Source organism: Nothobranchius furzeri, chromosome 13, assembly GCF_043380555.1.
Source record: "Nothobranchius furzeri strain GRZ-AD chromosome 13, NfurGRZ-RIMD1, whole genome shotgun sequence".
Taxonomy (NCBI): domain Eukaryota; kingdom Metazoa; phylum Chordata; class Actinopteri; order Cyprinodontiformes; family Nothobranchiidae; genus Nothobranchius; species Nothobranchius furzeri.
This window is the reverse complement of record NC_091753.1, coordinates 25598951-25671039: the sequence shown is the minus strand read 5'-3', so window position 1 is coordinate 25671039 and position 72089 is coordinate 25598951. Positions and strand designations below refer to the sequence as shown.

The window sequence follows — 72089 nt, the reverse complement described above, 5'->3', positions numbered from 1 at the left end:
AAAAGGGTCTATATGGCGGAGCTCTTCGTCTCTTAAAGGCTGAACCCTGATGCCCTTTGAAGGAAGGTCCATCTAAACATTATTTTCTAAAAATGTACATTGCAGTTGTAGGAGTCAATTTGTTCTTTAATTATATTTTGTTGGTTGGGATTTCATCTGTGGTGGTGGTGTCGGGTGCGTCACATGTTATTTAAGTGGGTCCTCAGGTGTTTCGGATGATCCGATTACGCATGGGTGGCGGCATGAGCATACGGTTTTTACCGCTTGCCACACCATGGCACGATATATTTCTTTTCTGTGACAATCAACTTTGAGCACTACTAACCTTAGAACAGCATTATGTAAAGCGCCAGCTAGTGCTTGTAAAGAAAATAAACAAGACAATTGCACCGCCAAAAGATGTTTTGATTGATGAATAGAAGCCCGTCAGAAGCCCTCTCCGCCCTCACCCAGCTGGCTGACAGCAAGAAGTGTCAGCACAGCAGTTCATTTTAAATAATGGAATTACATACAATGCTTTAGTAGCACAAATATCTCAAAGAAGCAGCAAAGTGAAGCATCTTTGATGAGTGTAGAGGTCAGGCACAGTCTTGTCTTGGTATACTATATTGTCAATATGTTCCAGTTTGACTCACCTCCATATCATTTTTCTGCAATTCCAAAACAATTCCATTTTCCTAAACTTCACTGTAGCTCATCCAAATGTGATTCCATAAAACATCTGGGTGAATGTCTGGGGCAGCTGTGAAGAACAGTTGTTTGTCAGTCAAATCAAGACAAAGGTTGGTAGCTTGTTCCCAGCTTCCCCACCAAATGTCAAAGTGTCCTAAGGCAAAACACTAAACCAACACATTCTTACCTCCTGAATGTGTCTGAGAGTTTGTGTGTAAATGTGACTTTGAAGTTTCGCATAGCTCTGACTTTTTTTCAGAAGAACTACACTGCCACTAATACAGCCACCACCTGGATTTAACTAAGCAAATAGGTGCAAGCCTCTTATTGGATAATTACTACATGGGCTGGCAACAAGTGTTTTAAGCCTAACTGGTGCAATGAGTTGCTTCTCATTTCTTTAACAACCATGTGAAAGACACATCTGATGGTCATGGAAAAGATGCTAGTCTGTTTGAGAAGGGTCCGATCATTGCCATCAAGCAGAGAAAACATCTGAGATGCAGAAATGACTAAAACTGGGTTAAGCACTGTTCAAAAACTGTCCAACGCTTTATTAAAAACTGGTCTAATGAGTCCAGATGGACTCTGTTCCAGAGTGATGGTGCATCAGGGCAGGGGCGCAGATAGGATTTTCAAACTAGGGGGGGGGGGGGGGGGGGGGCAAAGTTCCAATGTACCCTTCCCCAAACACATGCATGCACGCACACGCACACACACACACGCATGTACACATACACATACACAAACTATTGCAAAGCGCCTTAACTAGAGCTCAGTCAGTTTGTGTAATTTCATCCAATGGTTCACGTAAAAACTAACACTTTTATATACGTGTTTGAAGCCATTATGCAGTGGAACGCTGGCAACAAAGCTCTGCCTGATCAACACTATAAATGATAAATGATCCGCACTTGTATAGCGCCTCTCAGAGTAAGGACTCCAAAGTGCTTTACACTACAGTGTATCATTCATCCATTCACACACTGATGGTGATAAGCTACAATGTAGCCACTGCTGCCCTGGGGCGCACTGACAGAGGCACCCCACTATTTCATTCAGTCATTTGTTATTCTCCCAATCAAGTACTAACCAAAACCTCATGCTTTATGCAAAACATTAAATGATTTTCAGCATACCATTCTTTACAGAAAACATAAAAGCCCTAAAAAACTGCACATAAAATATAACAAGAAACAATATTGTGATGGACAGAAGACGGAAGCTGCCGGGCTCTGAGGGTGTGGTGATTGGACACAGGCTGGTCCTCGTTACGGATAACGAGGCCTGGGAGGATAAAAGAGTGACAGGTCTACCGAGATGTGTGCGTGGTCGACCTGTCATTGTGGCACCGGAATTTGGGGGGTGGGGTCGTTCGCAGTCGGTTAGGGCTGTCGGCGACAAAGACAGTTAAGCAGGCGTACAGTGTTCTCATGTTAGGAGGGAAGGCTGGTTGCCTTCTTTAGGTAGCGAGGGCTGGGCATAGTGGATGCCAAGACCACGCCGATATCTGCCGCTACGGACTCAGGCAGTTGGACTCATGTTGTGGACTTACCGCCGTCCTCACAAGCTGCACCCCGGGGCGTTGGACGGCGTTGGAAGCTCAGACCCCGGGGAGGGGGTCACAGCATCTGAGACAGCTAAGTACCGCTGCTTATGTTATTCAGGCTGGACAGTTGTGTTTTGTGATTGCTTGTGCAATAAAGTGTATCTCTTTATAAGTCGTTGCCTACTGGTGGTGTTTTCGGGTTCTGTCTGGAGGGCAAGATATTCTGCCCATGCACCCACGGAAGCTCACATTACAATATTCAGTTATCACTTAGAGCAGTAGTTCCCAAACTTTTCAGCCTGACCAACAGATGTTCCCTCGTATTTTGACGTTATTTATAAATTTTCATTATATTTGGAAAGTTTTTATTTATATATAAATATATAAATCTATTTTTAAAGTTTATATTTTACCTTTTTATGATTATGTGGCACACTTGACTTCCATATTGAACGCATCGGTATCTGCCTCTTTTTTACGGCTTTTTTTTTTTTACATTGTCGCTACGTCTGTCATGACTCACGTTTGCGGTGTTTTACCATAGTTTCTACAACCATCATGTCCCAGAGAAGGTTAAACCAACATCAAACCCAACGTTTGGAGCTTGTAAACTCCACACACTCTCGTGCAGCAGCAGCGTCAATCTTCCGGGCTGGATGAGTGAATTTCTTCATCAGAGTCAATATTCTGCTTCATAATCAGAGTCAGCCATGACCAGAGAAAGTGATCAATCAAAAAAGACCAGACCTGCCGGCAATTATACATTTTATCTAATATTTGCGCTCTTCATGCTGCGCGCATCTCCTCCTCTCCCCGACTGGGAACCTCACGGCGGGAGGCGTTTTTCAAACTCTAAAAACTCCCAAACTTTGCTCAGCGTGAAGGTTACACATCTCCACTATCTTCTGGTGTAAAGTAGTAGCTTCATGAGGGATCATATTTGTAGATGAGACTTGTTAAAGTCAGCAATGAGGCTTTGGCGCTTTAAACGAGTCCCAACACTGACAACAACGTACTGAAACTAGAACCAACATGCATAAACAGACAGATCGGTCCCGCCTACTTACATTGTTGGTCTTTTTTAAATACGCAGTAATCGTTGCTTACCTTTTTCGCTTCATCCTGCGTCCTAGCAGCAACCACTTTGGCGCCTCCGGAGTCGGTGTTTGTTTACGTCATGCTGCATTCAATGTAATTGGAAGGAGGAGTTTCAAGCGCTAAACCTCCAATTTTGTTTTCTTTCTGGCCTTAGTTGGGGGGAACGGATCGGGGTCGATCTGAATCTGGGGGGCGGGGGTGGGGTGGGGGGGGTTAGATCCCCCCCACCCTATCTGCGCACCTGCATCAGGGTAAGACAAGAGGCAGATGAAGTGGTGCACCCATCATGCCTAGTGCCTACTGTACAAGCCTGTGGGGGCAGTGCTATGATCTGGGGTTGCTGCAGTTGGTCAGGTCTAGTTTCAGCAGCAGGATGTTCTCCAAGAATGAGGTCAGCTAACTACCTGAATATACTGAATGACCAAATTATTCCATCTTCCCTGATGGCATGGGCATATTCCAAGATGACAATGCCAAGATTCATTGGGCTTCAGATAGAGAAAGAGCCGTTCAGGGAGCATGAGACATCATTTTCACACATGGATTGACCACCACAGAGTCCAGACCTTAATTCCATTGAGGATCTGTGAGATGTGCTGGAGAAGGCTTTGTGCAGAGGTCAGACTCTACCATCATCAATGCAAGTTTTGGTGAAAAATGAATGCAACACTTCATGGAAATACATGTGGTGACATTAGAATCAGACGCTGATCGAAAAAAAAAATCCTTAGGAAATATGGGTCTTAATCAAAGCGAAGTGGGGTCAAACCAATTATTAGTTTGTGTGACTTTTTTGGTGGCAATTTTTATTTTGCTAGACAGCAGATCCTGGATTGCTGAGTGGCTGCACCTGGCGGTAAGGCGTTTCCTGTTTCCTGTTTTCAGTGTTGCACTCCGTGTAGCTGTTTGGTGTTTGGGGCTCGCTAAAGCTGATTTAATTTCTCTGTACTTGGATATCTCTGAGTTATTGTAGCACAAAAGCACGCTAAAATGCACATTTTCTGTTGTTCCACCTAGCTTTTAGGGAACCATTTGAGTCCGCACGCAGTTTATTTGGTACTGAACAGTTTGCTGCTCGTCCAGTTAGCTTAGCCTCAGCACGGCTATGGCTACTTCTGTCTCTGCTTCTGCTTCTCCGTCTCCTATCTCTTGCTCTCTGTGTCAGATGTTTAGTTACTCCTCTGCCTCCTTTAGCGATAATGGTACGTGTAATAAATGTAGCATTTTTGTAGCTTTGGAGGCGAGGGTGTCGGAATTGGAGTCCCGGCTCCGCGCTGTTGAAAAACCTGTAAACAGCCGTAGTTACTTAGCTAGCGCGGGGCTAACTAGCTCAGAACAACCCCGTAGCGACCCTCCAGTGGAACCCGAGCAGCCGGGACCTCAGGCCGGCTGGGTGACGGTACGCAGGAAGCATAGAACCCAGCCCGTGGGCCACCACCAACCCGTCCACGTTTCTAATAGATTTTCCCCGCTCAGTGACGCACCCACTGACAAGCCGACTCTGATCATTGGCAGCTCCATAGTCAGAAACGTGGCATTAGAGACTCCAGCAACCATAGTTAAATGTTTACCTGGGGCCAGAGCGGGCGACATTAAATCTTATCTGAAACTGCTGGCTAAGGATAAGCGTAAATACAGTAAGATTGTTATTCACGCTGGCAGGAACGACACCCGGTTACGCCAATCGGAGGTCACTAAAATTAATGTTGCTTCGGTGTGTAAGTTTGCCAAAACAATGTCGGACTCCGTAATTTTCTCTGGCCCCCTGCCTGATCGGACCAGTGACTACATGTTTAGCCGCATGCTGTCCTTCAACCGCTGGTTGTCTAGGTGGTGTCCTGAAAACAACGTGGGCTACATTGATAATTGGAAAACTTTTTGGGGAAAACCTGGTCTGATGCGGAGAGACGGCATCCATCCCTCTTTGGATGGTGCAGCTCTTCTTTCTAGGAATATGGCCAGTTTTATTAGTCCTCCATGACAACCCAGGGTCCAAACCAGGAAGCAGAGTCGTAGTTCAACCCACCCCTCTGCAGCTTCTGTACTGTTACCCACCCACTACCCCATAGAGACAGTGTCCTGCCCACGGCCAAAATCACACAAATTAAATATCAGGCTTAATAAAGCAAATCATGGAAATCTCATAAACATTAGAACAAATTCAACTGAGCAGAAAACTAGAAAAATTAAATGTGGGTTGTTGAACATTAGATCCATTTTTTCTAAGACTTTGTTAGTTAATGACTTGATTTGTGATAATCAGATCTCTTTGCTCTCTCTCACAGAATCCTGGCTGCAGCAAGAGGACTATGTTAGCTTAAACGAGTCGACTCCTTCAAATTATTTAAATCATCACATTGCTCGAAGTACAGGGCGAGGAGGAGGAGTGGCAACCATTTTTCATTCGGACTTATTAATCAGTCCCTTACAGATTAATAGCTACAGTTCGTTTGAACATCTTATTCTTAGTTTTCCTAATCCAGATTGCAAAACTGTAAAACCACTCATGTTTGTAGTTTTATATCGTCCACCAGGCCCTTACTCTGAGTTTTTGGATCAGATATCTGATTTTTTTATCTGATTTGGTGCTAAATACTGATAAGGTCATTGTAGTGGGGGATTTCAACATTCATGTGGACATCGAAAATGATTGCCTCAATGTAGCCTTTAGCAATATCTTAGACTCAATTGGTTTTACTCAAAGAATACATAGCTCCACCCACTCCTGCCATCATACATTGGATCTTGTTCTGACTTATGGCATTGAGTGTGAGGAAATAACAATCTTTCCACATAATCCAGTCCTCTCGGACCACTTTCTGATAACCTTTGAGTTTTTTATAACTGAGTTCTCGAGACATGAAAGTAAATTTCATTATAGTCGGTCTCTATCTGACAATGCTGTTGCGTCTTTTAAATCAACTGTTCCATCTTTACTGTCCTCAGCATCTCAGAGGCATGTAGCAGAGGGCAATATTTTCAGTTCTAGCCCCTCACAAATTGATGCCTTAGTTCATCATGTGAATTCCTCTTTACGTGTGGCATTAGATGATGTTGCCCCTTTAAAAAAGAAGGTAATTAGGGACAGGAATTTGGCTCCCTGGTTTAACTCTCATCTACGAGCCTTAAAACAAAACTCTAGGAAATTGGAGAGAACATGGCGCTCTACACACCATGAGGAGGCCTACCTATCCTGGAAAAATAGTCTTGTGCTTTATAAAAATAAGCTTCAACAAACTAGAACTGCTTATTTTTCAGCATTAATTGAGGAGAATAAGCATAATCCTAAATTTCTTTTCAGTACAGTTGCTAAACTTACACAGAATCGTAGCTCTGAGCCATCTATTCCCTTAGCCCTCAGCAGCAATGACTTCATGGGATTTTTTACAAGTAAAATTAATTCTATTAGAAACAAAATCTTTAGCATCCTCCCTAATGCGATTTCTTCTTCCTCAGTAAGTGAGGCAGCTTCAGAGGTGACTCTAGAACCTCATCTGTGCTTGAACCGTTTTGATCCAGTTCAGCTTTCAGAGTTATCAAAAATATTAGCTTCATCTAAACCTTCAACTTGCATTTTGGATCCAATCCCAACCAAATTATTTAAAGATGCATTTCCTTTGGTTACTGCCCCCATTCTAGATATAATCAATCTATCCTTAGTAAATGGGTATGTACCACAAGATTTTAAGGTTGCTGTAATCAAACCTTCACTTAAGAAGCCTTCTCTGGATCCAGATGACCCAATGAATTACAGACCAATATCTAACCTTCCATTTTTATCCAAAGTCCTGGAGAAAATAGTGGCCATCCAAGTATGTCAGCATTTAAACACTAATGCTCTGTTTGAGGAATTTCAGTCTGGTTTTAGAGAGTATCACAGCACTGAAACTGCATTAGTGAGAGTTACAAATGATATTCTTATAGCCTCAGATAAGAATCTTGTGTCTGTTCTAGTCTTGTTAGATCTCAGTGCTGCCTTTGACACAGTTGATCACAATGTTCTTTTAGAAAGACTTGAACATGTTGTAGGGATCAAAGGAACAGCGTTAGGCTGGTTTAAATCCTACCTGTCTGACAGATTTCATTTTGTAAATGTACATGACAAATCTTCTTCATACTCCAGGGTTACTTGCGGAGTACCACAGGGTTCAGTGCTTGGGCCAATTCTTTTTACTATATATATGTCTACTTTTATATGTCTATTGTCTACTTTTAAGAATAGGCTTAAAACATTTTTATTTGATAGGGCTTATAGTTAAAATCTGATGTTAGCCTAAATCTGGACAAGTTGGGGATTACAGGGAGGTGGAGTGTACAGTCGGTAAAGACGGCTCTCCCTTGCCCTGCCTCCAACATGCCTACATCTAAATAGGATAGGTTATCCAGAGTTAACTCTGTAGTTATGCTGCTATAGGCTTAGACTGCTGGAGGACACACTGACCACTTTTCACACTCTACTGCTTTCTTCTACAGTCTGCTCTTTAACTGTACTATTTTGTGCAATTTCAGCTGTTAACTTTATTTTCTCTGTAAGTGTTTTTCTCCCCAGAAGAAGCTACAATGACATTCTGCTCAGCTGTGGTGGCCTCATGGAGGGGGCCATCGACTAGCACACTGCTGCAAACCACTAATACATTCTTTCTCTCCTGATAATAACTTTTTGTTTTCATTGACTTTTGATGTGCTAATACTAGTTTATCCATTTAATTATCCACTAGGATAAATACAATAAAGTTTATCTTTCACCAAATACAATATTTACTAAGACATCACAATATAACTATAGACACATTACTTGTCTTTGTGTGTGTGTGTGTGTGTGTGTGTGTGTGTATGTTTGTGTGTGTGTGTGTGTGTGTGTGTGTGTGTGTGTGTGTGTGTGTGTGTGTGTGTGTGTGTGTGTGTGTGTGTGTGTGTGTGTGTGTGTGTGTGTGTGTGTGTGTGTCTCTGCCTGCTCTGTCTTCTCGATCCCCAGTGAGCCGTGGAGGATGGCTGCTTATACTGAGCCAGGATTCTCTGGAGGTTTCTTCCTGTTAAAAGGGAGTTTTCCTCTCCACTGTCGCTGCATGCTTGCTTAGTATGAGGATTGCTGTATAGTCACTGACACTAGTCAGTGACTTGATGCAATTTGCTGGGTTCCTTATATAGGAAACATTATTTCTGATTGGCTTAATTAACTGTGAATTGGAATGTTTATTATGTGAAGTGCCTTGAGATGACTCTTGTCGTGATTTGGCGCTATATAAATAAACTTGAATTGAATTGAATTGAATAGATTAACCCTAATACTTATAAAACACACATTTAGTTATTTTGTGTACCTACATGTTGGCCAATGGCAACATTTTATTTGTCATTATTAAGATGCAATTATAAGCCAATATAAAGGCAAAAACACTTTTGCCATGAGAAGCTCCACTATCAGAGGGTAGAAGACCTGTCTTATATTTTGTTACAGCAGACTGTCAGGCCATAGCCATTCTCTATACCTGAGCCAAGACTAGGAGTGGTTTGAGGATAATTTTCAACAATGTTCTCCTAAAGGTTACTAAATTCCTGCAGGACTTGACCCTTGTAATCACTATAAGTGCTACATTTTGCTCCCGTTGAAATATACACTCATAAATAACACCTGATACTGGATGGGTGACTATGGCATTTTGGAGATTAGAGGGGTTTTAGAACAATATAACTGCACTTTGGTTTTGGGTGGATCATATCAGATGTTGGTTCAACAGTTTTCTCCAAACATTTATGGATGAAATGTCCTTTCACTCTAAGAAATGAGATGTTGAATTTACTTAACCAAGTTTTGTCAGCTGGTTCCACTATACTCAGTTGCTTAAACATAAATCAAAATACCCATGTAATTAAAACATAATAACCCAAATAAATCTAATCAAATTGTTAAATAAATTTAACATCATATAATTAAGTTGGACCAGCATAATGCTTTCAGCCTAAATCTACCTAAGCCAGTTAAGTTCATTTACACAACATAATTTAATAAAATAAACTTAACTGGCTTGGGTAGATTTAAGCTAAACGAATTAAGTTGTACCAACTTAATGTTTTTAGCTTGAATCTGGCCAAGCCAGTTAAGTTCATTTTATTAAATACTATTGTGTTGTATATAGGTTCACAGATTTAATTGAGTGACTTTAATTTTCTTATGTCCAAGGAACACAACCTAGTTTAGTGGAACCAGTTGACATAACTGGATTAAGTAAATACAACATTTTCAGTTTTTATTTTCTTTTAAACTAATAAAGCAAATCAAACAAATGTAACTCACCAAATTTTATTTATGTTAAACGAAAATTATGTTCATTTACCAAACTTTTTTTTTTCAAAAATAAAACAAAATGAAAGACAAGATGTATCTTTAAAGTCAGCAAAAATTTCCACTTGGGCAAAAAGATTCTCCTAAATTGTTTAATATTTTAAGAACAAAATGAATGCAATAAACTGCGTTGACTCTAACATCTTAAAACCAAAAACGCGCAAGCTGGATGGCTTCAAATCTGGGTGCTACAAGTCGAGTCTTTGATTTGCTGCCCCTTTTGGATGCATCTTCTTTGAACATTAAAAAGGCTGAATTTTTTTCATCAAGATGCCATTTGGCTAAGCCTGATAACTAGCCATTCGCTGGAGAAAGGATGTATCTGAATTACCAACATAAAAGAAGTGTGTAGTTTTCAAAAGCTGTTTTTAAAGGACCATAGGGTTTGCAAAACGGGATTTCCTGCGGCTCCCTGGGGAGGATAAAGGTCATTTATAAGATCAGACAGTGGTGGTAATGTGGCACAATCATGGCAATTTTATAAAAGATTAGGTGATGGCGGCATAAAGGGGGTATGGGGGCAGTCTCTGCGCTGCCGCAGACTTCCGTTTATCTTGGACATAACTCGCTTTTTATTGCGATTGAAGCTGTGATTGTTAAGTTTTTCTTAACAAGCAGCTCCTAAAGGTGTCTGTCCCCATCAGTCCCTGTGGTGATCTGAGCTTCAGCTCTATCAGAGAGGCTCATGGTGTCACACCCTGTCCAGTCTTCTCCTAGGTTGTAGTCTGTGTCTCCGTTAATTGCTCCCACCTGCCTCTTGTTTCCCAATCACCATAGCTCCCGCTCCTCGTGTATTTAAACCCCTTCTGTTCCGTGTTCCATGCCGTGTCATTGTTTCAGTGTCCCGCGTGTCTCGGAATAAATCATTGTCAGAAGTCCTACCTGTCTGCCTGTTTCCTCCCCGGTCTGGATCCTCGCCTTTCCTCGGCTTGCTTCACCGGCATGCGTGACACATGGAGCACAGCGGCACTCCAGTTTGCCATCTCAGCTGATTTTGTTCAAAAAGCAAACCTTATTTCCTGTGTTTATTTTCATTTTCAATAAATTTGCCAGCCGGAGCTCAGCAATAACTCCCCACGTCATCATGACATCTGCCTCTGTTGTGCCAGGGCACACAGGACATACCATTACCAAAATATTACTACTAAGCGAGGCGGAATGAATGCTGCAAAATTCGTACAACGCCATGCCGGCATGGCGAGTTTATAGACATACAATTGCAGTAATATAGCGCCGATATGCCGGCATGGTGTGTCTTGTAAAAAGGGCTAAAGACTGAACTTGGGCCATCCAGATATAAAATCTTCATTACAATGAACGGAGAGAACATTAAATGATGGAATCTCTGCATTTAACAACAGTGACAGCCACTTAGAATTACCTTTAGCTAAAATGAACTGTTGAACATGTGTCACTCACTGCACATTTGAGCATTAAGCCCTTCATTGGCTCTCTTTAGAGATGACTTTTAAGCTCCCTGAAAATATATTTTTTAGCAACTGTACCCTTGCTGATGACTTCCTCCCATCTGACCCAATCGATTAAAAGAATGATGCATTAAAAAGTTTATCTTTTAAAGCTTACACCCTCTAAAGTTTTCATTTGTGCTGAACTGACAGAACAAGATTCAAAAATGGAGTGTTTTTATTTAACATCACTATATGCGTGCACTCATTTCTGATATTCTCCAAACTTGAAACCCAAGCTGACAAGACAAGGGGGACAAATGACCGTTCGGACACACATGAGCTTAAGTCTTTAACTTGGAAAGGCATTTCTGGAGGTAATGGGAACTGAGTTAGTCATATTGACTACAATCAGTTTGCCTCAGGAGGGCCTTTTTAACGTGAGATTTGTGATATTTAATGAAGAGATTTCATGCTCATCTTCTGAACTGACCAAAGTGTGTTGTCTAACTATGCCTCATTAGACCAAATGCAGGATTTTCTCCCCACGGATGTGTCCTGCCTGTTTGCCTTCTTTTTGAATTCATATATATGTCACATTTATCGTCAACAGTTGCAATTTTCTTTGGGGAATAAAATGCTTCCCCAGGGGATTTTTTTTTTTAAGTTTGTGTGTTAACAAGAAATAACACAGTTTGACAGCCCCATAAGTGCATGAAATCATTCGTATTGCAGAAAAACAAAAGCAAGGTCTGAGAAACTTATTTTTATCAAGGACAGATAGATGATGTCAATTTTCTTCAAGAAAAGTAAGTATAACAACATGCTGAGATTAAATAAAATAAAGCTACCATTTTCTATCAGTTTCTATTTACCTGCCTAAATTGATGTACAGAAAACTCAGGAAATGGTAATTCAACTAAAGCGCTCCAAAATGGGTTTCTGGGTAAAATGGTAAAATATTCACTTCCATTTGCAAGAAAAAACATCTCAAATGCACAGGGGGCTACAGAGTTTATGATCCATCGCTGAGTCTCATCTTTGGTTAATAGAAGGTTGTGCTGTGCTTGCCAACACATGCTACAAACAAGCAGAGACAGAAAGAGAGCAGAAAACAGGATGTAAGTAAAAACAAGGAGTTATAGAGGTGAAAGAGAGATTGAGGAGCAAGGCGGGGAGACGCCGGAGCAGAGCAGGGCGTGAGACGACAGGTTAAATTAAGTGAGAGAAATATGGGTAGCAAGGGAATAGAAAAATAAAAAAGGTAGCAGACTGAAAAGAGGAGAGTGCAATGCACTCGAGGGGGAAACATGCACTTTGAATAAGGAGCGAAGCTTTGGAGTACATGTGCCCCAGGGAAGAGAGTGTGAAGCATCTTTTGTTTTCCCTTCTTTAGAATAAACCAACTCAAGCATTTCCTTTTTGTAAATCTTACTTTAAAGAAGGGCTAAGCTAAAGCCTCTCCCGCAGTGGCGATCAAGTGTAGTTGTACCTCAACCCACACAAATCCCTTTTCTCAATATCTGTGGGCGTGTAACAGTTTCATTTCAAATGAAGAGTGCAAACCGAATGTTCACGATCTAAAACACACAATGGCCTCGGCTGTGAGACAGCATATGTTGTCCACATTGACTGGCAAAGTGTTGTGACCAATTTGATTTTGTGCTCAATGCCTGCTTTCTTTTATCCCCGAGACCTGTCAGAGAATGACACGTGGCATCAAAAGACAGTGATGCCGTTGCTTCTGTGCCACCTCCAACTCCCAAAGGGAAATGCGCTCAGGAGCTAAATTCATTGACAGCGATTATCATCACTGATCTTTAATTGTTGCTTCTTTGCATGCAGGTGTTTGCCACCAAAGCACTGGAAAGGCAGTGCAAAGGGTTGCAGTCAGATAGAGAAGTAATAAAAGCAATATTGCACTCCAGCAGAGAGGATTGCATGTTGCTGGTGGGAGATGGTAATCAGGCCTGGGGCAAAGTGATAATGGATCAGCCTAGAACTGTCATCTGCAACTCTCTAGTGCCATGTCTCTGATGAGCGAGCAGTTTTGTGTCAGGCCCCAGAAATCAGAAAGGGGGGAAAATATACAACTCAAGCTACTAGTGCAGCACAGATGAATCAAACAGCACTGATGTATTAAAAATATACTAAGGAGACGAACTGCACACAAAAGCTGACCTCATGAAACAAAGTGCTAGCAGTTTACCAGTATTGATATCAAAATATGACTTTTTTTGTTGTTTTTTTTTTATCAGGTTTAATGAGGCCCCTCACTGAGAAACCATTTTTTATTTTGAAAATGATCAGTCACTCAGAGTTTAACATGCAGGCTGAATGTGAAAATTGTGTCCTACACCTATCTCGTGCATTAGCTTCTGAAAGAAAATAGATGGTGAAATGCTAGGATTTGAAAAGCTTAACTCCTCTACATAAAGCTGCTGCTTGGACACACCCATCTTGGCACACAACGGTGGAAGGCTGTTGCTGTTTTAGCATCCAGGAAACATAGGGGAACGTCTTGACTAGTAGAAGCCAACTATTAGCTAGTAATTTCACAACAGCAGAAATCCTTCAGGCTTGTGTTTTTAGTGAAGATACGCTGAAGAAGCCCTGCAGAGTTGTTTTGAGACCACAGACTGGATGCCTCTCTGCCAAGGATATGAAGAGGACATGAGTGCCATGACTGGATGTGTCACTGACTATATAAACTTCTGTGTGGACAATATCATACCCACCAGGACAGTGAGATGCTTCACTAATAACAAACCCTGGATCACCAGTGAACTGAAGAATCTGCTAAATGAGAAAAAAAAGAGCCTTCAAGGAGGGAGACAGGGAAATATTGAGGAGTATACAGAAGCAACTGAAGATCAAGATCAGAGACAGCAAGGAGGCTTACAGGAAGAAGCTGGAGAACAAACTACAGAGGAACAATATCAGAGATGTCTGGTCAGGGATGAAGAAGATCACAGGCTTCAAGCAGAGGAAGGATTGCACAGATGGCAGCCTGGACACAGCCAATGAACTGAACAAGTTCTTCAATAGGTTTAGTTCAGGAACCAACCCAGCATCCTCCTCGCCTGTCCCCAGCCAATCAGACATCCCATCCTCCTCTGATCCAACATTTTCCTGTCACACGCCAGCTCTTTTGTCCTCTAACGCAGTCAAGGATTCTTCTGGTTCTATAAATCTGTCTTCAACCAAGTCAGGAGATGCTGCTGCCCCATTTACCTCCCCCTCCCACCTATCTGTCTCAAGAAGTCAGGTGAAGAGGCAGCTGAAGAGACTGGACAGAAACAAGGCTAGAGGTCCAGATGGTGTCAGCCCCAGGGTACTGGGGGCCTGTGCATAGCAGCTCTGTGGGATTCTGCAGCACCTCTACAACCTCAACCTGGCCCAGGAGAAGGTTCCAGTGGAAGACATCCTGCCTTGTTCCAGTTCCAAAGAAAACTTGCCCATCAGTCAATGACGACTACAGACCAGTTGCCCTGACATCCCACATCATGAAGGTCCTGGAGAGACTCCTGTTGGTCCACCTGAATAAGCAAACTACAACCTACCGTAAATCCTCTAATATTGGCCTGTATTCAATTAACGGCCGGGTATCATATTTTGGCCGGTGTCGGAGTCGGCGGAGGGGAATAATGGCCGGTATTTTATTGTGGCTGGGTGGAATGTGGTAACAAGCAAGTACCACAGGGGGATGGTTGTGTCATCCGTCGTACTTTTGATATGCCAGTGATAGACCACAATTTGGCAGGTGCAGAGACGAGGAGGCGAAAATTTGATACCAAGTTCAAAGAGAACGTGCTGATTATGCTGCAGAACACTGGGGAGCAATAGGGGTTGTATCAAGGCCGGATTAACCATATGGGCAACTGGGCAATTGCCCAGGGCCCACAAACTCTAAAGGGCCCAGGGCAGCAAGGGCACGAGCAAAATACTGTATCTGTAATCTCCCGCTTTATATTAAACTAGTGAGACCGTACATCCTGTTTTCTCCGGACATGTCCGCTTTTCACTCTTTCCGGGATGTCCGGACTGGGGGTTCTTGTATTGATGAAAATGTCTGGGTTTTCATCCAGGAGCAGGGATGGGGGAGCTGTATATCCTAACCATCTAGGGGAGCCGGAAAAAAAGTTTTCTACCTATATTACTATATTATCATTCATGGGCTCTTTTCAGCAGAGAGCGGCAGAGCGATGATCGGTGCGCAGCACTCCAGGCTGCTGCGTCCAGCGCACGGTCCTTTCTCAAAGTGACGCAACCAAAAAACTATAATTAACACACGATCGTTCTCTGCCACTGCGGAGCTCATCACCTGTGCTGCGGTGATTTCACCTCACTGACGCATCGAAACGCGCTCTCCGCTTTGCAGTCAGGAGATTCCTTTGATCTGCTAAAAAGTAACCGATGAGGTGAAAAAGTAAGAATCCAGGCAGCAGTTTTTCTGGAGAGTTTAGAGGCGATGCAGGAAGAAGAGAGACAGACAGGACAGGAAAATATAGTTAAATAAAAACAAGAAAACAAAACAAAGTGTTGAAAAGTAAAATGTACGTAGATTTATCTCCACTACACGTTTTTACCTGCAAAACAAAAAATTATACACATATTTATACATCTGATACAATTCAGATCACCTTGAAAACTCAGTCACGCACCCAGGGCCGTTTCAGGACATTTTGGGGGCCAAGGCAAAATGACCCCCCCCCCCCCCCCACACACACACACACACACCCACACACACACACACACACACACATACACACACACACACCACCACCACCACCACCACCCCACCCCCATAGCTGGGCTCCCCAGAAGCCTCTGTGTAATCCATACCCTCTCCAGTAGTGTTAGTTATACAGTGTTTATAAAAGCCCCTCAGACATTACTGACATGTTCTAATATTATCAGATGAAAAACTAAATTATCAGACATGCTGTCTCATCTGCTTCTTTTCTAAACTTGCAAAAAGTAACAAAACCATTTGAAAGCCACTATTTGTGGATTCTCTAAAAGTTACCAGTGTGACAACTTATTTTATCATTGATCCTATCGTCTAATCTCACAGCTGAAACAAGCATCCTTGATAATCTGTGCACAGGAAGTGTACCGATGCTGTAGTAAAACAAAAGTTATAATTTATTATTAATAAAACCTTGTTGCAGCACTAAAACAGAAAAATGAGATTTTGCAGTAAATATGCTAAGTATTTATTGTTTTAGAGCCCTTTTATTGGCATAATCTGATATTAATTTAGTTCTTAGAAAAAAATGGGTCCCAGCGTTGTGTGGCGTTGCCATAGTGTGATGTCATAGGCACAGATCCCCTGTCCTCTTTTTTGGAAATGGAAATATGATCACCCTATACTAAACAAACTGTCCACCCGGGCTTTTGCGCTGCACAGAGACTGTTCGCTGCCTATGACTTTGAACGTCAGTTGAGAGTCAGTCTCTTGCAGACTGACCAATGAAGAGAGGGCCTCAAGTTAAGACTCTCTCCTCATTGGTCAGTCCAAACAACGTGGGTCAAAGTTTACCCTGAGCGGGTTACGTGATGTCAGGCATTCAAGTATTGAGTATATTTACTGCATATTACAGTAAAATATTCTGTATGTGACCATGTTATGGTGATCCTTGGGTCGTGATGATGGGGCCCTTGAATATTGTTGCCCAGGGTAAAACGAAGTCTTAATCTGTCCCTGAGTGGTATGAACTAGTCGACTTCACCGCTCTATAGTGACTTTTTATGCCTGTCATCGACTAGTCGCTGTCACGTGATAATGACCGGCAAGATGCAGTCCTCGGAAAAGACAGCAGCCTGCTGTCAGCAGGTGACAAGCTCCTGCGCGTCGGGGGGGCAACGCGCTGTGCCAGAGCGTCGGTACTGACATCCGCCGTAAAACGGACATTTAACCATATTGTGACTTTTTCCCTCTTGCAATGTAACCTTCCCCTCACCCCCATCCTAACCTTAGCCAGCTTGCGCATGCAAAGCTCTGATTGTTGATGCGCTCCAGACATCTGCGTCTTGAGTATGGCCACAGTAACATAATCAAATCAGGTGTCGCCACCTCAAAAACTAATTTAACACACGATCGTTCATGTTGGCTCATTTCCTTTAATGTTTTCTGTCTTTTATTTGCGCCTGATGCGTTTCGCTGCTGTGGAGCGGGGCGCATGACCTTGTCCTCCGGTGACACACCGATCACTGATGCGGCCGCCAAGCAGCGAGCACTCCACTGTTTTTGCGGTCGGTAGATCTTTTAGAACTGCAGTTCAAAGGTAACTCATGAGGTGAATATATATGAACCCAGGTAGCAGTTTTTCTTTAGGATTGAGAGGAGATGCAGGAAGATAATAAACAGACAGGACAGAAAAATAGTCAAATAAAAACAAGTTAGTTTTTGTACCTGGTGGTCGCAACAAACAGACACCATTGAAGTGAGGAACAGAAAATGAAATAATTATTTTAATGTTTAGAGCAGCAGGAACTCTGAGAGGCTGCAGGTGCATGAGTGAGTTTGAGGCTGCTGTGCAGGGGGAGGGGGAGAGGGCTGAAGCAGAAACTACCGTTGTTAAAAGAAATGTGTTTAACTTTGAAAATGTGGGCGCAGTTTTAATTGTCAAAAACTGCAGCGAACCATTAGTTCATTTTGCTCAAATAGAAATTGAGGCCTGCCTCTAATTCTGGTCCTCCTTCCATTAAAGGCCTGGAGCTTGATGAGCTTGAGTCAAATACAGGCCCGGGCCTGTATTAGAGGATTTACGGTATCAGAACCCGCTGCAGTTTGCTTATCGCCATGGAGGTGGAGTTGAAGATGCCATCATCCAGCTGCTTCGACCAACCCACTGTCATCTGGACAAAGCAGGCAGCACTGTGAGGGTCATGTTCTTTGATTTCTCCAGTGCATTGAACACAATCCAACCCTGACGTACTTTGCCAGAAACTCCAGAAGACGCAGGTGGGGAACTCAACTATCACCTGGATTAAAGACTACCTGACAAACAGACCACTGTTTGTGAGGCTGAAAAACTGCACATCAAACCAGGTGATCAGTAACATTGGAGCACCACAGGGGACTGTACTCTCACCATTCCTTTTCACCCTGTACACCTCAGACTTCCAGTACAAATCAGAGACCTGTCATCTACAGAAATACTCAGATGACTCTGCAGTTGTCAGGTGTTTCAGAGATGGACAGGAAGAGGAGTACAGAGAGCTGGTGGAGCGCTTTGTGGCATGGTGTGGAAACAATCATCTGACCTTGAACGTGAACAAAACAAAGGAGATGATTTTAGACTTCAGAAGAAACAGGGTGGAGTCAACCACTGTTTCCATCATGGGAGAAGAAGTGTAGTGGGTGAGGAATTCAAATACCTTGGAGTTCACCTGGACAACAGACTGGACTGGAGAAAGAAAGTGAAGCCGTTTACAAGAAGGGACACAGCAGACTGCACTTCTTGAAGAGGCTTAGGTCCTTCAATGTCTGTAGCAAGATGCTGCAGATCTTCTACAAGTCTGTTGTTAAGAGTGTAATCTCTTCAGCCATCGTCTGTTGGGGTAGCAGCATCAGAAGCAGGGAACTGAAAAGGCTCAACGGCCTAATAAAAAAGGCTGGTTCTGTTCTGGGGACGACTGTGGAACCACTGGAGGAGATAATGCAAAGAAGGATTCTCCAGAGAATCAAGAAAATGATGGACAACCCTGAGCATGCTCTTCACAAGACTGTCTGACAACGGGAGTGTCTTCAGTCAGAGGCTTTTTCAGTTTCGCTGCAACACTGACCCCTTCTTTCCACCGGAGCCGTCAGCAGCACATTACTGCAGCAGCACGTCATAGCTGCTGATAGGAACCGCTGTGGTCAACAGAACCTTTTCCACTGGAGCCGTCAGCAGCGCGAGTCGGCCGCGTCTCAGGAGCAGCATGTCGCGGCCTTTACGCGCCGGTTCTATTTTCTACGCGCGACACCTCTGAAATGGGTCAAGTTTGACATTTTTGGGGAAGGAAAGAGGAAATCGGACGCGGAACGGAGCGAAGCTCCCGAGATTTCCAGAATAAAAAAACGTACTGCATTCCGGTTGCTTTACTTTAAAAAAAGTTTCTAACTGTGCAGCCCCGTGAGAAGTTATCACTTAGCTAGCGGCCTCCTTTGTTTTTCAGGTCCGTGTTGGCGATTATAAAACGGACAGAACATAAAACACAAACCTTTTGGAGCCATGTTGTAGTTTTCTCCTGCTTGTTGTTGTGTTTACTGACGATGTCACTCGTGTGACTTCGTGCTCTGTCGGTGACAGCTGCTCCCCTGCTGCTTCGTGTCTCGTGGGAAGGGCCAAGCAGCAGTTTACGCAAGCAAGCTGTGCTGCTGCAGTAACGTGCTGCTGACGGCTCCGGTGGAAAGAAGGGGTGACCGCTACTGGAGATCCTTCCTGCCAACAGCCATTGTAATTTACAATAAATCTTTGATGACTTGATTATTATTATTATTATTCTGAGCTTCTACAGCAATCAATTTCCCTCTGGGATTAATAAAGTATTTTTGAATTGAATTGAATTGAATGAAACATCAACATTACAAAGCAATTGGAGTCAGAGTTTGAATTGTTTTGCTGTTAGCCAATGAGAGGCAAGACGTCCACATATCAGACAAGAACATTCTAAATACTGTCGTCTGAACATACTTTCTCCTCCAGCTGTATTTTAGATTAAAGTGCAAGTTGCCTGTGTCCCAGAGTCTTACCCCAAATTCACACTGGAAGCATTAGCTGCATGGAATTTTGCTGCTTCAAATATAATCCATTATAGTTTATAGGGTAGATCCAAACTGGTTGTGGTGCGGAACATTTCATACGTGTTTCAGAAGCAGCTCACCGCGCTGCACGGCTACAGATATGATTGGTTTCTATTTTCGCCATGAGCTGCTTCTGGGATATAAATTTTTCGTAGTTATCATAGGGCTAGACAGGAAATCACACTCGGTTTCAGTGTAAAACATCTGATAGTTTTCAAAATAAAAGACTATTGTAGAGATGTGATTTATCATCTATGTATATGGTGTCTTTATGTGATCTAACAGCTTATTTGACTCTTTTGACAATGGCACAGGAGTTACGTGCTCATCCCGTAATCGGAAGATTGCAGGTTCAAGCCCTGCTCACTTTGTCGCTGTCGTTGTGTCCTTGGGCAGGACACTTAACTTCCCTTGCCAGCTGCTGAAGGTCGGAGGGACCGGTGGCATCAGTGCCCGGCAGCCTCGCCTCTGTCACTACGCCCCAGGTCAGCTGTGGCTACATCGTAGCTCATCTCCACCAGCGTGTGAATGTGTGCGTGAATAGGTGAATGCAGGGGCGGATTTAGCAATTTTGGGGCCCAAGGCAAGCAAAGACATGAGGCCCTCCACAGCTGTTGTTCTGATTTTTTTTTTATTCTTACTACAAAAAGGTTGTATAACTTCTTCACCGGTCCAGTCTTGGATGGTACTGATGTCAAGAATCTCTGGAACTGCATCTGAATGGAAAAAAGAATGTGTTTAACAAATGTATTTAGCATGAAATCATTTGATTTGTACAAAAATAATGACATTCATGTTTGTATTGATTTATTGCCCACCCACTTATTCTCTACATTTTCTCTGGTGAAACACCTCTATCTTGTGCCTTAGTTGGTCTGCTTTCACTAAAGAAAGCAATAAAACATAAGACAAAATGGTTAAATATGGAAGTACAGAAAAAAAATTACATAACCATGTCAAAGTTACCATTTTCTAGCTTTGCTTTTATTTTCCTTCTCTCTCTCTCTCTCTTGAGTCTTGCCTTGAATACTTTGTTTCTTTCTCTCCTCCTCCGCTACTTTAATCATCTTGTTTCTCTCCTTTCCCTGTTTCTTGAGCTTTGTAGATTGTTTCTTCTCTTCTCCTCCTCCTCCTCTGCTCCTCTCCTCCTGCATCACCGCAACTTGAGCTTCCAGCAACAGACTCTTCCACTTCGCTAAAAGCGTTAGCATTACTAGCTCTAATGCTAGTGGTAGCTTGTTTATTTGCCGCATTAAATTTGCGACTTTCATTGGTGTTACTCTGCTGCAGCACTGTAAAAAAAATCTGTGACCTTTGGCAGGGTTGACACAAACTTTTTGCTTTCGTCCTGCTTCTTAAGTTTTTTCAGACCCACTTGGATAACTTCGCTTCATTTTCTTCCCAGACAACAAACATCCTCTTCTATTCTTCGCTTCCGCAGCTTCGCTGATACGTAACACGTTGTGGATGGAATAGTCCATGGTAGCTGGGCAACGGGGGACATAGAAACAATTTCACAGAAAGCAGTCTCATGCCAATTCATTACAATGCTTTTTACAATGACAGGGTTCACTCGTTTCAGAGCGAAAAATACCTTAAACATATTAGTTAAGTGTTCATCATGGGGCCCTTAAAGTTTTTGAGGCCCAAGGCAATCGCCTACCTTTTCCTAATGGTAACGCCGCCTCTGGGTGAATGACTCATTGTGTTGTAAAGCGCCTTGGGGGATTAAATGACCCTAGAAGTAGCTGTATCAAATACAGGCTATTTACTCCCAGTGTATTTTTATGGCTTTATTCCTGGCAGTGGAGAGGCACGACATGATATCAAATTTGATCTACTTCATCTCAGTTTTATGGCAGATGAGATGGCATAAACAAACTGTGACCTTTGAAGTCGCAAAGGATTTTGTGATCTCATGAGTCAAGCAAGGAGGAAGATGGAGAAGCTGCTTCTCAACTGAGACTCCTCCCAGTGTGGATTGACACACCATAAAGCACGCAAGGAAATCATCTTGTTGCCGTTCTGTGCCGCTGATGTCTCGTTTTTGTTTCTGCGGCCAACACGGGCGACAGGGATCTCAGCGTGACCAGCTGTATTTCAAAAAAACAGGTAAAAAACATTTTTTTTCAGTGAATGAGACTTTTAAAGTTATTTCTAGATGGAGATGTAGCATACCAAAGAACAACAATTTGGTTATTTGTCCAATGTAAGGTCAAAGGTCATCACACAGAAGTGTCCAGGGTGTTCCCCTGCACTGGTCTCCAAACCAGTAAACACACTTCTCTACGACCTCATTGCCAAGAGGGGAAGCCATAATAAACTCTTCTCCTGAATTCCCTGATCTTTGCTGGAACTCAAGGCCCATACCGAAGATGAGACTTTCTGCACTTTCACTCAGAATAAAGTTTAATTCCCTGGCTGAGGCATTTATGCCATATAATCATCTCTTGAATAATGTGGGCATTACTAAATGATGTGTTAAAATGAATAGTTTTCCTGCAATGATTCATTTCAAATCTTAAATGACTCCAGGTTAATATTTGTTTATTTACTCATTTAATCTATCAGAATATTCATATATCATAATATTGTTATTAATGTTTTAACATTCACTTCACATAAATGTGTAAGAACATTTTCACTTCACACTAAGGATTAACCCCTAAGTATTTGAGTGAAAGCATTGCTCTCATAGGTCTTTGGTAACGCCTTTAAAACATGTCAAATTCTGATTTGTCTAAAATTTATAAACAACATTTAACAAGTACAGGGATCACTTCCTGATTCCTCAGTTCTCCCACTGCCTCCTGGTTCGGCAAACTGGTGAGCAAGCATTTGGAACCATCCTCCCTTTTGACCCCAAGTTCAAAGCCTCTCTGCAACGCTTGCGAGTGATATCGGACAACGGCTCTTTTAAGGAGAGGGTACTCGCTGCAGGACTACAAAGGCAGAGCTGCACCATAAGGAGGAGCTGCACCAGTGTCAGCCCCGCCCATTTACGCAAACTCAGCCTAGCCCACTGACTTCTTCTGTTTTTGTTTTTCAGCTTTATCGCAAACTAGCCTGACCCACACGAATTTGGGCTGTTACTAGTTTACAATTGTTAATGCTGTGTTTGATGCTCCAATTAAATAAGATAAATATAACTTGCTGACTCTGGTGCAGCCCCACCTTCTGGTGCAGCTCCGCCTTTGTGGTTCTGCAGCGAGCACCACTTGCTTTTAAGAGCCGCAAAACCTCTGAAAAGGAACGTCAACCTGCAGACCCTAGTTGCATCTCATGGCCGTATTAGAAATCTGATTTCTAAGGGAGCTACGACTCGTTGGGTTCTCGTGGTCACAACGTCCGGTGAAATGACCAGTCTGGCTGCCTTTCGTCCGGACCGCGAAAAGCGACAGTCACACAAAAAAGGGTATCGTAGACTCTGCACGATTGTGTCGGATGGTTTTATGAACAATCTCTAGCTTATCAAACCATTCAGCCAAACTGATTTTACAACCCAGACATCACCAGATCTGTCAGATACTTAACAAGGTTTTGCTAAAAACATCTAGCTTACATTCCATCTTCTCATTCATACTTTGTCCTGTATAATCATTAGTTAAGAAAATAGAATCAAATTCATTTTTAGAACTATATTCTTGACTCTCTGAGCTAATGTGAAGTTTGTGTTCCCTGAATAGTCAAAAAACCTAAAATAATATTAAGTCAAATATTCAAAGATCAATCAGATTGATAATTCATATTTATATGGAATATCACATCTTATTGATCACTTATCTAAAGTGTAGCTAATCCTCACCACTTCTATTTCATAACCCATGGGCTGCACGGTGGCACAGTTGTTAGCCCTGTTGCCTCGCAGCACGAAGGTTTCAGGTTCGAAACTCGGCTGCAGCCTTTCTGCGTGGAGTTGCGTGTTCTCCCCATGCATGCGAGGGTTTCCTCCAGGTACTCCGGTTTCCCCCACAAACCACAACATGCCCTATAGGTTATAAATTGTAAGTCACTTAGGATAAAAGCGTCTGCCAAATGAATAAACATAAACATAAACACATAACCCAAGGATGTGAAATATTAATAATAAGCATTTTGCACAAAATTTGCACGACATGTTGAATGCTGTGAATTGCAACAGTTTCTTTTAAGTTACTGTGGCTCAATGGGAACAGCTACCTGCCAATCAGATCCTTGCATTTTCACCACACATAGAGTGCCTCTGTACAAGAAGACACTGAACTTTGTGTAACACCCCACATCTGCTAAGTGTAGGCTATCAATGTGTGTGTGGATAGGATGTGTGAAGTGGAACACGTTGTGGGGATAAATACTTCTGGAAAAGTGTTTCAATAATACAGTTTATTTATGTGCCATAGTCTATCTTGATCAACACCCACTGTCTGACTCTAATAGTCCAACCAGTTTTATACATTTTAGCTTTTGTTTGAGATAAATTTGCAGCTAAGCAGGTGAACAATAATACACACACGAGACACGTGTTAATCATTGCAGAAATAGAGAAAATTGTCTCTTTTATTATACCTCAAAAATCAATTATATTAATCAAAGCTCAGAAAAAGACAGAAAAACAAATAAAACAGCCTTGGGTGCTTTTGATTGTTGTTGGTGCACCAAAAAAGCAGGTGTATCTCGCAGCTCCAATTAACAAAATCTCACACAGTCTGTATGTCTCCAACACTGGTTTTATGAAAAATAAGCCTGCTGTTAAACAGACCTGAGGCTAATCATTAAGTATTTTATGATTGTCTTCTCTTTCTTTCTTTTATATTTTTAACCCAGACAATTGTGCGAGAGGTGAGCTGACTGAACAAGTATATTTAATCCTCCAAAACAAACATATTTTGTTGGTTCAACCATCACTGTTAGCTAAATATGAAGCAAATCATTTTTAAGTGATGCTGGCACCAAATGTATGATATACTTCTTTCTTTATATTTTCCAGCTTTTGATACTTTGTGGTGGTGTGCTGGACAGAGCAAGTCTGTGGAGGAGTAAGGATCAGGTGAAAAAACGAGGGTGCACTCTCACGGAGCTGAAGCGCATTCCTAATCAGCGCTCCTGTCTGCATAAAGACAGATGGCGGAAGTATAGCGAGGAACGCCGAGACCTGAGACAGGACTGGAGTTGAGTGTAAAGTTGGAAATAAAGTGATTGCAGAGCTAAGCCTACGGTGCGGTTTGAGTGCCGTGTGTGTAATCCTGTTTGTAGCTGCTTCTTGCTACAGTGGTGCCTTACGCGGGACACAAACACACACTTATCACAGGCTTCCGGATCTCTCCTCTAAGCCATCTTGTACCAGCCACTTTCCGGTGGACAGCCAACCCAACCTTGTCACGGCCCTTGGGCAGGTGATTTTGAATGCTGCTCAGCTGCTTCCATCAGATGGACCTGCTGCAGGTTCAGATGGAACAGCAAACCCAAGTCCTGCAGTTCCCATATTGTAACGCCTGTTGCTGAACACACAGCGGGGGACCCTCCTACCATCTCGCTCCCCCAGATGTCAGCAGAGGACAATCCAGAAGAGTGTGGCGTAGGCACTGTTTCAGGTCATCTCCCGGGTTGGGACATTGTTCATGTCCTGCTCACTACATGAACTGTACGGATTACGGGGGATCGTGTTGGTGCGGACTAGTGCCCACCAGCTGTAAACAGGCGGGTTGGTGGAACGATTCAACTGAACATTGAACACCATGATCTTAAGGTGTATTCACGTGGGCGAGCAACATTGAGATAAGTGCATTTACCCTCTGTTGTTTGCAATCCAGAATTTTCCCCACACCTCTACAGGGATTCCCCCTTTGAGTTGATGTTTGGCAGAACCCCTAGGGGGGCGCTGGACCTGATTAAAGAAAATTGGGAGGAAGGTGCCAGCATGAGAAAGAACAGAATTCAGTGTATGGACTTGAAGGTGGATTATGAGGTGGCGTGGTCTATTTTTAGGTGAAGGAGTAATCTAATTCCTTACCTTTCCCGTAATTGCCACGCCACTAGGATTACTGAGCCTGTAAAGTGACATGCTACTATAACATGGTTGGATGAAGCACAGCGCTGTCAGACTTTCTGTTAGCCACACCACCGATGTGTTGGCCGTACACAGAACAGCTCGTAGATCCGACTGCAGTGAGTGACACAGACTAACCCCATCCCACCTCAAGCTGGTGTTACAAAAGGCAAGAATGAACATACACACATGCAGGTGCATGCCTCCAATCTGATGGTACACAGCGCTGCACACACTTTTCTCTGATCTCTGTAACAGCAGGGAGGGAGGAGGCATGCACAATGGCTGGGAGAATTATTACATTAATGTGAAAAGACCTGAAGATATTGAAGACAAATCTGTGAGGATTAAAGAACAATAAACATACCTTCAGAAAAGCGAGGATATAAGTGAAAGCGACAGGCAGGGAGAAAGCAGGGGTATGGCAAGCCATGTTCACATTTAATCAGCAATTGGACCTTTCTATGATTGCTTTTTTATATGAGAATAATTTAAGTTATCCTAGTACTAACTGTATTCGTGTTAGTCAAGAAGAATAGGGAAGAAGAGGGTAACATAATCCTATACTGCCCACAGTGACACCACAAACATCAGTGATGCTCTGACGACGGCGACAGCAGAAGCTGAAACTGTTGGCAGAAGGTAAAATGAAGTGTTGCTACTCTGTGTATGGAAAAGAAGTGAAACAATGGAATATGCTGAAATGTAAAAAAATTAATAAAATTAAAAACCTGTTACTAGCAGCAAAACTTCCCCATGCAAAACCAATGGCTATGTGCTACTTCCAGTATCTCACCGGAGGTTGCTCGCATTGTCATTTCTACATGAGCAGGCCCATGAAGAAGGTGGATATACAATACAATATAGTTTGTAAACAACATAGATTCATATTATGTTATCTGTACATGGGCGTGTGGAGACTTCTTGTAGGCTTCCGGTGAACCACAGCAAACAACTCATCAATAACCTTCCTTTCTTGGATTTAAGAGCAAATCCCACATGCTCAGTGCTATGTGTGATGAGCTGAACAGTTCTGAAAACCAACTAAATATTGCAGAAACTGTTATTGTCTCTGAATCTAGTGTGTGGCTTTATGCAGCAGCAATCACTCCTTGTGAAAATAATACATTTCCCTCTTGTTATTTCAGATTAAAACAAATGCTTTTTCTTTATCAGCCCATTCATCTCAATCTATGCCCCAACCTGCTGTTTTTACCCAATGGACTGCTTTGAAATTAAAATGACACGCTGCAAACTATACGTGCCAGACTTGATATTGCACAGGCAGATGTTTTTGCAAATGGGAACAAAGGTTCAGTGCAAAAAACACAATCTAATGCAGTTTTCTCACTTTGTGTGTTTTGATTATGTACATCTTTGCAAGACGACACAACAGCGAATGCAATTTTCACTTTATATTCCACAACAGAAATTGTTTTTTAAATCAGATGAGGGACTAAAATAGAAATACAACTTTACCCAAGAGGTGAACATGTCTGCTGTGAACAAATGAAACAGAAACATCCTGACAAAACTAAAATGTGACAATTGTGACATTTTTTTACTCCCCACAGAATGATGATCCTATTTGGGTCACGAAAATAAAGTAAACAAATTGTTTTCTTTTAACAAGAAAGGTGACTCTTTCAGTAACAGGAACAGAGACAAGAGGGACATTCAGCAAATGCTTTCATCCACATGGATCTGGTTGTCACCACGAATGGTCAGCCCTAAACATATCCAGAACAAAGAAACGTTTTAGGAATGTCAGACGGAGTATACCTTAAACTAAAATAACTGAACCACTGGTGTTAAATGGCCTTGTGCTAAAGTCCTTTAGTTACCCCTTGTTTTTCTGTTTTCTTTTCAGTACTATCATTGTTTTTTTAACGCACTTAAACACTTGTGGCAATCTGAGAGTCACAAACACAAACTGAAGGAGATACCAGCAAAAACTGGATCTGCTGACATCCGAACAGTAAAACTAAAAAACATTAAAAAAAAAAGAGAAGACATCATAGTTTACTGCTCCATTGTGGCCTGGATGGCCACTGTTGTTTTGTGATTTTCTTAACCTTGTGTACAAAAAAAAAAAAAAAAAAAACTACAAATAGTAAGATCTATTGCTGAAAATGGTTCAAACCATGATGATTTCCAGAATGATAGAGAAAAAGAAGTCACTGTTGCAAAATAACAAAATGACATGTCATAAGAATCATGGCACAAAATTAGGATTAGAGTTGTGCATTGAAAGAAATTTTAAAAATCAATTTGATTCCGAAGCTTAAGATTTAAAATAATTTATTATGACTCTATTCAGTCTGATAGATTTGAGTCCTTTTTTCCCTTGTTACCTTGCTTACAAAACTATGTAGTGCAGTATATTAATACTATTGACATTCAACAGCAAATTAATGCAATATTAGCAGTTTAAATGAACAGTAAGGACCAATCCTTCCCTCAGAATATATTAAATAGGTTCATTTTGACTGTGAAGAAATAAGATTACTATTTTACAATGACAAACATTGTGGTTTTAAAGATGTTTTTTTCAGACCTGCTGAAAAAAACATCTTTAAAGCCACAATGTTTGTCTTACTAAAATAATACAAGTAATATTAACTTCTCTCAGAACTAATGCTTTCTGTAATACATGCAAGATGAGGTTCCATTCCACATCAATGTATTGCGCTGTCAGGCTCCTGTATGTCTCCGTAGCCACAGACGTCCAAGTATCTGTTGTAATACCCACTTTGTTTGCTGACTCAAGTTTACTTTTCACATTTTCTCTTGCCGCCTGGTATGTGTGGGAAGACTTTTTCTGAAAGACGCTTGCGAGACACCAACGTAATGCGGTTCTGCATTGGCTGCTCGAAGCCCTCATTTTCAGCAACAGCATACTGACGCATATCCTTGCAAATGAAACCTGCTATTGTCTCAGTTATTTAGTGAGAAGATGTAGAATTAGCTGGTAGATGTAGTGTTTCCTTGAGTTTAATCTGTTGCGGCCCAGTGAAAGGCTTGGTTGCAAGATCTTGGCAATGTTGCAAGATGTGGTTCTTGAGATTGGTCGTATTTCCGCAATATTTCACCTCCATTTGGCATGCCTTGTAAATCGCTTTGGTTTATAAAGCTGACCTTTTATTTTGTCCATTCTGAACTCAAAATGCTGCTTTAAGTTTCTGGGTATTGTGCTAATCTTGCCGCTAGTGTCTGACGCCATGTTGCTTTAATATCTTCACACCTAACACATGTGTGAACTCAATCACGTGATGGTGGGTGGGTTAAAGTTCACTGGGGGAAACTGACACCCAAGATTCAAAATGCCCCTCTGGACTTGCTTTCCATTTTAGCTGTACAAGAGCTAGACATGGTTAAAGGGTTAAATCAAACTTTGGACCTACAAATCAATTCTTGTGATTTTTTCTGAGAATCGATTCAGACTCGGAGAATCTATTTTTTCAACACAGCAATAATTATAATGCAATTATTGTACATTCTACACTAGCATGAATTAATTAGTGTGATGGAGTTACAGCCAAGGAATGAGGAAAAAGGTCAGAACTCAAGAACCAAGCAACATATGGTAGGTAGGTGTCACGTTTGTTCAGATCTTAACTGACATCAGTTCAAACAAAATTATATAGTACAGAGTAGAGATGTGTCCCTTGTCTCACAAGAATGGACACCCATGGTTCAGACAGTTCATGCTCTGGCACCAGAGGTGTCTTCATCTTAACCAATTAGAGATGAAGATTTTCTTCCTATTTTTTTTCTTTGCTTTGAATGGTATCATCATGTAATTTAAACCCATTAAAGAACAAACATGTACCTGGTTAGATTTCCAGATATGAAACGAGGCAAATGTGTCAGGTGAGATTGGCTGAGCTGATGTTTAGCAGAGGTTGCTTGTAGCGTGGCTGTGTGACCCAGACGCGGAGTGGCTGGCGTTGGGTTATACAGAGCATGCGGCTTTAATCTGGGAACGGCAACGCAGCGCTCGGAAAGAGCCGAGGCTGAGCGGCAGTTCCGAATAAATAAGGAAGCTGAATTACTGGTGGTAGGCAGCGAGGAAAGATCTCTTTCCTGGTTTGAGGGCTGGTGAGCCTGAGAACTCGGGTCGATGTATGGCATGGACGATGACTGAGTGATAACTCAGTGGCGGCGCTTCCATAAATAGAGTCGGTGTGATGATGTCAGCAACCCACGCCGGTGATGGGTATGCTGGGTAATGTAGTACTCCGCCAGTTAGGTCCGTAGGGGGTGGCTAGGAAGAGGAGTTTGTGACAAAATGTCCCAACAATTACTCTCCAAATGCCATTCAAGATCATTCTGAATCATTTTGATAAAAGAAAATCCTTTTTTTTACTGTAAGGCAAATTATTATTATAAAACCACTTCCTGCCAGTGCTCCAGAAGAGGTCAGTGAAATCTAACCCTTGATGCATTAAACTGTACAACCCCCAAAATAAGGTCATTGTAAAAGAAAAATAGTTTAAAGCAGTATAAAAATGAACTTTGGCGCAAGCGGAAAATTATTAAATTAAAGTAATACTTTTGAGTTTGTCTCATCTGCTTTAAAACATTTTTGACAGTAATATTCTGTTATATTTAATGAAGACTTAACCTGAGTAGTGGATGAAGTGAACTGTTATTTTTTTCTTCTGGAGTTCTGAGTTGCATTAATATTACAATCTGGGGCTGGAAATGTTGGAGGAGTAAAAGAAAGGCGACTAGAAGAACAGAGATCCATCTTAAATAGGTTAGCATACTGTGAAATGGAAGCTCTGGGTTTGCTGAATATCAACCAGCTCTGTGACGCTGAGTTCAGTAACTGAACACCCATCACCAGATCCTGTCTGTCTGCAGAAAGATGTCTCACAGAATGAATAAATATGTACGCTCAAGTGCTGCAAGTCTTCCAACTCTTCATGATTTGGTTTAAAATGGGGAACAAAAGATCTTTTTGAGGGAGATGATTACATTTTTTTTCATTTATTCATCATTATTAAATGGCTTTGATGCAAAACAATGATGAACTGTGTATTTCCTGTATGCAAGAAAAAAACAAAAAGTTCTGTAATTTGCATCCAAAATACATGGATTGATTTATAACCATAAAGAGCAGAACTCAGCCTCAGTAATCTTTCATTTTGATTACACTCATAATGGAGGTAATTTGAGGAGCAAATGAAGTAAGCAGCACAGTGGATGCTTCAGGCAATAGGAGGAAAAGCCCTAAATGGAGCATTTGTTAGCACTCTGTACTTAAAGCAGCATTATGTGAAGTAGGCAGGAGATAGCAGGACATATTTGCTTCCTTCTGATGGTTAAACACAGTCATTACAACTGGGGGAACTATAGCTTCTGGGTAAAGCAGCTGTCATACGTGCATGGCTGTCAAAGCAGGATGAAATATAAGTGTCAAAAAAGCTCTATTATCTGCTTTACTGGATGACGTGCCAAGCAGCTTTAAACCGACAATAAATTCCTACATCAGATTAAAAAAAAGGGACTTATTTGCCATTTTTGAGCTTTTGCTTCACAGACTTTTTCTGTTTTCCGATCATTGAAAAAGTTTTTACAGAAAAGTAAATATGAATTTAAAATGTATATGTGCTCAACTGATAACAATTCTGTATTATTGGATGCATTATAGTTGGAAAAACAAAATATCTGTATCCTGCATAAACATCTTAGGGCCACCCATGGTCCAGGGCCACCATCTTGTTTTTTATGCATTAGCGAAGAAATGTGTTGTTTTAAGGAAGACCGGATCTTTTTACAAGAACCTGCGCACAACGTTTGACCTTTATTCATGGTCTATTCTGGCTTTATAAGGGCGTCAAGATGAAGAAGCAGCAAAGAAAACTCCAAGAGAATCAACAGGATGCACATGAGAGGTAAAGTATCACACAATAGACTGAATAGGAGCAATTATTAAAACCAGAAGGTTTTAATGATTATTGTGGTCCCTTTGTTTGTGCTATCGTACACCAGTCCTGCAGTGGGGTGTCTGGGCGTTGCTTCTTTGGCCCTGTCTTGTTGTCATAAGTAACCCAGAAGACTGTAAAGAAGATCATGGCAGCCTCACCCGCTGCCCCTCCATCTCCCAGGAGAAACTTCTGGACCGAATCATCCATCACGCTGAGCTGATCTACCGTGTCTCAGAAGAACTCTGTTCTTTGTTTGTGAGTAGCACTGCCATCCAATAATGGTAAAATTAACAGTTCTATAAGTACACGTTTGCTCCCTAGTGTACGACTTGGGTATAATATATTTGTGCTCTGAGGGTTGACATTAAACCACGAGGGAGCGATATACTGTCTACAAATGTTTCTAAATGGTAGGAAACAAGACTACATGTGTTCATAGGAAAACAAATCATACTAAAATGTATCTTTAATCAAAAATCTTCAACTTTGAAACAAGCGTTTAAACTGGGTTGCTGTCTCAGATGTCATTAACATTTGTTTTGGCAAGAAATAAACAACTGCAACAATCGACGTATTACATAAAGAAGACTTTGTGATAGACTGTGGTTTTGAACCAAAGTAAGGGTTTATTTGAGTTCTGGTAGAGCTACCGGACTTCTTTTAGAGGTACAAGATGAATCTATAAATTAGCAACACAGCAAGGGTACTAACAAGTACCACAGCTAAGATGATCTCCTCAGCAACATACCTTTATACCTCAAAACGTACAAATGGGGTCACATTGATCCTAGTTTTTTTATTTGATTTAATTTTATTTTTTTGCAACCGATGGATTTAGAGGCAAATGTGGCTTTCCAGGTCCTCTAAAGTGTCAAGTTGGAGTTTTGACCCAAACTGATGTGTATTGTAACATTTGTTGTAACATTGAATGAGCAGTTGTACCAGTTTTCCAAATCTACATTTTCGTGATGCGTTAATGTAGTTTCTGTTGCAGGCAGAGTCAATTAGGTAAAAACGTTCTCCATTTTCACTAAAAACCATGTTTAAAATCAACTTTATTGTTGTGCTAGCATATCAGTAAAGGTGCATTGTGTATAAATGAAGTAAAAATGACATCCTGTGGTGACTGCAACCACTTTAAGCAGCTGGAGCTTTTTGTCGGCTGTTGACTAATTACAACTGTCAGTATTAGCTCGCAGGAGACACGTCAACCCCACACTTACTGATGGTAAACAGCAGTTACATCAGTCCTTGACTGAAACATTAGACTCTTTAGAGATTTTCTCACTGTAAAACTCTCTTATTCTTACATACTGCACCTTTAAGATTGCCCCCTACATTTTTTTATGCAGCATTACAGCAGACATAGCCATTTCACTTGAAATCCTCAGAGAACATACATTTTCAAATACTGCTGCCATCCTTTGTTGCAGTAGAAAATAGTTTAGTAGTTAAATTTAAAGACAATAAAATATCATGAGTGATAGAACCATTCGGCATTATCTTGTATTTTTATTTATTTATTTTTTTTTTAGGCTTAAAGACTTGTTGTTGGCGATTGTTAGTCATCTTGCAACCATTTTTACATGTTCTGTCATGTTACGTTTCATTGTTTATTCCTGACAGGGAAACTTATTTTACTCATTTTTCACAAACGGGAAGAACTGAAATGTCTGCATAGTTGTGAACCAGAAATAATAACAATATAATTTTTTTCACTACCACTTTAAAACTATAACATTGGATTGTTTAATCGTATTACTTTTATTTACTTCAAATATATATTTTTAATATCTTTAAATGCCAAGTTGATTATTTTGGCTCAATATAAATTATGTTTAGAGGGATGGTAAAATGACTTAAAGAGCAAGCTAAGTCACCCCTGAAATCAACTTTCTGTGTTGATAAACTATATAAATGAGTGTCTAATCGTGCTGTAGACACGTGTCATTCTTAATTTGCTACTTCACTATTTGAGTTTACGGAGCGTCAAATGCTCTTCTGGAAAAATCATTTTTTATAAAATCTAAAATCCACTCTTTGAAACATAGAGCTGTGCAACCATACGCGGTGTATAATTTAGAAAATCGTTGTGAGATCAAACCAAGTGTTTTCTTCTACTTTCAGTGCTGAAGAGACTTTTCTTAGGAGGTATGGCCTCAAAACTGAACCCTGACTCTTCCCCGTTTATAAAAGAATCACATTTTTAACATTACGCAGGACCAGAAGCATCGAGTCGTTCTGTTAGATCCTCTGCGTTATTTCCTAATGATTCCACCGCGATCATCATCTCACTCCCGCGCTTCAAAGTAATCTTCCATCTCTCTGAGCTAGAGATGTTTTATTGAAGAAGCGAGCCCACAGCAGGGTTGTACGAATGTGATAATGATGCACTGCAACAGGGGAAACATAGGTGTGTTCAGCCTGTTGAACACCCTCCATTATTTGAAACAAAATGATGCATGGGGCTGTTACTGGCATTCTGCTGCATGAGGTCTACAGATGAACATGTGCTGGGGAACAGAATGTGTATATCTGTTGTGTCTCTGGTGACGCTTTCATCACCGTGTTCCTGCTGCGTTTGAAAACGTCTTTTCTGATCACATTAGAGGAATCAGCTATTATTCTGTTGTGCCACACTTCAGGTGAAGGAAATAACTTTAATCCAATTTGAAGAATCTAATCTGTGTTTTTCCCTTTTCTTTCTGTTATTGGTCCACAGGAGGAGATGTTCATCCCATTTCCCCTGAGGATCCAGAGTAACCTGGCTGCGTACGCATGCATCACCAAAACTCTGCCCATCCCCAGCTCTAAGAGTGAACTCCAACAAATATCTGTAAGCATCTTGGTGGTGATTACTATGGAAACACATTACTGTCAACACAGCAAGGAGGAAAAAGGAAAGGTTTATTGTTTGAACATCGTCATGAGTAAGAATATTTAGTTGAATTAGAAAAGCATGTCCTCATAGTGGAAAAATATGATCGTAAATAAAGTTCCAACATAATAAACAAGAACGTCTTCTATGTTATAGCCACCCATCCTTGAGGATGTTGCGTTACGATTTGTTTCCTACCTGTTTAGAGTTACGGCTACCAGGATTTGTGACACCCTGAATTGTTCAAATTTAGTCAACGTAGAAAACCTATTTCAGATCTTGTACTTCATGCAGTTGTACACATTTGACTAAAGTGTAATCTCGTTTTTCCTCTTGACACAGAAAACAATTTTTAATGTTTATGTTGAACCTTCTGGATGTTTGGTTTTATTCAATAATCAAAAACAAAAAGCTTTTTATTTTTATTTTTAGATTTTATTTTGGTAAAGTAGGAACCTTTGAGGCGATAACCAGTCTTTACTCACTATCACTCTCGGACCAGGCACAATATGTCTTAGCAATATTTGATTTAAATGATCACATTCAAGCAATAAAATGTCACACTTGAAGGGTTTTTGATCAAATTATTACAATTTAAATGTGGAATAACAAAACAATATTTAAAACACGAAAATATAATTTGAAATGATGTGAAAATGGGTTTGTTTGACCAGGAAAGTGACTCAGTTTGTACAAAAAAACTGACATTACTAGATTAATTTTATTTTAATTTACAAGGGTGTAGAAAAAGCTGAAATGCCAATTCTTTGCTCTATCAGGATTGTGTGTGTGTGTGTGTGTGTGTGTGTGTGTGTGTGTGTGTGTGTGTGTGTGTGTGTGTGTGTGTGTGTGTGTGTGTGAGCCCTTTTTGTAACAGTATGTACTACATGAAAATTGCTAATTAGCTTCATGTAAACTATTGCAGTTCAGTTTGTACATTTACATGATCATGTGTACCTTCTCCTCTTTGTTCACCACTTTTCCTTCTTGCTTTAGTAATTACCTGACCTGCGGAAACACAATCTAGTACCACACCACAGTGTGTAATTAGATACGTTTGGTCTAAACAAAGTCTTCCAAACAAAAAGGTGTCTTCAGAGAAACACCTTTACCAAACATGAAATATCACTGTGGCACTACAGTTGTATTTCACAGCAAATAACTATAAAAAATGCATACTTATCTCATGAGTACCGACCTTCATTAGATTAGAAGGTTTTAAATTCAGTCCAGCACAGCATGGTCAAAAGAGTGCAAACAAAAGGGTTGTTTAGCTGTTCTACTGTGGTTCTTATTCATCTGCTATTATTTACTGGGTCATTAGCAGTGTGGTTGGTTTCCAGGAAATTCACTTTGGTCACTACATGTCTGAGCTGCTAATCAGTTTGCTCGTGTGTGTACCCTGCAGGACAAATGGTTACTCCATTCAGTTTTGATGCTAGTCCAGTCCTGGATCGAGCCTTTGGTTTACCTACAGATGACCCTGGATCATTACGATCATGCTCCAGACACGTTGCTCAACAAGACTAAGTGGGTGTCTGAGAAGCTTGTCAGTCTGGAGCAAGGAGTGGTAGCTCTGATCAAGAAGGTCAGTCAAAGATGACACTTTCAGTTCTTGTGCCTGTGCACCAACCAGAACTGCTCAACCTCAATCTAGGCCTGGATTTCAGGCCACTTATTTCTATGTTAGTCTTTGTCTTTTTTGACAACTGGTTAATATATTCATGAGTCCTTGGTACGTAAGCCTCTTTCATAAAGCAATGCCACCAGTTTGCTGCAAAACTGAGGCAGCATCAAGGAGCCGTTGATTGTTCATACTGTAAGCACTACTAAGCCTGTGGCAGTAATGTGGCACGATCCTGTTTTCGGACTAAAGATTACACAATGGTGGTATAAAGGTGGTATGGGGCAGTCTCCATGGAGTTGACCCGTCATCACAAACATCATTTTACCTTGGATGTAACCTGTTTTTTTTTTTTTGGGTCGACTTGAGCCGTGCTCCTTCAGTTTATTATTTATTTATTTATTTTTCACAAGCCTCACAAGTTTGTCTGTCCTTCACAGTCCCCATGAACGGCTTCATTATTGCTGCCGACCGGGGTTCGGCAGTAATTCAACACGTGATCATGACATCACCATATGTTACGCACAGGTGTGATATTTGTTTAGAAGACCGTCATTGTGGTAATATTGTTACCGAGCTTGATGGCACAAATATCCTCGCATCGCCATGCCTGCACGGTGCTTTCTTAAGACACACCGTGGCGGCAGTTTTACCCTGATTTGCGCCCACATTTTCTCTTACAAAAGGCAGAACAATAAGATCCAATTTTAGCAAATTTGGAAAAACACAGCAATTATGTGCATTTCTCACAACAAGGTAAGCAGACAACTGTCACTGAAATGGAAACATCAAAGAGCAGTTGGACTACAGCAATGAAAAAGCATTCAGAATCACCAGATCACTCCAATCCAGACCCTTTGGGGTGTGATGGATACGGGAGATTCAAATCATGTCTGTGTGATGATGTCCTGTCAATTTGGAGCACAACCGCTGAGGAACATATCCACACCTTGTTAAATCCATGACATGAAGAATAAAGACTATCTTCATGTAGAACCTTACATTAATCATACTGGTTGTCAATAGTCTACATGCATTACTGCACTTTTGCATTTTACTGACTTTAGTATGTAAATAGTTAACTTCAGCCTCTGATTCATGTCGTGCGGTCCTCGTTGGAACTGCACAATCTGTCTTTTACCCAAACCCAGGCCAAGTGAGGATGTTAATATTTAATGTCTTTCCTGTCGTTGCTCAGATGTTGGACGACGGGACGCTGGCCACTGCTTACAACGATCAAAGTGTGCCACAGAATGATGTTCAGCCAGAAGTGTTGGAGTCTGTGATGAAGGACTATGTCTTAATCAGCTGCTTCAAGAAAGACGCCCACAAGATGGAGACTTTCCTCAAGCTCCTCAAATGTCGTCAAACTGACAGATACAACTGTGCATGAAACATAGACTGCAGCTTTTAAATAATGCAGCGTTTAGCTTTAAATGATTTTCTGAGGTTGGTAGTGTGCACTTAAAGATAGGACCATGCCTTAGGCGCTCCAGCCTTGCTTGCAGTCCAGTGCTTTCCTTATTGATTGTTTTGGAACACCTTCACACAAATCTAAGTAGGTGTAAGGCTCTGCCCTTTTCTTAGCCACATACGGTGTTTTAAATAAATACAAAAATAAAACTGTATGTTTTTTTCTTTCCTGCCTGGTTGTTATTTTAACCTGGCAAAGGCAACAGAAGGCAAAGTCTCTAAAGATTATTTGCGTGTCGAGCTGTCAAAAAAATCTGCATATCCCACCATTGATTTCCATCTCCTTTGTTCTTAAATGAGTTGGTATTCCTTGCTGGCTCTTGCAATGTTTTGCTTATACTCGGGGCCCCTAGAGGATTCATTGAGCCTTCCTTGTTAAATGGAGTTGGTTTCACTTCTGCGTAAGAAAACCAGAGACTTTTACAGAAGAAAGTCTCAAAGAGAAGTCTTTATCAAAAACCAAAAGAAAAAGACAAATTCTAAATAAGAAGCTGAAGTGAAGTGAGTTAGCTCCTCGCTCATCCTACTCTGCCTAAATGCATCAAATGTCAAATGAAGATTGACAAGAAAGAAATTAAAAAGGAGTTATTATTAAACAATTTCAATTTTTTTAGAGGTATGTGTTTTTGCCGTGTAACAGCATACTAACAGCAGCTCATGTGGGAATGATGTATTGTCAACTGTCACAGATTTTAGATGCAAATAAAGCAAGGGATCAAACATAAACAAGACATTTTGTTGATTGAGTTGCCACAGCCATTTAGTCCTCTGTGTTCTCTGCCATCACACCATCTAACTTCATGCCGTCTTGCATCACATCCATACAGCTGCTCTCAGCGTCCTGCCTGGTGGCTCCATCCTCAGCATCCTCCCCCTCTGTAATCACTGTTACTGTCAATGGCTGCTCACACTGAACCAGGTTCTGTTGGAGGTTTCTTCCTGTTCAAGGGGAGTTTACCTTTCCACCGTCGCTGTACCTGTATGCTTGCTTAGGATGGGGAATGCTGTAAAGTCACTGACACAAGTCAGTGACTCGATACAAACAAGCTAACTGGCATCATTAACTGAACTCAATTGGAGTGTTCACTTTGTAAAGTGCCTTGAGATGACCCTTGTTGTGAGTTTGTGCTATCTTCTGCATCTATCCAGATTTGGGGCCAGCACAGGGAGTCCTTGTTTTTTTCTGGATTTTTTTTTCCTCGTATGGTTGCATTACGTAGATGTCTCTAGCAACTCATAAAAAAGCAACTTGCAACAAATCTAGAAACTTTTTTTCTGACATTGTTGAAGACTCAGACATGATGGCTCATATATCTCTTATAAAATAACAGAGTGTTGCTGATAGGCCTGCCCCAAAGCACCCACAGGCAGCCCAGTGCAGCACATCTAAAATAACAGTTCTTTTCTATTTGCAGTCTGAGTCGGAGATGTTCACCCTTTGCTTCCAGAGTGTAAATAAACTGTGCATTCATGAGGTCACAGGTGACCAGTCACACTCTGGTTGAAGAAAACCTGAAGTAACTTCACTTTGCTGCTAAACCAACAGCAACACTGGGATGCTGCTAAATATGCTTTTCAAAATATAATAATGTTTGGGCTTTGTGGGTGGTAACACGGGCTTCACAGTGGCGCAGTGGTTAGAGCTGTTTCCTTGCAGCGAAAAGGTCCTGGGTTCGCTTCCCGGCCTGGGATCTTTCTGCATGGAGTTTGCATGTTCTCCCTGTGCATGTGTGGGTTCTCTCCGGGTACTCCAGCTTCCTCCCACAGTCCAAAAACATGACTGTCAGGGGTTGATTGATCCGTCTAAATTGTCCTTAGGTGTGTGTGTGTGTGTGTGTGTGTGTGTGTGTTGCCCTGCGATGGACTGGCTCTCTGTCCAGGGTGTAACCCACTTGATTGCCAGTTGACTACTGGAGATAGGCACCAGCCCCCCTGCGACCCTACACATACAAGCGGGTTCAGACAATGGTTGGTTGGTTGGTAACACTCATGGCGAGAAGGTCGCTGGTTTGAATCCTACCTGCGATCTGACTAAACAATATTAGCATGTTCTCTCCAGGTGTTTGTTGGGAATCGCCGGTGGAGTCTTCCCACAGACCAAAAATTTGCATTTGTCAGGATATTTGGACACTAAATTGTACACAAGTAGTTTGTTACTTGTTTGTCTCTATGTGTCTCTGTGATGAACTGGCTTCCTGTCTGACATTTTAAAGTGGCCAAAATAATTCAATTCAATTTTGCAGGTATGTTTATGACCCAGATTTCTGTACCTTCAGGCTTTGATTTTAAAATACGCATGGAAAGTGATTTGGCTTTGCCCCAAATAAATAAGCAGGGATGAGGGACACCTGGATGATCACACATGTTGCTCCAAAGCCTGTGTTTACCATTTGGTATCACTAATGCCTTCAGCTGTGCAGGTGATTCATGCTATATCTCATATCTTGGATGCAGGCTGTGAGCTGTGTAGTCAGATGACCTCAGGACAGTTTCCAACAGAAAGTGCAGTGAGGCTTCTAGAATTTCTATTGTTTTCTCTTCCCCTTTATTTATTTATTGTTTAGATGGATCCCTGTGATTGGTGGTCTCTCTGGCATCACTGCATCTCATAATTTGTCAGTTGATCCATTTATAATTCAACAATTTTCATCCCTGTTTCATGTACGCAACTTTTTCAGATTCTTTCAATGAGACTGGCCATGTTCTTACTGGAAATCTTGAGCTGAGCACACATTGTTGTCACTGCATCGTCATCATCATCATCGTGTCATGTAATGTGTTAAAATTACTTGGGAGCATGTCCTCCTGCAGCCTGTAAAAAAAAAAAAAAAAAAAAAAAAAAGACAGCTTGTGCTCAGTGATGTTTGTCTGACTGGCCTGTGCGGTTACCAGGGTGATGAGTCCTGCCCCAGGCTGTGCTCAGAACATCTCTCCTTCTCTAAAAGATTTCACTTTTTCCCCTCAAATAAGGTCGATGATAACGTACGGTGTCTGTGATGAAATCCCATGATCTTAGCCATCTTTACTTCTGAAACACTCAGCCTTTCTGTGATGCTGTTTTCTGCTTTCATCAGCTCACTGACCATGTTTCTTTTATTCTTTCAAAGTGTTTATTATGTATTCATCCTTTGTTTACCTTATGTATGCATCAGGAACATTGACTTCCACATTTGTATTATTTTCTTCCATGTATGACCAATATGTTGAAGCTTTATTTGGTGGAGTTTGTTTGTGGGAGGTGTTACATCCCAGGTGTCTAGGGGGCCTGGGGTATCATGGATGACGCGTGACACAAATTATAAGTTAACAAAGGTTTTATTTCATTTTATTTTTTGTGGCTTATTCTAGTGACCAAAGCAATGATTGAACAAAAATGGGTCTTTGCCCCAGTAATAGCAGTAATTAACTCAAAAGAGCTCAGATTCTTAAAATTTTGCACACAGAAAATACTAATTACTCTAAAGAGAGCTCAAACTCTCAAAAAGTCACATATTATCTCTTATAGCTCTTATTGCTACTCAATATCAAAGTCTCAAGTCCTAAGTGGGAGACAATTAGCACCAGGGGTGTTTCTCAATGCCAAGAAACCTTGCCTTGATGTCTTGGTCCCGCCCCGGTTGCCTAGGAAATACGTCATCAGGAGCCGCCAAGACGTATTAGTTTCAATATAAATATATAACATGACTTTTACTTTTTAAATTGTGTGTATATTTGTTAAATTAAATATGTAAGCGAGTTACTACCTGCTAGCCACCTAAGTTAAAACTACTAAGCAACTAACCAACCATAGATAACTTATTTGGATCTAAAAAACATTTTAAATTAGTTGACTTACTTTTAAACTTTAAAATGTGCCCCCGAAGTAGCTGCTGGCCTCTGATCCACTGTCCTTTTGAAAATACTGCGGTGTATTCTGGGTAATTTTTGACCAAGGCTAGGCTACAAGACACCTCCCATGTCTCCTTGTTCAGCTAGCTAAACGGCTAACAAACGGAGAACACACGCCTCGGTAGAATATGAACATTGGAACACGTCTTGGCGGCCCCCAATGACATATCTCCTAGGCAACTGGGGCAGGACCAAGACATCAAGGCGAGGTTCCTTGTCATTGTGAAACACCCCTGGTGTTCTGCTGTCTTGAGCTCAAATCTGATCTAGTTCACTTCCTGCTCCTGAACCTGGAGCACCAGAGCTTACGTTCCCCAGAGTACAACTTACATGGTAATATTTTCTACTACAGGCCACTGCAAATGTATTGAATAAATTAGTAAAACTCACCTTTATCCAAACATAAATCATGATTTACTTTTTCCATACTGGACCAAAAGTCTCTCATTAGATACAATAATTTTTAAACTGCATTTTGAGTATATCAGGTTATTTTTGTCTGATGCCATTTTTTGGCAATAAAAATATTTAACTGTGACCAAAAACCCAAACCACAAAAAGTCTGGAATAGGGCCAAGTCTTTTTTACAGCACTGCATCCTTGCATGACAACCACAAGCACACACTAAAAAAATCCTCTTAGCTGTATCGTTGACACTCAATAGCCTAAAACACAAGAGGGCAGTAGCTTTCCTCATAAATACTTATTAAGTCACAAAATCAATTTCCCTCTGGGATTAATAAAGTATTTTTGAATTGAATTGAAAAGAATACTTGATCACGTTCATTGAAGAATTTCCAGATACTGAGAAACAAACATTCCTTACATCTTAGAGGAGGCTGAACCTGCACAATGTGCCTTTGATATAAAAAATGATTTAATCTTTTCTCCCATTATTTAAAAAGGAAACTGGACATTAATTAAACAATAGATTACCATCAACTTTACAAGATGTTCTGCACAGTTTGTTTTATTTCATGTGATTTCAGAAACCTAAATAAAGCATCCTGCTTGCAGGCATGAGGCATAACGTTGGCTGGCTGCATTACTTATTTCTTTCTCCAATGGAGATAAATAAGTAATAAAGGGCACTTTTGCTGCTAGCATTGTTTTATTTATTTATTTATTTCCTTAATCCCAGACATTTTTAAAGTTTGTCCACTTGCTGAGGGCCTAACAGGAGATGTAAACTAGCCAGCGGATGCTGCAGGTGTCAGCAAAGGGAGGTCATGATGTGTGTTTTTGAAGGATGTGGCTGGAGGTGTTAATGTATGTCAGATTGGTCTTCCAGTAGCCCCATCATTTAAGTATGGGATTGTTAGGCTTTAACCATTGAGAGCAGACATCATTGGTTCCTGACACCCTAACTCTGAAGCCATAAATATACACGTCTGGCCAGAATAAGTTAGAAAAAGTTTTGGGGATCAGAGAAGGAAAAGGGTGATTAGTGGGAGGCATGGGGATGAGGGGTGGAGTGTGAAGCCTGGGTGATTTCACAGTCTAACTATTATGACCAAAGGAAGGGAAATCCTGGCTGCAGGGAGGAATAATTGGAGCAGAGCAAAAGCGAGACAAGGAGAGGTAGTTGATATACAATGGATGAGAGTAGACCTGTGATAATTTATTTCTCCTCCTGGATATATGAAATGTGTTAACATTGCTGAAGTGGAGGAACATCAGAAATCGGGGGAAAAGAAACAACCAAAAAAGAACTGGGATCTAAGCACAGCTCTGAGCAGTGGAGTAGGCTGGATCTGCCATGGAAATGAACGGCTGGAAGGCAGAAACGCAGTTAGGCTGGGAAGTGCTGTTGGCTGGGTATAAAACCAGGACCCAAAGTGTGAAGTCCTAGAGCCTCCGCTGGCTCTCACATCGTTGCTCTGCTTTCATTGCTCAATATGAGGAGTTGGAGAGACCTGAAACACTCTCAAAGCTTCTGTGTGATCTGCTACACTGAAAACCATCTAGCAATGTTTTCTTTACTCTCATGTTGAGTCTTCTCTGTTCCATATAACTATCCAATCACCACATAGTAAAAATAAACTAGCCGAAAACGCTACATCTTAAGCAAACTCAGTCAGACTGGCATTTTTAGCCCTGAAAACGCATCACACACCGCTGTTTGTCAGGTTTCATTCCAGCATGTCTTATAAAGTAGTAACATTTACATTTATTAATTACAACACTTATATTCCAGCATTTTCTGCTCCATTATTGACAAAAATATTTAAACACAATTGAGCCCAAAACTGATATCCTGGTGTTTTAACATTATTAGTTATCGAGTTGGTAAACATTATATTTTTGCCTCTTCTTCAGCCAAACCTACACGTGCTTCTTGCCAAAAGAGGATGATGAGATACTCCAAGCACTAGTTTATCATGACAAGTGTTAAACTCATTAATTATCCTCCCTTTCTCACATGAACACATATGTGGAAGGATTACCTTCAGAGATATCCACTTTAATCACCATAAGGCTTCACTGTAAAAACAAAGGTTTTCTCCAGAGTTCAAATTTAAAGGACACTGTAACAGATTTACGTCTGCAGGTGGCAGAGTTGAGCTGGTTGATGGTCTTTAAAATTATTTTATCTTACTTGAATTAATTTACACCGCCATAAAAATACCTTCTGTGCTATCATTTGGCAAAAGTATTGTTGTAAAAGTCAGATATTTATTTAAAACATGTGTAGACTGTAACTAATTACATGTAATGTTCTATTGCTGACTCCATGAAATGGTGTAGAGGTGCAAAACAAGCACTGATTATACTGCTTATACATTGAAATACACGTCCAAATGTTAGCAGAACCTCAGTTCAAACTCCTGGTTATATACAGTTTTTTTTTTCAAGAAGCAAAAATCAACTTACAGTCAACAAAGTTTTCTAAACTGAAAACATAAATTGAAAGAAGCTAAGCAGCTAGAAATTTTACAGACTCATCCAGTGGGAGGATCAATTAAAAACACATGTAAAACCAAATGTTTACTTGTTTGATCATTTTCCAGCTACAGCGGCAATATGCTACAGGAACCATTGTTTTAATAGGGACACAAGGGCTCATGGGAATATTTATTATGACTTTACTGATTTTCCTGTAACAGTAGTTTTTAGGATAAATGTCAGCTGACAGAATGAGGTTAATCAAAGCCACCATGATAGAGGCTTTTTCTTGTTATGAGTGACATTTGGTGAATGTTGAATTTTGTTTTCTTTTTCTAATGTTCTAATTTGGAATTATCTTGGTTGATTATTGCTTTAAAACTATGGTGGCCTGTGCGGTTAATGAAATAAAACAAGCCACAAACCGACACAGTGAAAAAGGGGCAACATAACAAATATATGTACTGAACTTAAAATGAAACAAAATGCCAAAAATACTAAAGTTAAGGTCTTCAAATCTAGTTATCCCTGACAAGATGTGTTTCCAGGGCATCAGGAATGGTGCATTTTTGTTTTCAAACATCTAACTTTTGGTGATGTGATACAATCAGAGCTAATGGAAGAACGTCAGTACACAAACAGAGTTGTTTACTTGTTGAAAATGTTGTACTCAATGCTTTTCAGGGGTGCCCAATGCATGCTGGTCGACAACAAATCATAAACCACTTTGGTCTTTGTTGCGCCACCAGAAGATTAAAAAAAATGCTGAAGGAACAACAAAAAGCTGAGACTCATCACAAGCTGGTGCCCAACACTGAGGCAGACCAAACATCCTGTTTTGGTTATGTTGCTGATTATAAATATAAATTTATCATAATGAAGTAATTTTATGACCTTTTTCCCTAAGTTCTAATAGTTCCATAGTTGATATCAACCTACTTTTATTTCTTTGCACTAAATCCCTCCCATAAAACCATCTCAGTAGATTTGCTCTTGACATTTTAAGGACTTTCCAGAATGAGACGTCTCAGGGCCCTGTCACTTTAAGGAAACAAGTTGAAGCTGTCCACCCTCACCCATCCCCCACTCAAGCTGCTATAAGCTGAGCAGCTCCTGTACCTGGGAGGGGCTCGTAGTAGAGGTGCTGCTGGGTCCTTTTGAAACAACTAATTTTAGGCTGATGATTCCTAAAGCCAAACACTGACATAAAATGGATGAAGGGATTTTTGTTCACATTTGGAGTGTTTATAGAAGCAGTAGAGACCCACATGGCAGCACAAAATAACGCAAAAGGTGACTTTTGTATAGCATGTCCTCTTTAAAACACTTGCAACACTTTGCATCAAATTTGTTTAGATTTTGTGATCAATGATGTGTGACGAACAGCAATGAAGGTAAAACTGTGACTTCTGCTAAGAGGCAGGAGTCTACGTCCCATTACTCACTTCAAACAATGGAAGAAAAGTGGCCACTCTACCTCAGTAAATTAATGCATTTTTACTGTTTTGACACCAGCCCAATCCTAATAAAAATGTTAGCAACACAGTTTCCTTCTTCCTGTGGAACACACTTGTCTTCATGTTTCTCTCTGGTAGCCCAAGACATCATTTTGTCTAATCATCCTTTTCAGTGATTTACCATTACTTAGATTCCATGTGTTGCCGGCAGAAAGCAGAGACTCAACATGCAGCTATGACTTTAAAAGGATATGGTGTTTTGGGGTGAAACAGCACTGTTAGACGTTGCTGTTTTTGGTGACTTCAAATGGTAAAAATGATAAGATTTGCACCACAGGGAAATTAGAAAATAGCTCATAGCCAGCGAGGAAATACACTGATGTTGCATGATCTCAATAGGGACGTGGCCATCAATCGTCTCACACTGAGACTCTTCTCTATAATGGGGAATCATCATTTCAGCCGTGTAAAGAAAATGGAGACAATGCATTGTAAATAAAACCAATAAACAAGAGATAAAATGCACAATTTCAAATAGAATGTGTTTCCATTCAACAGTGTTTGATTGTTTATGAAAGCAGCACAAAGCAATGAAATACAAACAACAACTCTTCATTTCAGTCTTCTGGCTTTTAACTGCTTATCACGTTACTTTATTTGCTCGGTGTGGTTAAGAAACACATTTTATGAGACAGCATTTGGATGAGTCAAACAAACACTCCAACCATAGGAGTGAAAAATAGAAGTGGGCAGATGCCAAAAGATGCTGAGTCTAAATCACAGCAATTTCCTCTAAAGGTGGCTCTGGCCAGAGGCACCTTCATGAGTTATCTACAATTTTTGCTTTACTGTTCAGAAAAGACATTTAGCAAACTTGCCTTGAGTTGTTCTGTAGGTCACATTGCACAAGGAAGAACTGAGCTATAAAAGCAGGAGCTGTGGAAGGGTCTCCCTGCCAATGTGGGTCTGTTCATGTTTTGCTGAAATCGAGAGACGCAGGCCTAAAAAAAATAAATAAATAAAAATGAAGACTTCAGGAAATGCTTTCTTAATTTCAAATATAATAATTTGCTGTTTGGAAAGATGGAAATGATTAACCATGTATATTTGCCCTTCATTTGTCAGTTGTTCCACCCCGAGAGAAAGGATTAGAGAAAAAACGAGGAGATAGTAAACGGTTGGACCTCTGGCCTCTGATCTTAAATGGGTTTTGATAGGTGTGGTGAATTCTGTTCCTGCTCGTGGATTGTGATTTACTGCCTCTTTGGTACGGCTCAAGGAAAGGAGCACTCACATCTTCTGCTTCTTTTCCTGTTTGTTTGACCTCAACCTGATTGGAGCAATACAAGAAAAAATACCTCAGTTCCAACACGAAACGACATGTACTGAAACAAACACAAAGTCAAAGTAGTTAAAAACACGAAAGTATGTTTTTGTGACAATACCAGCTTTAATTTAATAGAATAACTTGATGAAAGTGTTGCATAAAAATTGTGTGTATAAACATTTCAAATACAAATCGATTGTAATGGTAAATCATTTTGTCTCACTTTGGCAAAATGTTGTAAACATTATTTTTATTCAAGGGTATTTGGGATTTTTCATTTCATTAATCAAACAACCAACAAGAGCAAGCTAGTGAGCCAATCAGGCAGCCAACAAACCAGCCAATCAGTTGGCCAGGAAAACAACCAGCCAATAATCCCACTAATCAGCCATCCAAGCAATGCAACAACCAACTAACCAATGGACCAAACAGCCAATCAATTGACCAAGAAAACAGCCAGTCTGTCATGAGCCGGGGTGAGTACTCTTCACACCTTTCACAATCTCTGAGTTTCTGATTGCAGGAGAGGGAGGAACAGCTGATCCTCATCAGCGGGCCGGCTTTATAAGGAGGAGGGTGATCATGCTGCAATGCCGGATGATCGCTACTAACTGGTAGTCTCTAGCCCTTCGAGTTTCACTTGCCTTTCGATTCGTTTTGTGCTTGTTTTTTTTATTTTTATTTAAAAAAAAATTTCTGATGATCCACTTAATGTGGATAATTTTGGATCCTTACCTCAGGTTGCTGCATCTTTGGACACTCTGCGATCTCTGGAAGAAGTTATCCGGTTCGTTCATGTTTCACCTCTCATTCAGCCGACCCGCTCTCCACCACACTCACGCTCCCTCTCCGAATCAGCCTCCTAAACTCAATCCGTCAAACACTCAACCTCCTGGACTGCTATCTCGCTCTGGATATCACCCCGGCTCACTCCCACTCCATTTTCCTGCTTCACTTCCGCGTAGTAAGTCCTGACTCCAAACAATTCCGTCAAGACTACATCTCCCATACTCACCTCTGTTTTCCTTGTAGACACCACTTCCTGATTCTCATCCGCTGGACCCCAGTGTGCCCTTAGTTCTCCTGTTAAAAAAATATATTTTATTTTTTCCTTTATACTCGCCTCGGTCTCTGATTCTGCATGTCTTGGGTTAAGCATCTACCTCAGAACATCACACAGTCAATCATCCCAACTAATCAGGCATTCATTCAACCCATAGTAAAGATGTGTTGTTCATTGCTTGATTTGTTTCTTGAGATCAGTTTGAGCATCTCTTATTTGTATGATTCAGTGAACATTTGTTTCTCAATTCTTTCTCCTGAGGGTCCCTTAGAAGCAAGAAGTAGGCCAAAAAAGAGAAAATACATCACTAACAAAAACTGAGTTGAGTTAACTATTTAAGCAATACCTAAGTCATGGGATAAATGGAGATCTCATAACATCCCATAAAAAATGTGTTGCACATCAGCTGTTCAGCCAGTGTGAGCATATTGAGATCTTTTCTGAGCCCAACCAACCAACCAATGAATCAGCCAACCAACTAATCAATCAACATACAAACCACTCAGCCAATCAATTGACCAAGGAAACAACCGGCCAATCATCCCACCAATCAGCTATCCAATCAATGCACCAACTCACCAACCAACAAACTAATCAATTAACATGCACACCAGCCATCTAGTCAGCCAATAAATTGGCCAAAGAAACCACTGGCCAATCATCCCATCAATCAGCCATCCAATCAATGTACCAACTTACCAACCAACTATCAATATACAAACCAACCAACCAATCAGCCAATAAACTGGCCAAGGCAATCTAAACAATGCAACAAAGCACACATACCATTGGTTTAACTTTGTTTCTCTTTTTGTTTTGACTGATTGTGGAAACTTCTGTCGGCACAGTGTTCGTTCCCCTGTACATAAACAAATCACTTTATTTTACAATAGCAAAATGACAAAGAAACATGTTCTTCTGAAGTAAAGCTTCAACTTTTTTAAATATAAAGTGCAGTAAAATCCTCTCCAAAAACAATTACTTAAGAAAAAAGCAGCATTTCCATCTGACGGTGAAGCTTTGAAAGTCCTTCATTCAGTTTTGTTTTGTTCTTTCATCCCAGCTGCTTTAGTGCTCCTATTGTTCCAGCCACTTAGCATGAACACAGATTCTTGGATTCCCACACAGAGAGAAGTGAAGGACAACATTCCATCTCCCTGCCAAGACACCTTATCTGTGCCCAGCAGCCTGCAAACAGGAAGGGGAGGTGGAGTGCTAGGTGGTGGCGGAGGAAGGGTTAGGAGTGGAAAAGGTCATAGGATGGGAAAGGGAACATGCGAAAAGTTTGGGATTGAAACAACTGAATAAATGTGATATAATTTAACAGCTAAATCAGACGTTGATTTAAATACATTTTTTTTCAAGTGGAGTTATGCTGGATTTATGGATGATTTTATAACATCTCATGTCATACCAAGTAAATTAATAATCGAAAAAATAAACAGTGAGTCTATTCTTGATAAACTGTGTGAATGTGTGTGTGAATGGGTGAATGAGACACTGTAGTGTAAAGCGCTATGGAGTCCTCAGACTCTGAAAGGCACTATACAAGTATGGTTATTTATTATTTATCATTTAAAAATATTTTGTTTTCATTTATTCCTCATATGCGTATGTAAAATGTGATTGGCTTAATATCTTTAACTTGTTTATTTCGTACTTGTTGTCATCTATATTTGAATTTGAAAAAACAAACAAACTAAGGAACAAAAGAACAAATTAAGCAACATAATCAGTAAAAGAACCAAAAACCTCATCCAGTCTCTGAGGTGGAGAAGTCCAAGAGGATCGATCTATTATAGTGTGTTTTGGTTCTGGTAGACTGAAGGCCACATGGATGCCAACAGATGACTTTTAAAGAGCAAGTCACCCCTTAAAAGAAACTTACTTCACTCCCACTTCATGTTTGAAAAATGCAACAAATGCTGTTGCTTGGCAGACCGAGAGGGCGGAGCCGCTAACAAATACACACACACACACACACAGGCTCACAATGGCATTATGACATCATAATGTACCAGATGACATCATAGCATACCTCTTAGCCAATAGCGGTGGCAGATTTAAATTCAAATACAGTGCAGAATTTTTCCCTGACGACGGCGCAACACTGAAAGTTTTAGGCAGAATATTTGAATTTTAACCAAGATGCACTGAACTGCCAAATTATTGACTACACATGTCTGCAGCATGATTAGACAATCCTTCATATAGTTTATCAGCAAAAAAAAAGTGATTTGGGGGTGACTTGCTCTTTAAATGGCAAACGTCTAATTAAAGACAGATAACAATGTTGTGTTAGTTATTAAGATGAGTCACATAGCATTTGCTTAATTTAGTCTTTAAATGCAGAATACAAAAAACTTGCACTTATAGTTTGGACCTGCATTAGAAACTAAACATTTAGCTCAGTCTTTATTGTGCATTCAGAGAAACATCCTTTTGAATGGACCGAAAAGTTTTCATTTGTTTACAATTGTTGTTCTGACCGTGGATTTTACAGCGTATCAAATCAAATCACTTTTATTGTCACGTCACATGTGCAGGTACACTGGTACAGTACATGTGAGTGAAATTCTTGTGTGCGAGCTTCACAGCAACAGAGTTGCAACTTATAAAGCAGGCAGTAAACACACATGTTGAAATTTTTGGATTACATTTCAAAGGTTTTGTCAGGGTTTTTACTGTTTGGACTGTAACTAAATTTGAAATGTGAGGTTTTGTTTTTTTTAAAGTGCAGAATGATTCATGAAAGGCTGTCCTCTAATATCAGAGGGGTACTGCTTGGTTTATCATTCTAAATGAAAAAGAGAGTCTTAAAAGAAAGGAAAGCCCACTACTGTCACTGAGAGCTGCTCTGCTCAAAGTTAAACTCTTAATCTCTGCTCAAGACCCATTTCTTCTCACTTGCTGTCCTCTCTGGTTCAACAGGACCATGTTCAGTTATTGGCAGACGTTTTTTATGCTATTTTGTGGCATTTGAGTGCATTTTAAACACTGAGTAATGTTAAACTTTGTGCAGTTCTTTAAACATGCTAAAACAATCTGATAATAAAGAACAAAGACACGATAACATCTATTTTTATAGTCTGTGATACTTGATGCTGCTGGACTCATCCATCCACCCATCTATTCACTATCTAAACCAATTCATCCTCACAAGGGTAGCCGATCTTTATCTCCAGCAGTCAAGAGGCAAGTGGAGGAGGACACCTTGGACAGGTCACCAGTCCATCACAGGGTCACACAGAGACAATCATTCACACACTCACTCATGCCAATGAAATATTTAGAGTTTCTCATTAATCTGGCAGGCATGTTTTTGGTTTGAGGGAGGAAACCAAAGAACCCAAAGAAAACACATGCATGCATGCATGATGTTTTGGGTTTCAGGGCAACTTATTTAAAATATGAGACGGTAAAACAATTTCATAACTTTTATCAAGAAAGAAAGAAAGAAAGAAAGAAATAAGGAAAGAAAGAAAGAAAGAAAGAAAGAAAGAAAGAAAAGAAAGAAAGAAAGAAAGAAAGAAAGAAAGAAAGAAAGAAAGAAAGAAAGAAAGAAAGAAAATCATGCAAATCTCACTTTTTACATCCTTTAGAGCTGCCAAGATGGGGGCTTTGATAATTTACAATCAACCCAAGTAAGCCTGGTGCATTAGCAACTCACTATGCATTCTCTGTGAATAATAACAATGCCACACCTGCTGCATTATCCATTTATACAGTCTGGTAGTTGCAAATAGGGAAATATTTAGTACCTGCATGAAGAATGAGTCAAGTTAAAGAAAAAACAAAAATCAAGGCAGCAATCAAACAAAAAGTTGATCCAGTGATGTAGAAACAGCTAATGGTTTGTGTGCATCCTGAAATGTTTTCCAGTTTGGCACAAAGCCTGGCTCAGCTATTTCCTAATGTTTCATTTCCATGATGAATATGGCCTTCCAAAGCTCCTTGCTTTAACACAAAGATGGCATGCAGCAGTGTGAAAGCCTGCCTTGCTTTACCTGCGCAGCCTAGCCAGCCTTGCATTCAAATGCATATCAGCACATTGTTCCCTGCGCCGAGCTTCTTAATACATTTTCTAGTGGAACAAGTTTCATTTGACATGTGCGGGATTCAGGGAACATGCACACTTCACATTAATTCAGACAGAGTCAAGAATATATTTTATAAAAATGATTCTGTTTTGTAACTAAATGATTGTACATGACAAAGTATAAATGAAATGATGGTTGGAGGCCAGACAGATGGGGTGTTTGTGTCTGCAAATTAAAAAGTAAATTGCTGATCATTTTAATGATAACTTGACCTTTGGGTACGCTACAAATTAATCCCATGTCTGAAACAAAGTGTTTCCAAAAGTACCCACTTGTAATGTCATAAAATGGGAAATTTAAATAGAACCACCTCACGAGCAAGAGAGAGCAGCTGCTGGAGGAGCTACAGCTCTACACAAAGTCCCTCCCAGACATAGGAGCTTCGCAGCTATTAGCAGCCTGAGTGGGGGGTGGGTGGGCGGGGCCATTTCCAGCTTGTTTTCTTAAAGTGACAAAGCCCTGACATGACTCCTTCTGGGAGGTACTAAAACTGAAAGGGACATTGTGCAAAGAACTTCATGAACATGTTTGGAACTGACCACAGAAGTAACATAACTTATAATATGTCAGACTAGATTTGTTTTTAATTTAATAGGAGATAATGACTTTTCATTATTTATTACATTTTAATACATGTTTGAAAGTTGTTTAGAAATAAATCACATTGTGTTTAGTGGACTGAGCTGGATTTTCCTGCATGCATGTCACATCCGACTCTATCCTTCTGGAATACAGAGAACCTGTCGCATCCTACTGTCTGATAACAGTCTGTGCTTGGTGCTTAATGACAGCTACTTTATCAATTCTCTTGATATTGATCTCATAGATTTCTCAGTGAGAAATACAAACACACTGGATTTAAAGATCTGCACCATATTCCTCTAACAGGCACAAGTAATACATGCCTTGGCAAGTTTAACCACGCTGCGACCTACACTAAAGGTAACGAACCCTAACCTATGCAGTGTTTCATAATGTATGGCTTCTTGGAGAAAAATGCACATGTAACAACTAGATGTGTCCACTAGATGGCAGTCGAGTTTCTTAAATAAACATGTTCCTGTCATTGAAATGTAATAAATGTGGTTTATTTGGGTGTTTAGGATCAAAGATTAACATACTTATGTTTATGTTTATGTTTATGTGCTTAGCAGACGCTTTTACCCAAAGCGACTTACAACAATTATTTTTTAACCTATAGGGCATGTTGTGATCTTGATAAAAAATTAAAACATTTGCCATAAAAAACATTAACTTACATCAAAATTTGAATAGAAGTGGATGGTAAAGCAGACATTATGTTGTTTTAAAGGGAAGTTTGCTGTGTCTACCTTCTGCTCTGTATTTTTATATGTATATCTGGAAATTATTCTTATTCATCTGATCATATTGCTCTATTTAAATCTGGCATGAGGCCTGGAATTCACTGATTCCACAACTGAAATATTTTTACATTATTTGTTTTTTTGCAAACATATGAAATAAATAATGTGCTGATTAATTTGATGCAATCGCACTAAAACACTTCAAATGTGAAATGCTGAATCCTCATTATTTTACTCTTTTATATAGAATCGGGGGAGAAACGTTGACTTATTTAGACCAGAAATGGGGTAAATAAAAATGTCTACCACCAGAAATAACGTCTTAGTTAATATTCATACCCAGTGACTTTTTTTACTGCAGCCTGTTTGTCTTTCTTCCTTCTTTCTATCCTTCCTTCCTTCCATATGCACTTCCCTCTCGTCAGTCTCTCTCCTAATCCCCCCATTCTCAGAGGGACTTCGTGCAGACTCGACCTAAACACTGCTCTCCTGTTTGAAACTGGACAGGCTCCCCGTCGGACCACTCCCTCGGCCTAATCACCACAGAGTTCTTTCCAAATTGCAATTACCGATAAACAGAGTTGGCTGATGGGAACAAGTGATTGCTCAGGCTTTAGCAGACAGTATCTGGCATCGGCCTAATTGTCACAAACAATCTGCCTCATTTCACCACCCCTTGCTACTAGAAGGTGATTGCACTGAGCACACTTAAGGGGCAAAGCATTTATGGGTCTGCTCATTTGGGACTACTTTGAAGTGTTCTCTGGTGTTTCACGAGAATTTTTTTTTCCATTTTCTTTTACTCAGCAGTCTTTTGGGATTGTCTCTAAACAGTTGCTTTAGTCTGTGGTGATAAAACTGCCTCAATTTAGATCTGTTTTGATTTGTCATCATAGATGGAGAGGAAACTCTCAGTGAGTAAGACACACTTTTATCTTTGATGTTGTTTTCCGAGCACATGTCAGCAAATTAGATTTCTCCTCCTACAAATATTACGTATTCAGGATTATCCAAAATCCAAAAGAGACTTTGTGAACCTTATTCCAGTCACACATACGGGTGCTTCGCAGTGAAACTGCACTTCTCACACTTCTTAATAGGGTAAGTCTCCTACTAAGGAGAACATTGCCAATATTCCAAATATTTTCCCCACACACAGCTTGAACCAAAACCTTCCAGTCTACAAGCCTGTTTTTCAGCTCTTTATACCTCCACGATCCCCCATTTAGAGTTATATGAGTCCCACGGTTTCACAAGACCTCATTCAGCCCAGATGTGAACACAAGCGAGTGTACTGCGAGGGACTGTGTGGACTTTTACAGTAACGGCTGATTTTTAAGCCTGTGTGTGAGTGAGGGGCAGGTTGAACGCGATTAAAAAGCTCTGACCTTTTGTGCCCCCTGGTTCCTCCTCTTGCCTCATCAGAAACAAAAGAGGAAATGACCCAACTGAAAAGTTTTGCAAGGTGACCAGTAGCAGCCGGCAGGCAGATTTGTTTTACAATCTCTGTGAGGTTCAGGGTTTAGTATGGTAATACTAAACATGCAAGCCTTATGCCATTTGAAAAAGAAAGATGGCTGTTGGAAGTTAAACGGATCATATGATTCTGAAAAATGTTCGGGGTGAGGGTTAAGCGTTTAACTTGGGATGTTTGAACGAGAGAGCATGTCAAGGGCAAGTGAATGCTTTATATCAGCAGAAAGTCACGACTAAGCATGTGTGTTTATGTGCGGCAGACAGCCTTTGGTTTGTGTTGGCCCACCGTTGATGCCGCTGCACCACTGTTTCAGCAGTTTGGAGCAGGAAACAGCTGTGGAGAGCGAGGTTAGAGGTAGTGTGCACACAGCCGTTTGAGGGCTGCATCGTTTTGTGAGCCAATATCAATCAAAATGCATGAAGTTACGTTTTTACTAAGCTGGAAAACCACACTGTGTTAGCACATTCTCACAAGCTCACACTCCAGCACACTGTACTTAACGCTGGACTGCTCTTAACCTCCATGTCTAAGGTGGATCCGGGCGTGTTTTTATCCAACTGAGTAGACATTTGGCAACTAAAGCTTTTTAAGTAATAAATGTGTGAATAACCGTTTAATCAGGAATGAATGCCTTGCAGGCAGAACGCAGGGCACAGAAAATCCCACGGCCAGCAGGACCAGTCTGCAGCATCAGAGCTGTGCCTCAGATGGGAGGGTATGGAGTCTTATTTCTTATATGGTGTATGATATTTAAACATCTTGCCTCAAATTGGATAAAAGTAATGTGACTCTATCTGTAACTGTTTGCTTGGGAGCATGGATGTTTTATCTCCACAATTATCCACACCTCTTTGTTGTTGGCTCTGCTATTCACTCTGCTGTGGTCTGTTCAGGTGCTGGCAGCTCTGACAGAAGGGCTAGTTCAGTTCTGGGCTGCGAACTAGATTCAGTTGAGGAGACATGTGAAAGGAGGATGTTGGGGAAGATGAGCTCCATTTTGCACCACCCACGGCATTCCACTATGGAGACCATGGACAGCTCCTTCAGAGGCAGACTGATGGGCCATTCACATCTGTACCGGGTCGGCCCGGGCCGGGTAGCCCCAGTCGGCCCCAGCCTGGCCCGGTTGATTCCACACATCCTTGTCTTAAGCCCATGTGGGCTGATTCTACCCACCAATCAGAGGCTTGCTCTAATGGAAGGTGTGAATTTGCTGTCAGCAGTGGGTGTGTTGGCCCTGGTCGGCCTGAAGCAGACCCCCTCGAGAAGAGGGCTGAGAATGAGCCTTGGTTGGCCCGGAAAAATACCAGGCCACCCAGATATGTAAACAACCTACACTACCCGGCCCGGGCCGACCCGGTACAGATGGGAATGGCCCATGAGACATCCCAGATGTAAAACAGAACGCTACCGTGGGCCATTCATCCCCTCTGCAGTTTAACTGGTGCTGGCGTTATCCTGGTTCACAATAACATCAATGCAATACTCAGTATGTGTTCAATACTTGTGCAATACTGGATGTACATTAATATGTTTGTGTCCCTTACTGTTCTCAAAACCTAAGTTTCCTTTTTTTGTTTTTTATTGTGGTTGAAGGCTACAATACTATGGCTTATTGTCTGTATGTGTCAACCTCTAATCTTATTATTTTTCTTCTTCCTTTTCTTCAAGTGAATATGCTGCTGTGATGAGTGAATTTCCCCACTGTGGGATCAATAAAGTCTATTTTAGCTATTCTATTCTAAATAACAAGCCTAGAAGAGCTCCAGCCATGTGTTTGACTTTCTGCTAGCAGTTAGCTTCTGTTGAAAGAGAAGCTCTCTGCTGTTTCCTGCACACTAAAACCACAGCCTTCCTCATCAGGAGTCAAGATGAGTGAGTCCATGAATGTTATGTGACAGTGTGACATAGATCTGTCAGGATTTTCTAATTCTAGAGTTTCACCGTCCATTTTCTAGCAGAAGCTAATGCAGAGGATTGATGTGGGAAACTATTTTCACGTTCAGCCTGAAAACTCAGAGTGACAAATTATAAACAGGAATACTATTTTAAAAACGTTTATTTTGTCAATCACACCTTCAATCATGTAAGACGTCTTGTGCTTTTAAGTTTTTGTCACAGCGGCTCATGTCAACAAATACATTTTAATATCTGACTAAAATAACACAAGTAACCCAAATAACGTTTATGATTGAGTTAATAAATGGTCAAAAGCTATCCAAGCCACCCTGGTCCTGTGAGGGAAGAATAATGGTTCCTTATAATAAATCATGAAATTGGAGCCTTACACCAGCCCCGGTGGCTAAATTAAACAATTCTAAATAACTTTTCAACATTAATGTGTGAAAGACTAATTACCAGAAGTTACATTTTTTTTGCCAGTTCATGGTGGTTTTTATCATAGATGTCAGGTTACATGTTGTTTATAAATGTTGTTTGCTAATCTGAAACATTTACAAATGTTAAAAAAGTGAGCAAAGAACTGATTTACAGCATTGCACGTTCTCAAAAGAGCAAGTGAAGAAGAAACCTTTTATTTCCTAAGTAGAAGAGTTAAAGAATGAAGAATGAACCGAAGCTTTGCTGCTCGAAACAAAAACATGCCACACCCCCTGGCCAGCATAACCACAGTCAACTGGCAGCAGGGTTTTGGTCGTGGCAGTCGATGCATCTTCCTCAGATATAAACCATAATATCATAAGCAGTGTGTGTGTAAGTGTGCAGACTATCAGCAAAACTGGGATTTATTTTTATTTTTTTAAATGAACGTAAAAAACTGACACAGACACTCACCATTCCCTCCTGGGGGATGCTTGAGGCAGATTTTATTTATATTCTCATGTTTTCCCAGCATCTCCACCTGTTGTTAGTCGCTGCCAAAACAGTGGCATTTTGGGTGTGCAAGTCCCTGGAGCCTGTCAGCTCTGCCAGGTAAAGGTGAAACGTGACACTTGTATTAAGCCTGAAGGCAACTACAGCATTCAGATGATTTACTAACAAACTGCTAAAAACACGGCTCAGCTGGTGCAGCTTAATGTGAGTTTGACTTTGAATGACATGACCTGAGAGAGATATTAGACCCCGAGGGATTAGCTATGCATGAGTGTGCTGTATGTATTCAATGTACTTTGAAACACTGCAGATACTGAATATGTTTCATAGATTATTTATAGAGATTTTGTTTGTTCCGTTACAATCTGGTGACGTTACTGTGGGCAGCTTCATGGTGAACATGGCTCGCATGCAGCTGCAACTTTTTAAAATAGAATATTTAGACTGGAAGGCATTAGCAGACAATCTGGCATGTGTCAGTCCATCACCCCCTCTCTCCACCTCAACCTAAAAACCACAGTTTAATGTTTAGGTGGTGTGTGTGTGTGTGTGTGTGTGTGGGGGGGGGGGGGGGCATTGATAGAAGCTGTCAATATTCAGCTCAGATCTATTTGTGATTCTCTCTTCTATGTCGTATGTATGTATGTGTATGCACATTATCCCTTACATGTTAGCAAATGTAACATACAACATGTATGTAGTTTAAATTAAAGTGATAAATGATGAACTGATTAAAATTAAAAACTGGTTTGATGCAAATAGATTGACACTGAATCTTAATAAAACAAATGTCATACTGTTTAATGATAAAAAGAACAGTGATGTGTCAGTGGAAATAGATGGGATTGAAATCCAAAGAGTAAAAGAAACAAAATGTCTTGGAGTTCTTATTGATGACGACTTGACATGGAAATCCCACATTAGTTACATAAAAGGTAAAATTGCAAAATCCGTAGGAGTATTACATAGAGTCAAGTTTTTACTGACTAATTCTGGTTTGTTGGCATTGTACAATTCACTGATTGTTCCATACTTGACTTATTGTGTAGAAATCTGGGGAGCAACATACAAAAACTATACACAACACTTATTTATTTTATAGAAAAGAGCTTTGAGAATCATCAGTTACAGTGGCTGTAGAGATCCATCAAACCTGTTGTTTGTTAAATATAAATTACTGAAATTTCATTATTTAAAATCTTACAAACTATGTATAAAGCCAATTGAAGTACTCTGCCAACAAACATTCAGGGGATATTTGGAAAGAGAAGTAGTAATTACATGCTGAAAGAAACTGATGTGTTTACAAAACCTAGATTTAGAACTAAACTTAAGGAGTGGAATTCAATTCAATTCAATTCAATTCAAAAATACTTTATTAATCCCAGAGGGAAATTGATTGCTGTAGTAGCTCAGAATAATAATAATAATCAAGTCATCAAAGAGTTGTTGTATCTAGTTGGAATATGTCTGTAACTGGTGTTAAATTATGGAATAACCTTAAAAGGGAAATTAAAAAAATCTCTTGTCATTTAATATGTTCAAAAAATTTACCAAATTGAGTGTACAACATAATTATGGAAATGTAAATTCCATCAATGATCATGGTTGCACTGGAATTAAGAACAGGAAAAAGTTTTAAATGAATCTGTATGTCTGTATGACGAATGGAAATTGTATATAAATTGAAAATTTCTTCTAGAAAAGGGGGCTGAAATTATAAGATGTTTTTCTTCATTCTGCTCCTTTTCGTTCAAATTAGATTTTTTGTTGTTATATATTTCTTATTGTTCATATGTTTTATTTGTTTTTATTTTGAATGAAATAAAAAAGAGAAAAACAAATTCCCCTCATAGGGGTGTGATGACGTGATGATTTAGAATCTCATGTTTTTGTGTTTTTTCAGGTTCGTGAGCTCATCTCCTCGCACATTCTCAAAGATCACATAAGCATGGTTTTCACAATTTATCTGATGGTTTAAAAAAGGTAGTTTAATTATTTTAATATAACTCCAGTTTAACTTGGGCTCTTAATAGAAAAAAAGCTGGTGTGTAGTTTACAATCTGCAGTTTAAACATAAATTGAATCCGAAGCCTAGAGAGGCGGAGTCTTGCTGCCGCGCAGCATCCCAAAGATGTGTTTTCATTGGTCGGTTGCAGACATCACAGCTTGTAGTTTGCCGAGGCTGATTTGGGTCATAGGATGGCTCAAAAAGCTGTCGCAGAGCCAGTCAGACTGGACGACCAAAAATTTGCAAATCACCTGACCGTCTTTTTTACACCGTTTCTTTATTTGCTCCCGACGAGGGATCCGGCTAAGATGGCCGAAAATCGCACAGTGTGATCCGGGCTTAAGAAGCCGTGACCTCTTTTTATTTTACTTTAATATTCAGTGAAGCAGGCTAGGGACTAATGTTGAGCTAACAATGCTAACTGTGAGTTAGAAGTGAAGTCGGTTCTAAAAAATTTCAATCTACTTTTTAATTACCAATAACTCAATATTACAGTGAAATGTCTGTATGAAGTGAATAATGAGTAAACTGTGGAGTTTTACTTCCTTTAAAGAGTCATTCAGATTTATTACAGCAAGCTAACAACCAAATTCCTCCAAAGCCAGAGACATGTTACCATAATAAGTACAGTAACTGCTCACTGTCATAAAAGACCTAAGAGTGCTAACACCTGATATCACAATTTACGTATCTACCTATCAACTTGTTGTGTTTGACTCGTCTTCACTTCTAGAATCTCCTGGTGCTGATCCGTAACTGGTAACAGACATGAAACTCATGGAACAACAGTGACATTTTGCTGAGGAAAATGGGTTGCTCTAACCAAACTTGACCAAAAGATGTCATTTTTACTTCATTCTCACACATCACCCGCTTAAACTTCAAACACCTTTCAGCTTCTTTTGCAACCTTCTAGTTATGATTATAATATGATGTAATACATCATCATGTTGTTGTTATACACATCCAATAAAAGTTTTTATTGAGGGTATTCATTTTTTTCTGTTACTTCTTGTATCAGGCTAGACGAGGTTAAGTTGCTGTTGTATGCCTCAGATCTCCTCGTGTGACCCCCATGCCCCCTTGTTCTTGTTTGTAGAGACTGTATAGTGATAGGGTCATTGTTGCCCAATATCTGGTAACAAACAGTTCATCTGTAGCAGTTTCACTAATCATCTGACATTAACTGGAAGCAGCTGTTGGTGGTATTTATAGAATCATCTAAAATTTCATTTTATCTGTTATCCAGCTGCTGAGAGTGCATCTGGCACGCAGCCTGTTGTACTTTGGAGGACTACCTTTCTTTTTCTCCCCTTTTCAACAGCAGCGCCTCTCTCCCCATCTCTATAGCTGTCTCATTGATTGTAATCTGGAACAAGCTGCAGTTTAGCCCACAGCTGCACATGTATTTGTAGGGTTTGATTTAAATATGGCTAAATATGTCCAGGAAAAAGAAAAATGCATGCAACCAGTGCTAATTTTACTGAAGAAGCATCTTTACATCTGCTCAGATACAGCAGCCATCCTTGAGAAACTGCAATCAGTTTGTTTGTTCCCAGTTGTTTTATGATCTGTTCTTTAGTTAATAGATCCACGTTTTCTCTGCTGGGAGCATGTTAAGTGCATTCAGATCCTCATATATTTTCTGTCACAGGAGCATACACTCTGAACAGCATTTACAATGTTCTGTAGCCAAGTTGTAAATCAGATTGTCATTTGGGGGCTTTTTGGGGAAGCTTTTCCTGGACATCAGATTTTTATGGAAAACAGTTCCTTAAAACGAAATTCCATGCAAACGTGGAATTCACACACGTTTTAGTTATGGTGTTCAAACCTGAACAGCAGATAACGGCTCCCCGAGGTTCAGATGTACACCTTGCATTGGGTTGAAGTGTAACAGTGGGCTTGCGTGATCTTCGATAATGTGCAGTCGCCACAGATGTTTGGATGGACTTGATACTCACAGTGCAGCATACAATGTTTAACCTTCTCAAACGTCCATGCATAAAGAACGCAAACCAAAGAGTTCAAAGGGTGAATAATCATCTTTGTTGGTCTCGTTAACTCAGCCTTTCCACTGCTGCTAGCATAATTATGTTTAACCCGTAAGCTACCTTCCCACTGGGAGTGTTTCAGATGCAAAACTGCAGCGAAAGACTTCCATGCAGCTGGTCCCACAAGCTCATGAAATGACCGGAGAATTACAAGAGCATGTATGTTTTTGTCAGTTCAAGCTAGGAGAAAGATGGCAGCATGTTTCTAAAAAAAAGGTCTGTGGTTTATTTCTGGTCCGTTTATCTTGGCTACAGAGGTTTCACAGTTTGTGATGTTCTTTTTTTATCCTTAAGCAGCCAGAAATCTACAAGTGACTTTTATTTTGAAAGTTTCCAGATGTTTTATGCTGTTTTTGTGTTTAACTTCCTGTCTGGTCCCATCTGAACTACTGAGCTTGGCCTGTGCTGAGCGAGGCAAATCTGCGCTTCTGGGACGAGTTCAGAGCACGACCGGTGGACAAGCACCCATCTACTATAACCATAACTAATTGTTGTGTACTACTACAAAGTTTGCAAACCATCAACATTTGGTGTTATGTACTCTGAGCAGGTCAAACAATCCATGATGGCAACCAAACCAATGCCTGATGTTGTGATTGTATTTTTATGGATATTTGATTATCTTTTTTTTTTTTTTTTGCTACAAGTTGATGCTACTTTTGAATAATGCAGTTTAATGAAATGTCTTTTTGGTGTTTGTGTCGGTACTTGTTATGGAGAAATGTATGTTTATCAATTCTTGATCATGGACTCAACCAACTGGATGTAATATGTACTGCTCTATGCCTCTCTGCATGCTCACACACACACACACACACACTCACACACACACACACACACGCACACACACACATTCTTGTATTCATACACACACTGACCCTCTCTCACACAATGACCTCACTCCTCCTGTCTTATCTTCGTCTCTATAAATAAATCCTGTGAACAGATGTTCGGGGCATTTGCTTCGGCATCTTGCCACAGTTATAACTGTTTGACTTGTCTGCTCACTGTCTCCTTCTCTCTTCACTCTAGGAAATGGGTTATTGATAAACATTTTGATAAAATCCATGACAGTATCTGTATCTGCAAATGCATTTTTATGTTGTGTAATGAAAGTTTTTGTGATGTAACCAGTAGTTTTATGAAGTCTTTTAGAGGTTTGGTTGCCAATAAAGTCAATGCAAGGTCTGCTGATTTTTGTTACTTTATTTATTATGTAGCACTGTTTTTTAACTGTTGTCCTTCGGTAAGGATGTTGAGTTAAGTTGAAGTAAACCAACTGTAAGGGTATGGACATGTATGTGGTAGAAGCACATTGAATTGCTTCTGTGAATGACATTTGTAATAAAGCTGCCTTGCCTAATATAGAGAAACTGCTGTTTAAAGTCACATGAACAACACCGTCTACACGTATACCTTACGGTTGGTTAAGGCTGGTAGTTTGTTCTAGCTATAGATGACTCTTGACCAGTGTTGGGAGTAACGCGGTATAAGTAAATAATTACTGTAATGCATTGCTTTTTGCTGTAATGTGGTAATGTAAGGCATTACAGGGAAAGAAAATAGTAATATTTACTCGGTACAATTGTCAGTAACGCAGTAATTACAATGCATTTTTAAACCCAGAATCAAGATGTGGGTTTCCAAAAAATTCAAATTGCGGGAAGCCTGAAAAAAGATCCAGTATCCACATATATGACGTCATTTATGGACTCAGCTTTGCGGGCATTCCATGAGCAGAGAGGACGCAGCGGTAACGGCTCAAATACTCCAGCTGCGGCCTGCACACGGCCTCTGTTATATTCACAAAATCGCTCCACCAAAACAAAGTCATTCATTTGCAATCGTTTATATCAGCCCATATTCTCTGGTACTTCATGTACTTTTCAGCTGAGTTTATAATCTGTGCCCCGGTGATTTCAACTCACTGCTGCTGGAGTGCAGCGCATATTAAGCTTTTTGTTTTTTTGAGTTCGATAGATCCCTTTGGCTGATTAGTTAGAAAGTAGGAAATCTAGGAACCAGTTTTTCTGGAAGACGGAGAAAACATGCAGCATGCAGGAAGGTTAGAGAGAGAAAGGGCAGGAAGTTATTCACATAAAATCAAGAAAACAAAAAAAAGTGCTTGAAAAGAAAAAAGTAGGTAGATTTATCCCCAATACACATTTTTACCAGTGAAAAGCAATAATATATAAGCATTTAATATTTATACATGTGATAGAATCAGATCACCCCAGAAGTCAGTCCCACATCCAGGGCCGTATCAAGGCATTTGGGGGCCAAGGCAAATTTAGGCTTGGATCCCCCACCACCTCACTCCTTGCTCAGTTAATATAAGATGGCAGCATGCTGAGAGTACAGATTGTTTTTGCTTTTATTTAATAAACAATCATTTTAAAGCACTGTTATTATATCTGACTGTTTTTAACAGCAATCCTAGCTCAGACACCACATCACCTTCCACATATATGTCATGAGCTCACTGAGCGTCACATTACCAGATTCATATTGAAGTTGTTTTGGTGAATGTAACTTAGAGTAATGCAAAAGTAGTGTAATGCCTTACATTTTAAAATCAGTAATATTGTAATGTAATGAATTACTTTAAAATGAGGGTAACAAGTAATAAATAATGCATTACAGTTTTGAAGTAACTTGCCCAACACTGTTCTTGACAGTTCAACACATTCCAAAAGGGAGTAAAAGTCAAGTAATTAAAACCCTACTGTTGTTTATTTGTCCTTTCCGTCTAATCAGACTGTTACTTTAGTCGGCCAGCCCTGACTCAGAGCACAATCATCTGTGGAGGGCTGTGACAGAGCTACTGAAGAATGTGTGGTAAATTTTCTAACACGTGGCCCTGTCTGACTGAGTTTGGTGTCAGTGTGGCATGCTCCAGCGAGGCGCACATTAGAGCCCACGTCGGATCCCAGTGTGTTTTTGTTGGAGGGCCGACCGGGCCACATGTTTGAGCCACATGTGTGTTTGACACAGAAAATGAAACACACGTTGGGATGCAGAAGTGCTGCGTCTGCAGCTGCTTTCCTGGAGACAGGCCTCACAAAGAGAAGAGGACTGTCACGACTGACAGAGGATTCAGGGAATTATTTTATGGACATTTCATCTTTAGTTTGTTTTCTTTCACATGACTTTAGACACAATTTGCTGCTGCTTCTTTTTTTTTTTTTCTTTTATTGACTTGTTGCAGTTACCAGCATTTTTGGACAGAGGGCAGCAGACAGCCATTATTAAAACAAACCTTCATGTTGGTTTCAGACCGGAGCCACATGTCAAAGACAAGCCATGAACTTAAGCTGATCACACTCTTTCTAATTTGTCCAATTTGAACTTGTTTGATTCACTGGTTGAACAAAAATGTCTGCCTGAGCAGAGCCAAACCACCATTAGCTCCATCTCCACAGCATAGTTGAAAGCCTGCCAACTTTATTTGGGGTTGCATGCGCTTTACTTTATTGAAACAATATGTTCGTTTGGAGCACGACTGAAGCAAACATGCCCAGGAACCCATCTTGATATTGTCAACAAAGCGGATGACAAGAGGAGCAACAGAGGTCAAAAGGTGCTGTTAAATGTGTTCAGTTTCTCTGAAATCTCTGAAATGATTGCATTTTAAGCCTTACTCAACTCCTTCATATAACAGAGTACACCATTCTCTACATCAGACCGTCTTATTTACATAACATACCTATACACTCATCCATTCAAAAGAACTTCATGGTGCTGATTGAAATATTTGCTGCTCAAATGCAAGCGGTTTCCTCTCTACTGCAGTATGAGAGAGCTGTGCATGAAGTGCGACTGATCTCAACTGGAACAAATGAAGCACGGGTGTCACTTTAAAAAAAATTTAAAAAATAATCAAGTGCTAAGAGACAACAGATGGGTGGTTTGTTTCACGGCTACTGGAGAAACTGCAATTCATCAACTTTACGTCCTGGTACAAGACCAATGACTAAAGATGCTTCAGATGGAGATGGATTCTTGTTGGGTAGGGCAAAGGGAGGATAGGTCATCAAAGTACTCAGAAACGTAACCACCAAGAGTCCTTTATGTAGACATCTGAATAAACAAAGATTCCAAAGGGGAAGTTTGATTCCTGCAAAGGTTCTTGCCCTTGGGCCTGGAATGTTTCATATTTACATTGCCTAATAATGTTAGAAAACATGTTTATTTCATCCCTATTGTTGGTTTACAGTTCACACTTTTCTTTCTCCCTCTGTCTTTGTTATTTTTTCCCTGTCTTGTTTCATTCCTGATTAGTACAGTTGCACATTCAACTAAGACAAGTTCTGCATTTCTATTTTTACCGTCCCGTTGTCCATTACTGTCCTCCACCAAAACATGAAAGGTGAGCAATACTGTTTTTACCTGTGTGTGTGTGTGTGTGTGTGTGTGTGTGTGTGTGTGTGTGTGTGTGTGTGTGTGTGTGTGTGTGTGTGTGCACGCTTTTTGGAAAAAAAACATTTTATTAACCTGGAGACATAATTTAATGGAATTAAGTTATTATTAAAGTGTTCTCCCGCTTAAAAAAATCGAGGCCTGTAATTTCCCTCATAGTTAAACTTCAATTGTGAAAGAGAAACAGGAAAAAAATCCAGAAAATCACATTGTCTGATTTTATGGTGGAAAACGAGTATTTGGTCTCCTATAACAAACGGCGTTTCTGGCTCTCACAGACCTGTAACTTCTTCTGTAAGACACTCTTCGGTCCTCCACTGATTGCTTTTAATAATAGCAAGAAACAACATTTTAGACCTGCACCAGGCTGGGAAGACTGAATCTGCAATTAATAAGCAGATTCGTGTGAAGAAACCAACTGTGGGAACAATTATTAGGAAGTAGAAGATTTTGATAATCTCCCTTGATCAGAAGCTTCACACAAGATCTCACCTTGTGTCAAAATGATCACCAGAACGGTGAACAAGAATCCCAGAGCTACACGGGGGAGCTAGTGACTGACCTGCAGAGAGCTGGGAAGTTACAAATACCATCAGTAACACACTCCGCTGCCAGGGACTCAAATCTAGTGCCAGGCATGTCCCCTTGCTTAAGCCAGGACATGTGCAGGCCCGTCTGAAGTTTGCTAGAGAGCATCTGGATGATCCAGAAGAATATTGGGAGAATGCCAGATGGTCAAATGAATCCAGAATAGAACTTTTTGCTAGAAACTCTGCTTGTTATGTTTTGTGGAGAAAGAATGCACAGTTGCAGTCAAAGAACACAATCCTACTGTAAAGCATGGGGTTGGAAGCATCATGCTTTGGGGCTGTTTTTCTGCACAGGGACCAGGATGACTGATCAGTGTAAAGGAAACAATGACTGGGGTCATGTATCGTCAGACTGAGTGAAAACCTCCTTCCATGAGTAAGTGCATTGAAGACGGACCTGGGTCTTTCATTATGACAATGAACCCAAACACACCACCCGGGTAACAAATGAGTGGGTACGTAAGAAGCATGTCAGGTTCCTGGAGTGGCCTAGCCAGTCTCCAGATCTCAACCCTACAGAAAATCTTTGGAGGCGTTAAAAGACTGTGTTGCCCACCAACAGTTCCAAAACATCACTGTTCCAGAGGAGATCTACCAGAAGGAATGGGCCAAAATACAGAATGGGCCAAAATACCGGCAGCAGTGTGTTTAAACTGTGTGAACACTTTCAGAAAATGCTTGATCTCTGTGTAGCAGAGGATTTTAGCTACATTTATTAAATTAAATGATCAAGATGTGATATTCCATATAATATGAATTATCAATCTGATTGGTCTTTCAATATTTGTATTACCTTAGATTCTTTGACTATTCAGGGAACACACACTTGATGTTAATTCAGACAGAGTCAAGGATATAGTTTATAAAAATGTATTTAATTCTATCTTTCTAAACTAATGACTACACATGACAAAGTGTGAATGAAATGATGGCTGTGATCTTGTGATGTCTGGGTTGTTAAATCAGTTTCACTGTATGGTTTAATAAGCTAGAGATTATTCAGAAAACCATCTAACACTATTGTGCAGAGTCTACGTTACCCCTTGTGTGACGGTATCTCTCGAGCGGTCTGAGGAAAGGCAGCCAGAGTGGTGAGTTCACCAGACGTCGTGGTTACAGGAATCTCAGAGTCGTAGCTGCCTTTGAATTCAGATCACCGGCCAGGAAAACTACCAGGGTCTGCAGGTCAGATGTTCCAAGTCTGTGGTGTTGTAGTGCCTGATATCACTCCCAAGCATTGCAGAGAGGCTTTGGCCTTGGTCAACAGAGAGGATGGTTCCAAATGCTTGAACTAGAGATCAGGAAGCGATCATTTATTAATCGTTGTTGACAAATTTAGACAAATCAGAATTTGACAGGTTTTAAAGGGCGTTAACAAAATACCTCAGAGAGTCACTCCCTCACTAGTGTGAAGTAAAAATGTTAAGCCTGTTAACACAAGTTAAAAGTTAACTTCCGGTCATTTTTTATCAAATACTTGGCCTTTTGGTGCGATCTATCATTGACAACAAAGGGTATATAACAAAGTATTGAGATGGACTTTCGTCATTGACCAAATACAAATTTTTCACCACAAATCTGACATTTTGCTGAATGAGTCCTCACTAGGACATATCAATATCAATCAATCAATCAATCAATCAATCAATCAATCAATCAATCAATCAATCAATCAATCAATCAATCAATCAATCAATCAATCAATCAATCATCAATCAATCAATCAATCAATATCAATCAAATCAAAGATACTTTATTAATCCCAGAGGGAAATTAGAGTTTCAGTACACACATTTCAGAGATCAGACATACATGGGCAAGACACATGACAAGAATTGGTGACTGTGGTCATTCGCAAACCAAGTCGCGCTACCTTAATAGAGATAAGAGGGTTACATGAGGATTGGTTCAAGTGGAGGGAAAAAAGGCACTTCAGAGTTACCCTCCCTCAGGAGGGCAGCTTTGCTCTGCAACAAAACACCTCAAACATATATGCAACAGACTTCAGACAACACAACATAAGTGTCCACTAGGTGGGGTGGTGGGTTGGGACTATCCCCACTTCAGTTCCTGCAGCCACAATGAAGTGTTGCTGAGTTGAGTTCTACCCTTTGTGCTGCATCTGGGGCACAATCCATCATTTCTTAACAAAGGATAGCTGATTAAAACTCTATGCTGGAAGACAACAGGCAATATGGATTCACAGGCCTTTAAATAATACCAGGCCCCATATCAAATATCTAGTAAACATGAGAGATTAACCTCTTGTTTCGACAAGAGTTTAGTTTTTTGACAAGAACAAAAGTTGTTGTTTCAGGCTGAGGAACACAAACCAGACTGTGGTTGCAACAGCAAATCAATTTCCCCTGGCAACCCTTTCAGAAAGAGGTTAGGGAAAAAATGAAAAGGAGTGTGCAAAATTATTATCCACAACTATTTCCATTGCACACAGTTTACTTTTAACTGTTTCAGGCCGTCTGTCCTGCACCTGGTCGCTAAGCGTGGCTCTGGACAGAACGCACTCTGTTCCTTGCCCAGAAAAATCTGCCGACACATACGGAAAATAAATCAGGCCTTTATTCGTTTAACCAAACAGCTGTGCGCCGATTTATCTCATTATTGAGGCTTTTTTAAGTCTGGTCCCCTCCCCTTTTTACGTCTTATACAGCAACCTAGCTCCCCAGTACAACCACCATTTTCACTTAATTTGGATAATTGACACGCAAAAAAATCTAAAAATCTACAAGAAGCTTTTGGACTAAATAACAGTAAACAACCCGTTATTTGTTGACCTTACTCGGATAATTTTGCTGCTTTGATCTATTTGTTCTCTTTTCTTCAGATAAAGACTTTCACAGCCTTTCTTCTTTAGTGGATCTGCTTCAAAGAAATCTACAGGCATTTGTGTCTCAGCTTCTCTCCTTCCCATTGTGCTGCAGCTTGTAAGGTGCCATAAAAATGTTGGCTTTCCAACCTAAATTGCAGCATAATGACCAAGTAAAATGTCCCCACCAGGAGAATCAAGGCGCTCTAAAACAAACCTGCGCAAATATGCGGCTCTGTTTATAGATTTATCCTGGTGGAAATAATCGGCTCATTAGGGTCAGATGTTTCAAAGTGTGCTATCTGTTTTCCCTCTTATAATCTATGATTCAATTCCCATACCCATCTCCCAGCAGTTGAGATAAAATCCATCTTTCACTGATTCACTGCCTCCCTTGCTTTCTCTGTGTGTCTGCACAGGAGGATAAAGTGTTGACTTGTTGTTGCTCTGACTTTGCGATGCTGGTGCACGTTAAGGTCGTGGAGCTCTGAAACTGTGAAACCGCAGCGCCCAGATCTGCCATTCTTGTGAAAATAAACATGGAGGTTTTGTCGGTTTAATTTAAAGCCTTGCCAGATTGTGCTGATTTTGATTTCCACTCCCTTTCCGTTTTGAAACTCTGCTGTAGAACATTTAGCAGATAAAAGGATGAAGTTGTGTAAGTGCCAAATGTAGATAGTCAGTGCAGTTAATCTTAATAATCGTATCATTGTCTAAGTAACTTCTGAAAAGAAGCACCTGTCTGGGTTAATTTTCTACAGACAGAGTTGTCTTGTCTATGACTTGCCAGCTCCTGACAGAGTGACCAACTTTCAGCTGCTATCAGCTACTCTCAGGGCTCTCTGAGGAAGGAAACACAACAGGCTGTTTTAGTGCCCCACAAGCTTTGCACCATCATCTCCTGCAGGGATGATGGTTATTTTTGGACTGAGGGTGGATCACATTACAACTACAAGAAGGCCCATCGGACAGGAAATCACCCAGCACGCCACTGAGCAGCTCCTGCATTTTTTGGCCGACAGCCACAACCTGATTGAATGCCATTCATCCAGATATTTCTGAGAAAGGAAAACCCAGAAGAACCCAGAAGACTTGTTCCATCACTAAAGTCCACATGCACTCATCAATCCTGATGCAAAAGCATGTGACCAAATGTTTTTGCAATAATAGATGCTAATGTTTCTGGTGTGCATTTGCTGTTGTTTTGTTTATACACTCAACAAAAATACAAACGCAACACCTTTGTTTCTGCTCCGATTTTTCATGAGATGGACTTAAAGATCTAAAATTCATTCCAGATACACAATATTACCATTTCTCTCAAACCTTGTTCACAAATCAGTCTAAATGTGTGATAATGAGCACTTCTGCTTTGCTGAGACAATTCATCCCACCTCACAGGTGTGCCACATCAAGATGCTGATCCAACATCATGAGTAGTGCACAGGTGTACCTTATACTGCCCACAATAAAAGGCCACACTGGAATGTGCAGTTTTGTCACACAGCAAAATGCCACAGATGCCACAAGCATTGAGGGAGCGTGCAATTGGCATGCTGACAGCAGGAATGTCCACCAGATCTGTTGCTCGTGCATTGAATGTTCATTTCTCCACCATAAGCCATCTCCAAAGGCGTTTCAGAGAATATGGCAGTACATCCAACTGGCCTCACAACCGCAGACGACGAGTAACCACACCAGCCCAGGACCTCCACATCCAGCAGGTTCACCTCCAAGATAATCTGAGACCAGCCACTCAGACCTCTGCTGAAATAATTGGTTTGCATAACCAAACAATTTCTGCACAAACTGTCAGAAACCGTCTCAGGGAAGCTCAACGGCATGCTCGTCGTCCTCATCTGGGTCTTGACCTGACTCCAGCTTGTCGCCGTAACGGACTTGAGTGGGCAAATGCTCACATTTGATGGCGTCTGGCACGTTGGAGAGGTGTTTTCATCATGGATGAATCTCGGTTTACATTGTTCAGGGCAGATGGCAGACAGAGTGTGTGGCGTCGTGTGGGTGAGCGCTTTGC

General features: G+C 40.6%; 1 protein-coding gene and 1 long non-coding RNA gene across 2 annotated transcripts; one reads left to right on the top strand and one right to left on the bottom strand.

Moving 5' to 3' along the window:
• The first annotated feature begins 31732 nt into the window (after positions 1-31732).
• Positions 31733-38188, top strand: smtla (somatolactin alpha). The gene is made up of 5 exons (XM_015975802.3): positions 31733-31793; positions 31891-32081; positions 34549-34662; positions 36113-36292; positions 37527-38188. The coding sequence occupies exons 1-5, from the start codon at positions 31781-31783 to the stop codon at positions 37719-37721; spliced, it is 693 nt and encodes a 230-aa protein (XP_015831288.1). The 5' UTR covers positions 31733-31780; the 3' UTR covers positions 37722-38188.
• A 3322-nt stretch (positions 38189-41510) lies between these two features.
• LOC129153777 (uncharacterized) lies at positions 41511-48327 on the bottom strand. Its single transcript, XR_008559736.2, has 3 exons — positions 48095-48327; positions 47131-47362; positions 41511-47033 (listed from the first exon to the last, which is right to left on the bottom strand). It is a non-coding gene; the product is annotated as an uncharacterized lncRNA (long non-coding RNA).
• Positions 48328-72089: the final 23762 nt, after the last annotated feature.

Excerpts from the sequence above, each read along its gene's own strand:
- smtla (XM_015975802.3), top strand. Across the intron at positions 32,082-34,548 it reads AAGAACTCTGTTCTTTGTTT|GAGGAGATGTTCATCCCATT; the intron begins GTGAGTAGCACT and ends ATTGGTCCACAG. Across the intron at positions 34,663-36,112 it reads GTGAACTCCAACAAATATCT|GACAAATGGTTACTCCATTC; the intron begins GTAAGCATCTTG and ends TGTACCCTGCAG.